The sequence below is a fragment of the Micropterus salmoides genome, unplaced genomic scaffold, assembly GCF_014851395.1.
Source record: "Micropterus salmoides isolate LMB-PRFRI ecotype aquatic unplaced genomic scaffold, ASM1485139v1 Ms_hic_scaffold_9, whole genome shotgun sequence".
In the NCBI taxonomy this organism is placed as follows: domain Eukaryota; kingdom Metazoa; phylum Chordata; class Actinopteri; order Centrarchiformes; family Centrarchidae; genus Micropterus; species Micropterus salmoides.
In genome coordinates this window covers 37,989,538-38,061,626 of record NW_024044681.1, presented here as the reverse complement: position 1 = coordinate 38,061,626, position 72,089 = coordinate 37,989,538, and the positions used below count along the sequence as shown (strand labels likewise).

Genomic DNA, 72,089 nt, shown 5'->3' with positions numbered 1-72,089 from the left:
ACCAGAAAAATAAATAAACAAACATGACTATCAGCCTGCAGACATTGATAGTTATCCTGAAAGATTATTTTGTCAGTCTAATCATGTATTATTTGCTTGCAAGAATGTAGACCCTACCAAACTTGTGCACGCTGTTTAGACATAGGCCTACTTTAGATTTTTTTTTGAGGGGCTTCATCATAATACACTACTCCAACATTAGGCTGTACAAAGTTTACACTTGTACCATAAAACTTCTCTCTTGTTTCATCAGGAATCTTTTGTTCAGAACTATGCCTCTACCTCTGCTTCATCTGATTTTGAGTCCTCACATAGTACATCTGGGAGATCAGGGCCAGAGAGAGGGGGGTAGGTAGAGGTGGGGGTATGGGGAGGGGGAGAGGGAGAGGGAGAGGTAGGATACAAGAGGACATGGACCCTGAGAGCCAGCAGAGGATTCAGAGTTTGCAGGATCAGTGTGATGCGGACATGCAGGCCAGAATCCGGGAGTTGGACCCTCAGCAAAGGGATGCACTCCTCCAGAGGGTCATAACAAGACTCCCTGGCTTGATGTTTGATGTGTTGGCCTTGCTGGAGGATTCTCAATAGCCGAGTCCCTGATGGAGGTGTTCTCCAGTGGTGCACCTGTTCAAACTGCAGGGAAATGAACACTGACCTTGAGAGACTCTGCTGCAGGCAAACGCCAGAGATATGTGTCAGTAACATGGCCCATATGCGCCTGCATATACTGGACGAAGGGGTGTTACGGTTGGCTCGGGCAGCCTGGAACGACATATTTGCTACTGAAGATGACCAGGAGCCAGGGGTAGAGCAAAGGCAAAATAGACATGCTACTAAACATACTGATCTGCAAAGAACATGTTTTATTTAACTACTTATTGGGATAGGCTACAGTAGCACCACTCAGGATAACTTTCTTGTAAGACACTGGTATTAGTGTACACTAAAGGTAATGTACATACTTGAAGTTGATGAATTTCTTAACATTGTTCAACCAACGCTTTTCCAGGACGAAGGATGCTTGGTGATTTGCTGAACCTGTAATCACACATCATCATATTGTGAGAAGGATAAAAGTCCATTCAAAGCAACACGCGCTCCTAATGAAAATAAATTAGAATTACCTTGTTCTATCCATGTTTTATCCCGGGTACCATCGCCAAGTGGTTCATGCTCACACGATCCAGTAGCCCAGGTGTGCTGGTTGTGAACGTGGTGTATAACAGCATGCCACTTCAGCTGCAGAAATAGAAACCAGAAAGAAAAAGGGTTTTGTTTACAGCATCGATTCACTTCACAAAAACATACCTTAAATTCCTCTACCGAAGATGCTTGCTTAGCACAATACCAGAAATGGTTTACAATGTCCCTGATCCATGGCAAAATTTCAGACTGGTCCTTCATCACACCTGCCTGAAAACAGGATGTGCAAGTGTGAGACAGCCACCATAAATATGCTGCTTCTTTTAAGCAAGATATGTAAAAGGTTGAAATGCGGTTACTAACAACTCACTAATCACTCATAAGAACATTGCTTACCCGTCGCAGCTTCTTCCCCAAATTCTTCGCTGCGTGCCAAATATCTAGGGAATGATGTAGACCCCATTGCTTGTATTTGCCATCTGGTTCTGTGGGAAAAAAAGGCTTTAGGATAAAAAAAAAATTTGATAATCCACTATTCAAATATTACAGCCATTTTCCTTACTCAGCAAAGCAGAAATGTGAGGGTGGGCTTCGGTCACCACTTCAGAAATATGGATCTCTGGCAAGAGTGCGTCCATTGTTCGGACGAAACACTCCTTCTCCATAATCACAGAGTTCCTGTTTGTTTCCCGCTTATCCAGAGAGACAATGTGCACAATGTCTCTAGATTCCTGCTCAATGGTTGTGTAGGTGCAATACTGTGCACAGTGGCCTACAGAATGTTGAGCATAGTGGTCAATATGTCAACTGTGCAAATCATAATTTTTCTCTCTCTCTCTTCCTCACACAGACACACTTACCTGGAGAATCCATTCTGCCATCACCTAATGAAAAAAGACAAAACAAAACCAAACATTACAAAAGATATCACAACATGATCTTGATAAGTATTAGCAAACCACAGACATGTCAATATAATCATAGGTGACAAAGGTATCAAAGCAATGTCTTACCAAGAACAACCACTTTGTCCTTTGCACGCAAACGGGTCAGAACGTCGGCTCGGATTTTCTGCCAGAACTCATCAACTGGTTCGATGCAGTAGGTATCCTGGATTTTGAAAAAGGTAGACTCTGCCACCATCCCCAGTTGCATGAAGTTGAAGAGAAATGCCACTTTCCTGTAGTTGTTCCCGGATAACAGGATATTTGTGGATAGCATCAAGTCCCCCCCTTGCATTCCATACTTCAAAAGGGGCTGTGAATTCCATTTCCAGAGCACGTGTCCAAAGGGGCATAGCTACAAGTAAAATCCGAACAATAAAAAAAAACACACACAAGAAAAGCAATACACTTACTAACTCAAACACTACCACACTAGACCAGACTAACCAACAAATAACTGAATGTTCTTGATTATTCAACACAAAAATGTTTTTTTGAAAATCCATGAAGCAATGAGCATTTGATGATCGAAATAGCTATGCTACTCAAATCAGAATCAGAATTCACCATAGAGTCAGACACTCCTCCTCCAACACACAACTATTGAGTGTAGTACACACATACGCACATGCACACAACAAAAGCCAATACTGTTTGCTTACCCATTCCAATACAAGACCAGTTCCCCAAGGCTTCATTTCAACCTGAAATGGTGGTCTTCCTGGGCATTTTTCCAAAGTAATTTAGTCTGAAAAGGTACATGCTTTCATAGGAAATTGCGAGAAATGAAGTAAGCAGCTTCAGGTTGTCAAGGTAGGCGATGCAGGCATTCTTTCCATCCAGGTCTTCTTCATTTTCAACTTTCAAATGGTCTGGCACATCGGTCATCTGATTGTCGGTGGGGTTGGGAACAGCTACAGGTCTCGTCCATGGATATTTCTGGAAGCTGCTCAATATTCCCGACCTTTGAAGCTGCACCACCAACTCTGCATAAAAAGGCAAAATATGCACAAGTCTTAGATTTTTGAATAGTGGAAACTAACTACTACTACAAGCACAACCCTACAATATACTGATTGTGCATGAAATGAAGCTAGTGAATATAACATACTGTAGTTGAACAAAAGTATTATATTCCTCAGAGCTGTTCCCATCCTCACAGAATCATTGGTCTGTCCAGTTCTCATCCATTTCAATACTGTACATAAAGACACATGAGCATAAGTGTGAAAGACATATCAATTACACAAAATGAAAACCGAGTCATTTGACAGACTTACATTCCTTGGGTCATTTGCTGCATCCTCATCTGGAGAGTCATGCTGCTCTTCTTCCTCTACAATATCCAGAGATTGCATGCTGCAGATGGAGGAAAATAGAGGTAGAAAATAACAGTATAGATAAGAAGACATAGTGGGAAAAAGTAATGTGCATTCAGTCCACATTAGTTCAAGCAAAAAACATTCATTCACTGTCTCAGATAAGCTAAGAAGGCACAGAGCACAAACTGTGTTTCACTGTTTTTGGTGGCAGGCATCACTCGCCTACAGTACTCAACACTCCTCAAACTGTTCCATTACAGTCATGTGCAATTTGTCTGTGCCAGCAACAAATTGCATGGGCCAGTATGTGAATGGCACAATAAGCAAATTCAGTTCTGTCAGAATCGGGTCTGCACACATTTACTCTTAAGATTCAGTTAACTATGGTTTGCACAAAGAGGGACTTCACACCTTCAAACCTCCCCGTCCTGTTCAACTTTCCCTGTCCCTACTTTGCAATGGAGACATTATGGCTAAGAGGGCAAGGGAGAGGGCATGCCTCGATACTTTGCCTGTGCTTAATGTCTAAATGCTAAAAAAATAGCGATTTGCATGTCATCGATTGCAATGCTCAAATCAGAAAGAATGCTAGTGATAGCCAGACAGACAACAAATTCTAAAAAATAGGTAGCAGTGGTCAGTTAGTTAATAATCGCTCAATTATCTTAAATCAATCAGTCAGTCTCATATCTAAAGGGTAAATTCTCTTGGCAGGGACGTAGAAATAGGCTACACACACAATTCCTTGATTACAGTGAATTTATTAACTAACTAAAGCGATATAAAAGGGTGGTTAAATACATCAGAGAAATAAACAATGGCTAAACAATGAGAATGGAGGTTCAATTGTGGGAAGCATTTGAATCATACAGCAACTAATGAATGCAATTAGATGATAACTCGGTTAAATTTGTCTAGGGGTATAAAGATTACATATGCTGGACTAAAGATAAATGGATTGCCAACTATTGGATGTCACTGACCACAGAATGTAGGGTTTTGGTCTTACTGCTTGCGTTTCTCCCCGCCGGGTTGCTGGTCAACGGCCTCACACTGGCAGAGTCTGTGCGTTCTCGGTTAGGACAACTTAAAGCTGTCGGCCAGTCGCTTTCTCTGCCAGGGAATTTCCCTGGGGTCCGTTTCTGGTCGGCTTATGGAAGAAACTTGCAGTGGGGGCCTTTCCGACCCTGTCTCGGGTCAGGTTTAAGTCGTCCTTTGTTGCTGCTGGTGGGCCACGTGGCTGGGTCTGACCTCGGTGAACTTGGCTCGACGAAAAAAACTTAAAAGGGAACTTGGTCGTTCCTGAATTAGACCAGTGTAACTTAACGGACTGATAACTTTAACAAAAAAAAAAAGAAAGAAAGAAAATAAAACAAGTAAAGTTGCTGAAACTGAGGGACAAAACGATGTTGCGGCACTTCGTGCGTGTAGCTTCAAGCGAAAGAAAGACTTTGTTGCGCTGGTCGAATTCTTAGGGTGTTGCCGGGATAGGGACGCCGGATGCGTGCCGAAGCGTCCAGAGAGCAGAGCGAAGAGCGGAAGAAGAGACCGGACGACGTTGTGTGTCGCTCTTTTGTTGTCTTGGGCGTGGTTCCCCCAGAGGGCAGTCCTTCGTTCCCACAGGGAGCTTTTCCGGTTTCCTGAGGGACTGTCTTTCTAAACTTTTAATTAATTTCTATAAAAGAAAAAGAAAATCTATTTGCACGTATTTATAATCAAATATTTTCCACAATCAAACCTCACTGGTCAAACAGTTGTACCGTTCTAAGTTTAAGCATTTGGTAACAGGAAAACACTTGTCAAATTATTGGTCATGATAAATAATGAGTAAACATTTATACAGTAACGGCATTTCCGACGATGGTATGTAATACTTATTTCGTCCACTTGGGGGAGCTCAGGTTACATGAGGAAAGCTTAGATTAATCCATAAACAATCTTTCCTTAGGAACTGGGAAATTTAGTTATTTGGCCTTAAATTCAAGCTGGCAACTAACAGCGTATAGCATGACATTTATCATCATTTTTAAACAAATTGTTTGAGAAAGTATTGTGAACAAGCATTGGTTACACATAAAATGAAAGTCTCCTTAATCTTGCTGAAAATTAAAACACTGCAAAATTAACTTATGTAGATTCTTTTCAGCAATAATATCAACAACAGATAGCCAACATGGTAACATAACTACTCAAATAGAGGCAAACGTAATCAAGTAACTAAAAGATTATTTAATTAGACAGTTAATGCTTTGACTCTTTGGAGACTGCAGTCTTTGTTTACATAAAGTTCAGGGCTGTCCGTGGTGTCCTGGATTTTGTCACACCTAGGCGGGAAGGATAGTTGCCACGGTTACATGTGGGGGGGGCGGCAGTTTATGGTTTCCCCCCTCCTTTCTCTCAGGGAGAGGGGAATAGTTTTGAGTAGTTCAAATTTAGTTAATATAAAATGCACAAATCCACACTGTTGTCCACTACATTAGTTTGATCACGAAAACCTGTTACTTACGGTTTTCTGCGGGTTTCCTACAGTTTGCTTTCAATTTCCTGACGCCATGCTACTCAAAGTATGACATTCATGATGCTCTTTCAGGTTCTATATGTGTGTGGGGCTAATAAACTGCTCTCATATGTACACCTGACAAATCTCTTTTAACAGAGCTCAGCGTGACAGAGTGGACAAAAATCCACAAATGTGTAAAAAGGAACTTACAAATGTAATGTGACCCACAAATTCACAGGAAGTAAACTGCAAATGTGCAAAAACAGTTTTGTGTGTAGAAATGGATCCACAAATGCGTATATCACACTTTGTATGTGAAGTAAAAAGATCTTTGTACAGATTTAATTGTGTGTATTTGTAAATCGTGTGATATTTGTATATATATTTATTTACAGATCTCTGCAGTACACATTGGACATAATTACACAAATGTGTCAAAAGGAAGTTACAAATGTAACATGACCCACAAATTCACACGAAGTATTCTGCAAATGTGTAAAAACAGTTTTGTGTGTACACAAACTCAACTCAGAGATTTTTACATTAAAGCCTCTAAAAGGTAGAAGCTGGCTGTTTTAGCCTTCAGGAAAAACGCCGGCTGCTCTTCTGAAAACGCCCAGCAGGGAGCGCTAGCGGGCGTTTTTTTGAGGTGCAGCATTTTTTCCGACTGCTTTGGTTGCTATGATACATAAAATCCATGGAAGTGATGTTGCAAGTAGTTCTATCTAACTCTACTTCGATGTAAAAATGTCAACATGGAGAAGAGTACTTGCTCTGGCCCTTGCTCTGGACGAAAAAGTAGGTAGAGAGAGAGGACGGACTCGCCGTATGTGGGTTCTTGAGATTTTGTGAGCGAGGAAACATCTTGGCCAATACCACCGTTTGGTCCAAGAGCTGAGGCTGGACGTAGCCCGGTTCAAAGAGTATTTTAGAATGAGCAGGACACAGTTTGATATTTTATGTGGAAGAATTGGACCTACCATAGCGAGGAGAGACACAAACTACAGAGAGGCCATTAGCTTGGAGAAACGTCTCTCCATTTGTCTGAGGTAAAGAGGAAGGCTACTGCAGTTAAATAAGTTAACTTAAGTAGGCTACTTAAATTAATGTTACATATCTAATTGTCAATTGTTAATTTGTGATTCAGTGATATAAAAAGAATTTACACATCTAAAACAATGAAGTATTTAATAATTAAAACAATCATAGATTTTTTATAATTGAATTTATAATCAATGACCCACTATAGCTTTTTCTGTATTTATTATTAATACTAGGCCTAAATAGTAATACAATATTTATTAATAATTATATATATGTATATATTATATATTAATAATTCCTTATTTATGTATTATTATTTATTTCAGGTATCTGTCAACAGGAGATTCATTCAGATCGATAGCTTTTAGTTAGAGAGTTACTGTACAGTGGCAAGAATAGTGAAAGATGTGTGTGAGGCAATATGGTCTGTCATGGTCCAGGAGTACATGCCTTTCCCTGAACAACACCACTGAAAGGGGATCGCGGGAGACTTCAATAGACTATGGAAGTACCCCAACTGCCTGGGAGCAATCGATGGAAGGCATGTTGCAATACAGGCCCCATCTTCAACAGGGTCCATATATTACAACTAAAAAGGAAACTTCTCCATTGTGCTCCCAGCAGTGGTTGATGCGCGCTACCTTTTCCGGATGGTGGATGTCGGGGCTTCCGGGAAAAGCAGCGAGGGTGGGACTCTCTCTGCCTCTGAGTTTGGCAAAGCCCTCAACCAGGGGATGCTCGATCTGCCAGAGGATGCACCTTTACCAGGTGCAGAAAACCTACAGCCTGTGCCACATGTATTTGTGGGTGATGAGGTTATCCTCTGAAAAAGCACCTTCTCTGACCCTACCCAGGAAAACACCTTGACAGGGAGAAGTGTGTGTTTAACTACCGTCTCTCACGTCCCAGGAGGATGGTGGAGTGCATATTTGGGATCCTTGCTGCTCAGTGGAGACTCTACCACAGAGTGCTTGGTGTCTCACCAAAGGTGGCAGATGCAGTGGTGAAGGCTACTTGTATCCTCCACAATTTCCTACGCTGGGAGGAGGCTGATGATGACTTGGAAAGAAGGCATGCCCCCCTGCCATCGGAGCCACAGCATACCATGCAGCCCATTCAGCGAGTAGGCAGCAACAATGCCTCTAGGGAAGCACTGGAATTTAGAAAGAGGTTCACCACTTACTTATCCTCTCCAGCAGGCAAAGTTGCATGGCAGCATTCTGTCGTCTAATTAATTACTATATAACAATTAAAATCAACCAAATTGGTATTACTGCAGCTTACTAAAGAAAAAAGTGAAGGTGGGTCAAATGTGGAACATACCTAATCCCACATGCAAGGTATAACTAAGTTGGCACTGGATTTAAGAACAGCAACCACACTTGTAGCCAAATCAGCGGGTGCCACTTCCACAAATTTGCCACTATCGTGAGGTGAAAAGACCACAAAACCAGACACAAGTTACTGCATTTACCTACACCCCTGTAACACTGGTGACCCGCACAAAAGTGGAGCACAACAGCCACACACCAAAAGGGTCAACACAAGTAGACCAACTACAAGGTAGCTGCCATACACAAACAGCAATACACCACGACCCAACAAAAGTGAACTGTCGCAACACAATATGGGCACCATGTGGTCAAACCACATACCCTGGTTACTTGAGGATTTAGGAAACCAGCAACACAACCGAACCTGACGAACTGGGAGGATACCCCCACCACTTTAAATCCAAAGGTCTGTGGTGTTAGCACATCCCAAACACACAAAAAACTCAAATTAATGTTCTGTAACTAAATATACAACCGCAATAACACACATGTGACCACACCAGAAGGTGGACTGCAACAACCACAACACAAAATGGTCACATTGTAGTAAACTACACACAAATGTTGCCAACTTACACCCAAGAAGCAACCGACGAGTGACCTACCAAATGTGGAGTACAGTTACCACTAAACAATGGGTCACAAACCACAAGTTATTGCAAACAAGAGTATTTCACAGCTGGAAGAGAAGTGACCAAACAAAGCAGTCATCTCAAACAAATAGCTAAAGCTGTTGTGCATAGTGCTAGGGAAAACAAGCTGCATAGAGACACCCCAACCTACCTACCAAGATGGCTAAACTAATCTAGCTAGTCTTCAGTGGCTTGCCAAGCTCGAGGCGACTTTAGACGCTGAACTCAGTGCATCCCTGAAGGCCACAGATGTAGCCATCTGCGATCCACTGAAGCGTGCCCCCACTCAGAATTGCCACCAAAAATAAGAAAGGCAAAAAAACAAAGTGGCAAGTTCTTTAAACCTGCCCGGTGGCTACCTAGTTAGAGTGCTCAACAGCAAAAACTCCCAAGCTACTGAGTTACCCCAGTCAAAAGCACAACATGTAGCCACAACTTACAGATATTCTAACAAAAGAGACAACCACTACACTCAAGGCCATCAGATGCACAGCTTTATCTCACCTCATGGTTGTTCTATCCCGGACGAGCCCTCATTTGTTACGTCCCACCCTTTGGTGGCAACATGGGACGAACAACATCCCAACACTGACCCAAACTCAACACAAATAAACACCTTTAAAACAACCAAATCAAGTGAATTTATTAATATTAACTAGACAATAAATTAAGAACACTAAAAACACAATACAAAAATGCCCCAGCTGGGAAGCAGCAAGGCTAGCAGTACCAAATCAAGAAGGGTCCCCTCCTGACACTTGCACAGCAGCTTTTAAAGCCCGCCTTCAAAGGCCAGGTGAACCTTATTCGGTAATTAGCTGGAGCACTCCCAGAACAGAACTGAAAGACAGAAAACATGGACACAGCACAGGGAAATACATACAGCCGTAACAAATAATTAAAACAATCATAGATTTTTTATAATTGAATTTATAATCAATGACCCACTATAGCTTTTTCTGTATTTATTATTAATGCTAGGCCTAATGCCTCCAACGTCCAACACCACCTTCAGGACTAGCATCAGGACCACCACCATCAATACTATCAAAAAGGCTCTTTTAAGAGCCACCCATAACCTCAGAAAAATTTGTGGATTTAGTGGAAAAGTTTTTTTTCAATCACACAATGCAACACAATTAATTGAATAAACAAATAAATATATTGATAATAAATAATACCAAATCAATTATTTTAAATCATTATTTATTTAAGTCATGTGTAAAAGGTATGTAAGTGTTTTACTGATGACCAAATTCTGCTTCAGGTAAAATTTGTCTGTGCGCAAAATGCACACCAAATGTCTACGGAGAATGTATATTAAAATATCTTTAAAGTCGTTTTTCCCATTTTGAGTGTCATTTACCAAATTCTGAGTGGGAAATAAATCACAAATCCAAATAAATCATAAGGCTTTATTAAAAGTTAACTGCAGATCATTTAAATAATTATAAGTAAGCAGATTTCCACATATATTAAAATGGTGCATAAACAGAAAAATACATTAATAGATAAAAGCAGTAAATATCTCTTGCCGTTCAGCACAATAATGCTTTTTTCTTGTACTTGGTAAATACATCAAATAATAAAAGTATTCTTATTTTATAAATCAGAATAGCTGAAGTGCAGTATATTTTAAACTTTGTCCAATATCCAAATTTTAAATGTATGTGAGTGTTTAAATGATGCCCAAATTCTGCTTCATGTAATATTTGTTGAAATTTTACTTTAACCTCTGGCTGCAGGGAAGAAGGCGCCTCAAAGCCCCAGCTAAACTTAAAAGAAAATGCTCCTCATCCGATGATGAGGAGCATTTTCTTTCTCCCTGCATTAGCTTATTTTCCAGGGCATTCAGGACACAGCGATGATACTCAGACACAACTGGCTCAGCCCTTCTCTTTGGAGTATAACGTGCAGGTCTTCTGGGTGTGCAGAGGGGCAATTCATCAGGGGAGCCAGGAGATCTGGGCTGTGTGGTGTTGGCTTGGGTTTGGGTCTGGGACAGGGGCTCTGATGAAAGTCTGCTGTCATCTGTTGTTTTAGACAGATCAGAGTGTTTCATTAGATCTCATCTTTACAACAAAAATATCAAGTTGATACACCCATATTTCACTAAACAGGACTCTCTTGCTTCTTAAGCCTAAGCGAGTGTGTAAATCTCCTTTTGTGGACTTTATGAGCTAACAGCCACCTAATAAGTTCTAAATGGAGTTTTAATACCAAAATACAACTGTATGATCAGTGTGGGATGCTGATTTGAGCTGCAAGGGGAAAATATAAACAAACAATACTCAGAGAAAGACCAGAAATCCTATTCCTGGACCACTACAAAGATGAAAGATCCTGCAATTTAATCTTCTGGACTGATGAACCGTATGCCTGGCTGAATGTGGTCAGCTCTCATTACCCAACAATAAAGAGAGCAGGTATTTGTAATGGATGGAAAAAGTGTACTGGAAGAAGATGACTCTGACACCAGCAGAACACCAGAACAGTAAAACTGTTCAAAAATGGAACTGCCATGATACAAGGCAACCTGAGGCAGTTTGAGCAGGAGAAGGAGGTCCTCGCAAGCATCGCTCCAACCCTGGGAGTCAAACCGTCCTGTTCTGTCCCTGCTCCAGACAGACAGCCTGCAGATGCTGACACTGATCCTCTCCTGCTACAGCACTCTGAGGCCCTGGACATCATGAGAGAACACTTCTCCCAGATGGAAATAGAACTGGTACAGATCAGAGAGCAGCTGCACCAACAGCAGCCTACCTCTCCTACTGTCAGTGACCTCCAGACCAGGAAAGAACAGGACAGTGTCTCACAGCTGAGAGAGTTTCAACAAGAGCTAGCTCGTCAGAGAAGACAGCTGGATCATCTCAGTGAGGAGGTGAAGGAACTTAGGAAGGACAGAGACAACTGCAGAACTGAGTTGGCTACACTGAGAGAAGAGCTACAGGACAGGGACAGGCTCAGTCTACAAGCCAAACTGAACTCCACACAACCCTCTGTGCCCACCTCTGAGATCCAGACCACATCCAGCCAAACTCCTACTACACCTGCTGAAGGACAACACACCTTTCCTCGAGGACCCCCCGCCCTCTCACCCAGCCTGGTGCAGACTCTATTCCCCCCCATGAACCAACCAGCTGCCTCCATACACACATCCCAAGCCAAGACACCAGTACAACCCTGCACCTGTCCAAGGCCCGGCCTCTAGCCAGCCTCCAGCCAGGAGCTCCAGACCTGAAACCACCACCACAGCTCCACATCCAGACCCGACAGCTGAGTCTGAACAAACACACACAGGCAGAAGGGCTGACATTATCCTCCTCTTGGACTCTAATGGAAAGTTCCTGGATGAAAAGACCTTATTCCCAAGACACAGAACAGAGAAGATCTGGTGCCCCAACACCAGGAGAGCCCCGGAGCTGTTAATAGTGCTTGAGCTAGGCTCATGTAGCCACATCATCATTCATACAGGCACCAACGACTTAACGGCCCAACAGAACAGACTGGCAGACTCTCTTGAGGAGAGTCACTGAGCAAGCCTCCACCAATTTCCCTACCAGCAAGATAGTCATATCTACGCTGCTGCACAGGAGAGACTTCCACCCCCACACCATTGACAGAGTGAATACCAGCCTCTCCAGGGACTGTGCCCTCAAACCCAATGTGTTCTTGGCCCACCACCCGACCCTCCACCTGGACTGCCTGTATGATGACATACACCTTCACAGAAATGCAGTCCCCACCCTTGGTAGGACCCTAAAGGATGTTGCTCTTGGAAGAAGGCTTACTACCACTCCAAGGGGTAACCACACAACGCAGACCCCACGCAGACCTCCAGGACCTCCTAGACCTCCAAGACCATCCAGACCTCCACCATGCATCCACCCTGGGCTAGCAGAGAGGACGGCCAGGCCACCAAATCCACCGCGTCACCAACATCACAACCCACAGCCCACTTCACAGCCAACACAACACTGGCCTCTGATACCCAGCCAGAGAGTCCCCCAGCCTGGAGGTCCCATACCCCCCCTCATCCCAACGGCAGAACCAAGACTACAGGAGCAGCAGCCTATTGGACTGAACTATACTGCAGCGGTGAGAAGAGCCACAGTTGAATCTTTTCAACCATGTGGTTGAAAATTAACAAACAGATGATTTGTGCTGAGCAACATGTCTACATGTATGCCATCTATATACCTCCATCAGAATCCCCCTACTACAACCAAGATACGAACAGGGGAAAGAGCTGACACTATGAACACCCAGGGAGACGAACATTTTCCTGGAAGCACCTGATTCCCCCGCCCTGAATGTCCTGCTAGAATGAGCTTTGACAATCTTACTAATACAAGTGGTATGCAGCTTTTACATCTCTGCCATACGCTGGGTCTGTACATAGTCACCGGCAGGCTACGAGGGGACTCTCTGGGTCGCTACACTTACAGCTCAGCTCTTGGCAGTAGTACGGTAGATTATTTCATTACAGACATAGATCCAGTGTATCTCAGAGCTTTCATAGTCCGCCCCCTCACACCCCTCTCAGACCACAGCAAAATCACTATCTATCTGAAAAGGGCTCAGTCTAACTGTTTAACAGCACATACCCATACAGATGGACCCCAGACAGCATGGGGGCGTACCAAAAGGCCCTGGAAAATCAAAACATACACAATTTAACTAATTTATTTCTAACTGAAACATTTCCCCAGAATAATTCTGGTGTAAATTCTGCTGTGGACAAAATCAATTCAATATTTCATCATTTGGCTTTATTGTCTAATTTAAGTCTCCAAACCAAAACCTCAACAAATGAACAATAACAAATGGTTTGACACTGAATGCAAAAACCTAAGGAAAACTTTAAGGAAATTATCAAATGAAAAGCATAGGGACCCAGATAACCACAACATACGCTGTCAATATGAGGCCACTCTGAAACAATACAAGTACACCCTAAAAACTGAGAAAGAACAACACAGCAAGAACCAGCTCTGTGAAACTGAGGAATCCTTAGAGTCCAACCAGTTCTGGGAGAAATGGAACAACCTAAACAAAATCCAGCAGGATGAATTGGCGATCCAAGATGGAAATACTTGGATTAATCACTTTAGTGAATTATACAGTAATATTACAAAAAAATGATGATCAGTACAAGATATTCACAAAATGGAAAACCCTGGAGGCGGTGATAAAAAAAACAACCAAAACCCTCTAGATTACCCTGTAACAGAACAAGAATTAACAGAAGTCATCCAGTCCCTGAAAGGAAAGAAGGCTTGAGGTGTAGAGATGGAATCCTCAACGAAATGATCAGATACTCAGACCATAAAATCAGATTGGCTATTCTAAAACTATTCAATACTATTCTAGCAACTGGAACTTTTCCAGACATCTGGAACAAAGGTTTAAAAACTCCAATTCATAAATCCAGAGATAAATATGATCCAAATAACTACAGAGGAAACTGTGTATCCAGTAACCTGGGAAAAATATTCTGCAACATCATTAATAAAAGACTTTCTTGATGACCATAATATTCTGCATAAATGCCAAATTGTTTTTGCCTGTTTTGTTGACTTCCAAAAAGCCTTTGATTCCATCTGGCACGAGGGCCTTTTCTATAGGCTACTTGAAAGTGGTATTGGAGGAAAAACATATGATTTGGTTAAGAACATGTATACAAAAAGTAAATGTGCCATAAAGATTGGAAACAAACAAACAAACAGCGTTCTTCTCCCAGGGCCGGGGTGTGAGGCAGGGATGCAATCTCAGTCCAGTTCTCTTCAACCTATATATCAATAAATTTGCAAACCAAATAGAGAGTTCCACAGCACCTGGCCTCATCCTGAGCGACACAGAGATCAGAGGTCTGCTGTATGCAGATGACTTAGTGTTGCTCTCACCTACTAAAGAAGGTTTGCAGCAGCACCTTAATCTCCTGCAGAGATTCTGTCAGACCTGGGCACTGACAGTACAGAAATCAGGTTACACACAATTTCTATTTAGACACCACTAAATTGTAACACACAAAAAACTACACTTACCTTGGCCTCAGCATTACATACACAGGGAACTTCAACATGGCTGTGAAAGATCTGAGGGACAAAGCAAGGAGAGCTTTCTATGCAATAAAAAGAAACATTAAAATCTATATTCTAATTGAAATCTGGCTTAAAATCTTCCAATTTGTACTAGAACTAATAATTCTATATGGTAGCGAAATTTGGAGGCCAAAACTTAATAATGAATTTGACAAAAGGAACAAAACAGTCATAGAATCTTTCCATACCGAGTTCTGTAAGAGCATCCTGCAGGTGCAGAGAAAAAAAACAAATAACCTGTGCAGAGCAGAGCTCGGCCAATACCCCCTCTTACTAAAAATACAGAAAAGATCACTTAAATTTTACAATCACTTAAAATCAGCTAACCCCTAGACATACCATCACAAAGCCCTAACATACCAGGAGCTGAAACCAGAGAAGAGTCCCCTCAGCCAGTTGGTCCTGAGGCTCTCTGCAGTAACAAGTCCCCAACAGCCACAGGACAGCAACACCAACTCAAGCAGACAAAAGCAAATAAATAAAAAATAGAACAATATATTGAATACTGGAAAGAAACAACCAAAACACAAAGTAAATTACAAGTTATCTGACCCTAACAACAGAATTCACACCGGCAAATTAAACTAAACTAAGAAAAATGTTGACAACATACAGACTGAGTGAACACAGTCTGGCCATAGAAAAGGGTCGCCACAGACAGAGCTGGCTACCACAAGAGGAGAGACTCTGCTCCCAGTGTGACAGGGGACAGGTAGAGACAGAGCTGCTCTTTCTAACCTCATGCCCCAAATATAAAACACTAAGACAAAAACACTTTGCAAACATTTCCCAAATATACCCCGAATTCACATCAGACACACAGAAACTCCCCTATTTACTGGGAGGAATGCCAAAATGTGAAATAATTGCTGCAAAATATGTCTCATGGCATGAAGTGAGGACAACTAGTGGAACCTCAGACTGATAAATAATTGTACAAATTTTCAAATTATTATTTTGATCATTTGATATTTTAGTAATTGTTTTTGTCTATTAATACACACACACACACACACACACACACACACACACACACACTGCCTTGCATCTGCGGGTTCCCAGCCCACTTGGGCTTGGACTCCTAATAATAATAATGGTATGAATCGAACCATGAATTTGGTGTATGGATACACCAAATCTACTATTGAAATATGTTGTTAAAGTAAACCACATTAATAGGAAAAGTGTTAGGGAACAGGACAGAACGGACCCAAATGCAACACAAAGGTGGTTTATTTAGAGGTAACAGAGGGGCTGGGGAAGTGGAGATGGAGGTGAGGTGGACGCCGGGGGATGTGGGCACGGGGCACGGAGGACCGAGGAGCTGGCGAGGCGGAGGAGGTGAAGCGAGGGAGCCGTGGGAGGCAGGGGACCGGGAAGGGAGTTGTGTGGTGGCAGGTGAACTGGCGAGGAGCGGGGGGAGCCGTGGAGGAAGCCCGAGAGGAGAGGACTGGTGGGCAAGCCCAGCTGACTGAACGGAGGATGAGGGTGAGTGAACCTGGGAAGAAAAGCAGAAGGACAGGGTTAGATGCAGGAGAGAAACCAAGGGCTGGAAAACAGAGATCTCTGCAGGAGTTATCAGGAGCTTGAGAGAAGTTGTGGCACCAGGTTGAGAGCAACAATGATCAAGCAGAGATGGTGTGGAGAACCGGGGTTGATATACAGCCAGGTATGAGGTTGATTGCTGGCAGGTGTGGCAGGCAGAGGAGGTGGCTGACGAGGTGCAGGTGCGGGTCGTTGGCTGGGCTCAGGAGCAGAGGGAGAGCGCACGCAGGGGAGGAGACACAAGGAGGCAGGCAGAGTACAGGAAAACAAAACAGTGGGAGAAATAAAATGAGAAAAAAACAGGACGCTCACTGTCAGCCGGGCTGACCCCACAACAAAAAGTGTGTAGATATATTGGATAATTGGTTGTAATTATTGTCACATATTGTTTATATAAAGTAATGACTACAAATGTTTTTGCAAGCTATTATTACTTGATCTTCCTACAATACAGTTTCAGTTGGAACTTTATTTATGGGATTGGATTGGATAATCCCATAAAATAAAAGCCTAAGGCTTTTATGATACTATTAATTAGGTTAAAAGTACAATATTTGAAAGTAATATTGTCATTTTTTTTGTGTTTTGCATCCTAAAATCTGTACTTTGACGGGGAGTTCTGGTGGATGGAACTGAATGGATGGAATTCGCGGGACTTGTTTGGCCACTAGTAAAACTGGGAGCAGGACACACTTTTGAGTCAGTTGATTTTTTAAATTTTCACTTTGCCAAGCACGTTAAACATCAGCCCTTTTAAAGGTTTGTTTTACAATAATGAAATTTTTGCCATTTTATGTTTGTGCTGTGGTAAAGACCAACATTTACCTGTACGTGTTCCTGTTTCCAATCATTTCCATAACTATCAGTGTGTATGGCGCTGAAGGTGCTGGGAAAAATTTGGGTGCACCTACATTTTATTTATTTCAATTAAATGAAAAATTTAAGTGTAACATTGCAACCACTGCAAAAAGTTACTCTGAAGCCCTGCTGATGACTTTAAACCACTAGTGTTTTTTAGTCTTAGGTCATGTTGGCATTGATCTTTATAAACTGTGTCCACAGAAATGGAGTAATTACAAAAACATCACAAAACTCCACTTATTTCCACATCCAGTACTAAAAGAGTGACATTAAGCTTAATTTCACACGTTCCTACATTTTCCCAGATTCACCTCTTTTCATACATTATCAACTGTTTGGGAATTATAATGCATGACTACATTGAAAACCAAGCCAGTTGCATATTATATTAGCCAAATGGTTGATAGAGTATGTTTTAGTAAATAAATGTTCTACCATATTTACCTGTGCTATAAATATAATAAGTGATCACGACTTTTCTGTGTGTATGCTTACATGTATGTATATATGTAATACATATATGTATGAGTATGTGAGCCACTGCCTGTGTATGTGTGATTATCCAGTGCTTACGTACATCAGGAGAGCTGAGGGAAACCCTGGACACCACCCCAAATATGGACCCCACTTATCAGCTCAGACCAGACTCACAGAGCAAGAGGTTTCACCGCCCAAACACCGCCTACCATCCAATCATATACACACTTACTGGATGTCACATCTATCTGACTACCAGACCTGGTGGTCAAAAAACGTATGGAGGGAGGAGATATACAATGTTTTAAAGATAATAGCGACAGCCTGCCTCATCCCCAGAGATCTTGACAGAATCAAGCGCCTAAGCAGACCAGTGCAGCACTCTCTCAAATGACTTCCCTGCCGTGTCTTCTAGGACTTTAAGCATAACAAGGTTGGCTTCGTGTTTCTGTACGCAACTCAAGAAATTATGAAACTGAGGTAAGAAAGAAAAGATAAATACTACACATTTGCAATGATCCACTTCCAAATATTTTGCTATGTAATGTAATAAATGGGCCTGTTCTTGAAGTAAATTAAATATGTCAGTTAAGGCTTTTAAATGTTTTTTTTAACTTCTAATTTTCATTGTAATCATCCCTACTCTGACCTGTGATCTCGTGGAGAAATACGAGGTTTCAGTTTGCAATATGGTAACATGAATGTTTTATGTTACTCCTCAAAGGTTTTGTGTTTGGTTCTCAACAGCATACATACCAGTATGTTTATTTGTATACCTATGAATGGTCATTATATGGTAAGCTTGCTTTCAAACTGCTGTGTTTTAATATACTGAGGGTAAATTTTTTCTGCCAGTAATGTGCAGTTCCTCAAAAAAAAGTCAGTGTCAACAAAAACTGGTGAAACATTTATTTTTACTGCACTACATTTATTTAACATAGTTACTGTTTACCATGCAGATAAGGATGTTACATGCAAAATATGTGATCAGTTTACAGAATATCATTTAGTATAGAGATTAAACTACTCAGTTTCAAATTAGCTCCACCATGACCAGCTACAACATGCTGCTGATATAACTTCTTTAGGAATTTTTATGTACATAAGGTTTTGAAAGCTGAACTTTCACTTTAAATGTATTATTAAACTTCTGTGTCAAGTGTAGTTTTTTAAGAAGGGAGTGGGGAAATGTCAGGAGACTAGAGATGAGTTGATAAGGTGGGTTAAGGTGGGTTAGGAAGGGGAGGTGAAGAGTGGAGGGAATAGAGTCAAGGGAGCGAGTGGTGAGGGAAATGAAGCTGAAGAGGTTGAGGGTGGTATGTAATGGTGATGAAGGCGAATGAAGCATCAGCTGGGGGGTGGAGGATATGTCACATTCTTTTCAAAGAGAGCACCAGGAGAAGAGGGAGTAGGAGAAGTAGGTGGGGGGCTGGAAACAGAAGTCTGGAACTTGTAGAAACTGTTTTAGCAATAGAAAGAGGGGAAGATAAAGCAATCTCTCCTGGACAAGAGGAGAGATGACAAAGTCCTCTGTGTAAAAATGGTTGTGTAAATATATATATACAAACTTTTATGACATATAAAAGTGAATACACCCCTCACATTTTGTAAATATTTGATTAGGTCTTATCTTGATTAGAACACTGAAGAAATGACACTTTGATGTGTTATTTTGAAGGGACAGCAAATTTACAACGTTATACAAGCTGTACACTCACTACTTTACATTGTAGCAAAGTGTCATTTCTTCAGTGTCACATGACAAGATAAAAATGTTGGGGTGTATTCACTTTTTTAAGATACTACATATATATATATATATATGCTGGGCAAAGATTAAAAGTTTTAATCGCGCACGATTTTCTGCGATTAATTGCATTGTTATGCGCAAAATTGAATAATAAATTCTAAAGTAGTGTATTGCACACTTTTAATTTAAACGTACTGCTATGTACACAAAAATTGCAGTAACATGTGGTTTGCAAACACTTTAAACAAATAACGTGCTTTTTACCAGCAGTATTACCTTTACACAGTAGCAATAAAATATTTCTTGTAAATCTCAACTTAAACATTAATGTAATCAAATCAAATATTAAACCAAAGCTATTTGCCACTGCCAGGGCATTACCTTTTATCTAGCTTGATAACAGGCACCTTCTGAGCAACAGGTTAACAGATATAAATCTATTTTCCTGTTGTTGTTTTTTTCTGAACAACTATCAGCAGAAACATTTTTCTTTCATCAGGGCGCAGCATAAAGAGTCTATGTTCAGTTAAGTGTCCCTGATCAAGGTGTAGCGACAAATGATTGGAAAAGAGACTGATCCTCGCTCTCGCTGTTTGTGAGTTTCCAGAAACTATTACTGTTTACTAAATATTTCAACAGGAGGGAATTCGCATGGCAAAAATCTCCGCAAAACTAGATGTAGGCCTGTCAGGTCAAGTTATGTAGCCTATAATTTTGTGCAGCACACAGAAGCCATTTCCATGGTTTCTGTTACTCGGAATAAACACAACGTTTATTTAGACATCATGTTCACATGTTACACTGCCAGTAAGCAACTCCAGACCAACAGAACATCCTGCGCAAGCGCTATACTCCACCCGGAAGCACCTGCTGCCGTAGTGAATAGTGTAGAGGAGAAACATTATGTGTTAACAATCTCCCTATACTTATACATATACACATATACATATTATACATATGTATCTCAACAAAACAGCAACACAGGCCACAGTTGTTTCAAGAAAACGTCTCGGGTTACGTATGTAACCCTTGTTCCCCGAGAAGGGGAACGAGACACTGCGTTGGTAACACTATGGGAACGCTTCTGGGCGTGGCAGGGCTGAAATCATGAATGAAACTACTCCAATCCTATTGGCGTTGTTAGAACGGTAGCGTGTGACGGCGTAACTGGAGGCGTTTATAAGCACGCCGACACATTAGCTCTTTGCTATGAAGCAAGGCACTCCAGGTGGGGCAAGGTGTGGCGGACCGACGCAGTGTTTCGTTCCCCTTCTCGGGGAACAAGGGTTACATACGTAACCCGAGACGAGGGAACTCGAACTGCGTCGGTGACGACACTATGGGAACGAGAATACCCACTATTCCATGCCGAAGCCTCCGCCTGCCCCCCAGCGTTCAGGGGGCAGGCAACTGGGGGAAGAGCATATGGACGCAGCCTCGGCCATGTCTGCACCATGGCATCCAGCCCTAGCGGGCTGGGGGCGAGAGGGAGAACCAGGGCAGACAGTGCGTAGTCTCTCGAGACACAAACAGGTCCACGGCTACTGGGCCGAACATTCGCACAACCACTCCACCACCTCAGGGTGGAGTCTCCATTCCCCGGGCCTCAGCCCCTGTCGTGACAGCAGGTCTGCTCCCTGAATCTGGGTCACAGGGATATACATCGCTCTGAGGGACAGCAGTTTCTGCTCGGACCACAGGAGGATCTGAGGCGTCTGTCGAATAATTGTTCGGCGACATGACGCTCCCAACACCTTGGGACAGAAACCAAGATTTCCTCCATACTGACAGGGAACGAAGGCACCTGCTCGTAACCCATATCAGACGGAGCGGATTTCCCCTCGGGGAGAATCCCTTGGATTTCAACCCCCACTGCAGGGCTCTCATGTGCAGCAGGCCAGAAGGTATACTGGACGCTGCTGCCAGGAGACCCAACACCCTCTGAAAGTGTTTTACAGTGATGGAATGGCTACGAATCGTGCTTTGGGCATAATACCATTGGGAGTTTCTTTGAGACTACAGACCCATCTGGTAGAGACGCACTTTTGACCTGCATCATCAACTTCCTCAAAAACATTGTTTTTGTACCAGTTCATTATTTCATCCTGTTTAGCTGCATCAAATGAAAACTCTTTTGTTATAAGCACATCAGTTTCTTTATCAGTTGATTCAGTGTTAAGGTTATCAACACATGACATATCAACTGACTCCTTTTGTCCATCACTGTCATCAGGTTCAATATGTTGCAGATTAAACCAGCTTTTGTGTTTACCAGAGGCTTTGCCTGCTCTGCCTAAGACCGTGGCTCTCTGTAGACCTCCACCATCCCTTTTCATAAATGTTATAGTCTGTCCCGTTTTTAACTTTACACCAGCAGAAGAGACAGGATTACCACAAACATCTGTTTCGATTTGAGTCATGTTAGGATGAACCATTTCACCTGTATTCACCTCTCTGTCGCTGATGTTTTCTTTACTATCTGAGCTTTCTGCTACACTTGTTAAGCTGCTTTTTTCACTTGCTGTCTCTCTGCTGTCTAGCAGAGTTTGCTCGACTTGAGATTTCTGATCTTGGGTGTTTATCTTACGGAGCCTGGATTGATGTACTCTAACAAGAGTCCCCCCATGCCTTACAAATACAACAGCTCCATCCTGACCAATAACTATGCCTGGTCCTTTCCACTCTGGACAGTCTGCTCTTTTGTAATAGACCTTGTCTCTTGTCACATAGACATCATCATAGTTTGTCTACTAATACAGAAGGAAGGTTAGGATTCTGTCCAAATACTAGTTGATATGGGCTGTAGCCATGAACATTCAACATACTGTTCTTAGCCATGAGGGCCCAGTCAAGGGCAGTGTGTCAGTCACATCCATTTTCTCGTGTGACCTTCTGGATGATCTCGGTGAGTGTTTGATTATGTCTCTCAAGCAGTCCATTGCTCCAGGGACTGTATCCTGCTGTTGTTCTTGTCTCAATGTTAAAGTTTTCTGCCATGTCTCTGATCTCTTCGTTGTTGAATTCTCCACCATTGTCACTGTACAGCTTCTGTGGGGCGCCATGGACACTAATCCAAGTGTGAATGAAGGAGTTGACAATTTCAGATGACTTCTTTGTTTTCACAATGTTTCCAGCGCTGAAACGTGTGAAGTGGTCGATGATGTGGAGATACCATACACCTGGTTCCAACTCATGTAGATCCACGGCCACGGTCTCGTTATATTCTGAAGCTAAAGGGAGCCCTACAGCTTGGCTTTGTCTTTTTGTACTTTTGGCATATTTCACATTTACTATTTGTTGTAAGATAGTAAAGCATTCTTTGTCCTTATTCCCTGAACTGTGAATGAGCCTCTGTAGCCTGTTAGCCAACGCGTGACCAAACTGTTCATGGAGTTTCAGAAGGACCTTGCTTTTCTTGTCTGAAGACATGTTTTCGCTCACTGTTAGGATTTCCTCTTCACTTTGATCCTTTGTAGTTTCTTTGTCTCTGATATTGACACAGTAATGTCTAGAACTAGTGAACTCCAAAGGAATGGATTGTTTGAACATCACTGCACTGTCCTTTTCCATGTCTAGAATGGTCCCTGCTTTTTTCAGAGACGTTTTACTCAGCAGGAATGGAATGTCAACTTTGACAACTTCAGTTTCAATATGGCATTTTGTCATTCCTATTTTAGCTGGTAGTTTCACATTTCTTGTGGAATATACCAAGTTCCCATCTCCGAACCGAAATGGTCTGCAACTGGGAGTTTCTGTTTGCATCAGCTGGTTCACCTGATCTTGGGTTAGGCCATCAACATAGTTTTCCAGCCATTTCTCTCCACACACAGTACGGGTACAAGCAGTGTCAATTATAGCTGATCCCAATGATTCAGTCATGAATATCTCTGCGTCTGACATGGAAGCCTTTGTAAACAGTGTAATGTTACATTCCTCTACATTTGCATCTTCAGTTATTCTTGTTAAGTTTGTTTATGGGCACAGTCTTTAGCCCAATGAAATGTGCACTGGCAAATAGCACACCTGGATCTCTTACCAAACTTTTTCCAGTGGATTAGTCCCCGGTAAAGGCTGCTTTAGCTGTCCACTGTGCAATGTAGCGTTCCATTTTCCTCTACCTTGTGGTCTTTGTTTTGTGAAAAACGCCACATCCTGGTTCACTTGTATTCCGTTTAACGAGCCTGCCGTTTTCCCTCTGAAAATCCTTTTAAGAGCCGATTTCGTGGAAGAAAAAGTCAACTCAGTGCAGGCCGTCAGTGCTAGCTGTCTGCTTTTTTCGTCAAGGCCGTGTCTAGTAGCTTAAAAGCTAGCACAGCATCAGGGAGCGTCATACTATACTTTTTCATCCAGTTCTAACGCTGTTCGAAGTCAATTATGTAGTCTGCCATGGGAACTGAAATATCCTTCGCTATGCCATCAAAACAAGGGTAGGCTTCATATGCGCGGTCCTTTTCCTCTTTTAAGGACACGCCGTTCAACTTTGTCATCAATGTTGTCATACCGTCATCCTCGTCCAAATCCTCGGCAGGTATTTCCATCGCTGTTTCATGGGCTCTCCCCTCAAGCCCCAAGGCAACAGCAAGTGCTTGTTTCTTTTTGTCGAGGTCGGTAACCCACGTCCAGATATTAACAATATTTGCTGTGGCATTTGATCGCTTGTCTTGCTTTTGTTTATCTGCTTCTCCCACACGCTGCATCCAGCGTAGTCTGCCGAAGCCTCGATCCTCCGCTGTTTGTTTGGGTGGGTGATTTGCAGGCTGATCAACATCCCGCCCCTCCTGTGACTCATGGTTTGACTGTATGTGTATTCAGAGCCAGTGAGCAACGGACTTTCAAAAAAATAATAAAAACTACGTTAACGTGTGATAAAATAATAGTCAGCGTTAATTAATTGATGTGTTAACGCAATAATAATGCGTTAACGTGCCCAGCCCTACTATATATACACTGCTCAAAAAAATAAAGGGAACACTTAAAAAACACAATGTAACTCCAAGTCAGTCACACTCCTGTGAAATCAAACTGTCACTTAGGAAGCAACACTGATTGACAATCAATTTCACATGCTGTTGTGCAAATGGAATAGACAACAGGTGGAAATTATAGGCAATTATCAATTAGACACCCCCAATAAAGGAGTGGTTCTGCAGGTGGTGACAGACCACTTCTCAGTTCCTATGCTGCCTGGCTGATGTTTTGGTCACTTTTGAATGCTGGCGGTGCTTTCACTCTAGTGGTAGCATGAGACAGAGTCTACAACCCACACAAGTGGCTCAGGTAGTGCAGATCTTCCAGGATGGCACATCAATGCGAGCTGTGGCAAGAAGGTTTGCTGTGTCTGTCAGCGTAGTGTCCAGAGCACGGAGGAGCTACCAGGAGACAGGCCAGTACATCAGGAGACGTGGATGAGGCTGTAGGAGGGCAACAACCCAGCAGCAGGACCCCTACCTCCGCCTTTGTGCAAGGAGGAGCAGGAGGAGCACTGCCAGAGCCCTGCAAAATGACCTCCAGCAGGCCACAAATGTGCATGTGTCTGCTCAAACGGTCAGAAACAGACTCCATGAGGGTGGTATGAGGGCCCGACGTCCACAGGTGGGGGTTGTGCTTACAGCCCAACACCGTGCAGGACATTTGGCATTTGCCAGAGAACACCAAGATTGGCAAATTCGCCACTGGCGCCCTGTGCTCTTCACAGATGAAAGCAGGTTCACACTGAGCACATGTGACAGACGTGACAGAGTCTGGAGACGCCGTGAAAAACATTCTGCTGCCTGCAACATCCTCCAGCATGACCGGTTTGGCGGTGGGTCACTAATGGTGTGGGGTGGCATTTTTTTGGGGGACCACACAGCCCTCCATGTGCTCACCAGAGGTAGCCTGACTGCCATTAGGTATCGAGAGGAGATCGCACCAGCATATGGTCTCACAAGGGGTCTGAGCTTGTGAGACCATATGCTGGTGCGGTTGGCCCTGGGTTCCTCCTAATGCAAGACAATGCTAGACCTCATGTGGCTGGAGTGTGTCAGCAGTTCCTGCAAGAGGAAGGCATTGATGCTATGGACCGGCCCGCCCGTTCCCCAGACCTGAACCCAATTGAGCACATCTGGGATATCATGTCTCGCTCCATCCACCAACGCTACGTTGCACCACAGACTGTCCAGGAGTTCACCTCATCAGGAGAATGCCCAGGCGTTGTAGGGAGGTCATACAGGCACGTGGAGGCCACACACACTACTGAGCCTCATTTTGACATGTTTTAAGAACATTATATCAAAGTTGGATCGGCTTGTAGTGTGGTTTTCCACTTTGATTTTGAGTGTGACTCCAAATCTAGACCTCCATGGGTTGATAAATTTGATTTCCATTGATAATTTTTGTGTGATTTTGTTGTCAGCACATTCAACTACGTAAAGAAGTAGTATTTAATGAGATTATTTCATTCATTCAGATCTAGGATGTGTTATTTTAGTGTTCCCTTTATTTTTTTGAGCAGTGTATATATATATATATATATATACATACACATATATATGTGTATATATATATACACACACACACACACACACACACTCGTCGGCAACTTCATCAGGTGCACCTTGCTTGTACTGGGTTTGACCCCAGTTTGCCTTCAGAACTGCTTAATTCTTCGTGGCATTCTTTCAACAAGGTGTTGGAAACATTCCTCAGAGACTTTGGTCCATATTGACATGATAGCACAGTTGCTGCAGATTTGTCAGCTGCACATCCATAATGTGAATCTCCCGTTCCACTACATTCCAAAGGTGCTCTATTGGATTGAGATTGTGGAAGCTATTGGAGTACAGTGAACTCTCTGTTATGTTCAAGAAAGTTGCAGCTGAAATCAAGAGTTATCAGACCAGGCAATGTTTTTCCAATCTTCCATTGTCCAATTTTGGTGAGCCTGTGCGAATATTAACCTCTGTTTCCTGTTCTTAGCTGACAGGAGTGACACCCGATGTGGTCTTCTGGTACTGTAGGCCATCTGCTTCAAGATTTTACATGTTGTGCATTCAGATATGGTATTCTACATACCTTGGTTGTAACGAGTTACTATTGCCTTTCTGTCATCTCGGACCAGTCTGCCCATTCTCCTCTGACCTCTGACATCAGCAAGGCATTTTCATCTACAAAACTGCCACTCACTGGATATTTTCTCTTTTTCGGACCATTCTCTGTAAACCCTAGAGATGGTTGTGCGTGAAAATCCCAGTAGATCAGCAGTTTCTGAAATACTCAGACCAGCCCATCTGGCACCAACAACTATTTCACGTTCAAAATCAATTATATCCTCTTTCTTCCCCATTCTGATGTTCGCTTTGAACTTCAGCAAGTTGTCTTGACCACGTCTATGTGCCTAAATGCACTGAGTTGCTGCCATGTGATTGGCTGATTAGCTGTTTGTGTTAACAAGCAATTGAACAGGTGTACCTAATAAAGTATATGGTGAGTGTATATAAATAAAAGATACAATACAGTGTAAAAGGTTAAGTACTATTCTGTCCTTTTCCTTGACCAACAGACCAAAGACAACCGAATAGCATGATGACCCTAACAGACAGAACTGGACAATGGAAAACACCCAGCAATTAACAAACAGAAAAACAAAAGTCACCATAAAAAACAAAATGGAGAATATTAAAAGACACAGACACTTGGTATGCCAATTAATAGAGGAAACTGAGCAACTTTGGGAAGAGACACAAACAGAAAGAAATGAAATGTACTACCTGAAGACAAAGACGGAGCAGCAACAGGAGGACATTGACAGACTGATAGCTGAAAAACATGGGCAGAGTTTAATAATAAAAAGACTGGGAATACAGATAGAAAATGTTATTGAGAAACTCGAAGAGAATAAAAATGAAGCCACTCAAGAAAAAATGCAACTTCTGAAAATGCAGGCTGAAATATACCAAGAGAGGGAAACTCTGGAAAGAAAACATAATGAGATCATCAATGAGCGACACAGGTTGGAAATGATTATGTATGACAAGACAAAATCAGAGGAAAGTAAAAAACCCATGGAGCAGATAAAGCGTGAGCAGAAGATAATAGAGAGGTTGATGGCTGACACTGAAATGAACAAAAATAAGAAAATAATGCTTGAAGCAAAGCAGGCAAAAGAACAAATGGAACAAATCATGGTAGCCCTAAAGCAAGAGTTAAAGAGAAATAAAATGGATTTTTTACAGCATAGAAATCAAATCGAACACATTAAACATACTATGAGTGTAACTAACAACAAGATGAAGCAAATGTGGGAAAAAATTCAAAGAGATGTTGAAATGCAGAAAGCCACTGTCCTAGAGATGGAAAGCAGAGTAAGACAGAAAGAAGGAAAAGACACCTTTGACACTGTAAAGATTAAACTCAATAGAATCAAGAGAGAGATGGAGAGTCTTTGGGATGTGCTGGAAGACAGTGAAAACCAACTGGAAGTGACTCTGAGAAAGAAGCAGGAGCTGAAGACAGAGATGGCTGGAATGGAATACATGAAATCTGACTCTGAAAAGCAAAAACAAGACACAGACGTAAGCATGAAGATAACACAGTGGGAAACAGAGTTGAAGGGTAATATGCAGAGGCAAACACAAGCTATAGAGAACATGTTTGCACAGGTCCAGTCTGAACGAGATGAGATAGAAAAAATCAAATCTAAAATACAGAGAGAGAAAGAAAACATTGAGAGAGACAGGCAGTTAGCTAAAGTAGAAATGGATGCAATGAAGTGTATGAGGGAAAGTACTGAAAGGAAAAAATGGGAGCTGGACAGCAAGTTAGAAATGACTAAGAAAGAGATGAGAGAGATGGAAGTGATGCGCACTGAGATTGAAATAAAGAAAAAGGACCTGGTAAAAATGATAAGAATGAACAGGAGACAGAAGGAAGAGATCAGCAAGATAAAGGAAGAGGTTGAACATGCTAAACAAGACATGAAGGAAAGACAAGATGAGACTAAGGGGCAGAAGTCAAAGCAGGTGCTGGAAGTGAACATAGAGGGCAGATTTGATGAGCAGAAGATAAGACTTCAACAGGTTGACAGCACCAGAGAAATAATACAACATACAGAAAATCAGCTTGAGGAAGACAGCATGGAGACCAAGAACAAATTGAACAGTGACATGCAAAGAGTGATTCTTGAAATCAAAGAAATCAGAAATATGCTGCACAGTGTAGGAAGCGATACAGAGCAAATCAGGAGGGACTTTACAGAAGAAAAGAACCAAATCAAATGGATGACTTTTCAAGCAAAGAAAATGAGACAGAAGCTTGACCAACAATTGGAGAAGACCAGGAAAGAGAGGCACGAGCTAGAAATTATGAAGATAAAGATACAACGAGAAAGGGAGGAGTTTGAACAAAAACTGAAAGATACAACAACTACAATTCTGACTATGGGCGAGATAAAAGCTAACATAGAAAAAGCTGCTGTAGAGATGAACAATACCCGGGAGGAGATGATCCAAGCCCAAGGGAAGATGGAGAAGAACAAGGAAGAAGTCAAAACATACACTGTAAGTAAATTTTTGTTTATCTCAATGTTTCTTTTAATTTTTATTTAATCTTTGGCCAGTAATCAGCAGTTTCCACAACACACATCAGAATCAGGAATACCTTATTGATCCCCGAGGGGAATTTTGTTTCAACATCTCAGCCCATCATAGCAGAAAATCACAGGTTTTTATTTAGTAACATGAATAATGGCTTCTTTGTCCATGTATTGTCCTGGGATTCTTAAATGGACCTGAACCATAATTAATATTATTGACAATAACAATGTAATATGTGGATAAGGCTCGAGGTGGACTAAAAGTTAGGGCACAGTCAGTTAAAATGTAGCTTTCACTATTGTTCCATTTCATTACAACTTGCATCTGACCTTTACCCATTCAAATGTTCACATAAAACCTTTGTATAACCACTTACGCATTCGTTGTAAATATTAAGTAAAAAAAATGAACAAAATAGAGACATAACAAAATTATCCCTATCCAGTGGCAAGGGGTGTAATGACTCATAACGCAGACAATCGAGGCAGTTCAGTAATTGAAAAGGTAAAGATACATAAGCTTAGTGGCAGGGGGAGAAAGTTTAAACAGAAATAACTGAGTGTCCACAGGTAAACAGGAATGGGGCAAGAAAAAGTTGCAGGCAGGCAGGTACAGATCCAGAGGAGGCACGGCCTGTACTACGAAGCGAGGTAACTGGCATATCCAGGTAGCTTCAGGAGTAACTTTGTGACTTCGGGCGTAACTTCCCAATTAACTCCTACTACGACAGGTGGATACGGTTTATTCGAGATATGCTGTCATTGCAATTTATACTGCATCTCTAAACTGCTCCGAGCAGGTTATCTTCGTGGTACCTCGATGTTACCCTATCTTCCTGACTAGGCTGTAAGTGTAGGCTACACATTACACATTATTTGTACTCACTGTTTATGATGAGAAGCATGAATACAAATCAAGTGATAGAATATTTTTAGATTTCATCCTGACTTCCACGTGTGCTTTCCACTGTGGTTACAGCTGAGATGATTGTTAGAATAAATTTATTCTTAACGCAAGCACATTACATCCATATTGTGATTTAGGTAGTAGATCCTAAGATCTGTTTCTGGGATGTAGTCCTTGTGTATAATTATCCTAAATGTTTAGATTTACTATTTTACATGTCCAAAAGATATGGAGCCAAAGAGGGGAGATAACCATCCACAAAACCTTTCCAAAATGAAAGTGGTAAATTTACAAGAGTGAAACTTGGAAATTCCCTGAGATGAAAGTCCCAAAAATCCAAAACACTAGGGCCCGAGAACGAACCGTGCAAGGTCCCTATTGAAACTGAAGGGATTATTAGGGCCTGAGCATGAAACATGCGAGGACCCTATTGAAATTGCAAGGATTATTAGTACTCTTGCTGGCAACAGGAAGCGTCAAGTTTTACGCTGTTATTTACTACTGCCAACATATTTGCCTCACCTGCTTCAAAACAGTCTCAGAAGAGCCTTAAGACATTGATGATGCTATGTTGTGAATCTTGTGAGTTTTCGGATAACGGTGTGTCCTTGGCGTTGCGTCAAAGTTTGATGCTTCGCCATGACATAGGAAGTTGTTGTAACTTCACTGTACATGCTCATATCTCTACCAAATTTCACACATTCAATAAGGGTCACGCCCTGAACACATCTACAGGTAAAAATTCACGCAACCTCCTGGAGCCACTTGCTGGAATCAGGAAGTGTCCCTTCAAAGCTGAATCACCAAGATGCACAAAACTTTTGTGGTACATGTATCATCTCAAGACGCAGAAACAAGCCTCTTGGTGCCATACCTTAAATCAGACAGGAAGTCAGCCATTTTGATTTGAATGACCAATTACAGCCCATTTATGGCCTTTTACAAGGTCCATACTTTAACGAACTCCTCCTAGGGAATTAATCGGATCGACTTAAATTTTGTACTGTGCATTCTATAGGCTTTGACGATGAAAAGTTATGCTATCTGTGAGTTTTCGTCGATGGGTGTGTTTGTGGCCTGGCATCAAAGATCAACTCTTCACCATGACACAAGAAGTTGTTGTAACTTCAGTGTATATGCTCACATCTATGCAAAACTTTACGTGCTTGATAATTGTCCTGCCCCGAACACACCAATATTCATTTATAGTCATCGTGCCAAGTGCTATGTAGCGCCACAAAGGGGACACAGAAAGTGACGTATAACACCTTCATGCAGCGTCCAAAGCGCGTAACAAATTCACAGCCGCACCGGCAGAGCTCCAGAATATGCAACGTGGCCGCCTTACGCCCAGACACGCTACATGTGCGAGGGCCTGCCCAACGCTGCTTGCAGCATACTGTCATGCACATACTTCTCAACCGGCCCACTGCAAGGAAACCCCGCTCTCATGGGTCACCACTTTCCTGGGTGACCTTAGCGCATTATGAATTCAGCTACCACTCTGGAAAAAGGGCAACCTCTGATAACAAGCTAATTTTTATACTAGGTACTGGCCTGACCGTCTGTATTGAATGTCTAACTCAAGATTCAAAAGTTTCCTAGTCAATCAGTTCACTCCTCCCTCACTTTAGATTCCAGAGAGTAGGGCAATGAACACATAATCTGGAATGACCAGTTTACTTTTTATCTGTAATGAGGTGTGTTAATCTAGGCAATGTGGATGTTAAAGCACAAGAATACTAACTTACCAGTCCGGAAGAAGAGGGAGAAATCTAAGACAGTTTCTTAAGTTTGTGACAGTTTAGTTTGCACAGTTTAAGTTATTATTATTATTCAGGGTGCCAGCCAGGTCTCTCCCCTGGCAGTAAGATATAGGTTACTGATTGTCAAAGTTCTTTAAATCAAATGTCACAAAGGATGTACATCTTAAAAGAATGTACACCATCCCACTGAATGACCATAAAAGAAAGAAACACCATAAACCGTGTTTTTGCTGCTGGATTGGGAATGTTTTACTGGTTTCCGCAAGCAGCTACGCACGCCGATTGTAGAATGATTATCTCCCCCACCCTTGAGCTCTAGGGTCCACAACTTAAATAACTGATCGTCAGAAAGGACCTCACCCCATTTCCAAACGTTCATTGGCTGCCAGAATTTAGCAATCAGATTGATTGGGTCTCACCTCATATCCTTCCTTCTTTTTTTATAGGTAGTGTACACTTCCTGCCAGTAGTTGCAACACCCCTTTGCTCTAGTCACAACAATAAAATAAATAATATATATATAATAATAACTTCAGGAGTAACTTTGTGACGTTGGGTGTAACTTCCATATTAACCCCTACTACGAAAGGTGGATAGGTGTTACCCGAGGTCTGTTGTTATAACATTAATGAGTTTGCGTATTAACCACTTAATTTCCCGCATTCTGGAGACATTTTCTGGACCAATTTTTTCACACCTTTATTCACACCTCCCCTCATGTGCGCTAAATACACAAATGCATCGTCAGGGACGCTTTACCTTGTGGTTTAATTTACAGCAGAAGAGTGGACATCAGCGTCCTCTTTACTGGAAACTAGCATTATAAGCAGTTAACGATTATCACTCTTAAAGCAAAGGCAAAATAATACATACTGTCATTTGTAAGTATGTATGTATATGCGAGGTGAGTATTTATGTATGCGCAAGGTTAGTATGTAGTATGTATATGTGCGAGGTTAAGTATGTGTATATGTGCGAGGTTAAGTATGTATATATGCGCAAACTGAGTATATATATGAGTATGAGTATGTATACACTTTAAAATGCTTCCACACTTCCCACATGTCAGCGTAATTGGTTGTTAAAATTTAATTGGTTTTTTGACTTATTAGGCTGAACTCCGAAAGTGCTTTTTTGCTGTTTTCGGCCGATTAATTTTGGTGGCCGAACATTCGATGCATCCCTAAGCAAGCAAGTATGTATGTATGTGCAAGCGAAGTATTCAATTTTGACCTAGGCAAACTCCAGTTAAGTTGACAATAAATCAACTAACTAACATCTTATTCACTGTCATAGTACCATTTGACAACAATCTAGGCAGTCAGAGTTTGTAAACTCTGGCTTTGGTCAGGAACAGGCACTAGATCAAAACACAAGAATAGGTTATAAGAAAGCAGGTTTAAGTTCAGATAGCTGGAAAGCAAAGGCATATGCAACATTGACAATGGGGCACTGACTAAGGAGAAGGGGCTGGCTTAATTACTGACAGGAGTAACTTGGTAATGAGGAACAGGTGAGCAGGTGGATATGGTACTCAGGTGACTGGGACTGGTGGGCGAATGAAGATGACAAGTCCGGAGAGTTTCTAGGAAATGCATGGAAGTTGTGAGAGTTACAGTATTAATTACTTTTACAGTATTATTATTACTTTATTAACATTTTCTCAATGCAAACTTTTACTTGTAACAGATTATTTAACAGTTGGGTATTACCACTTTTACTTAGGTTCAGTGTGTAAATTTTAGTGACATCTAGTGGTGAGGGTTGCAAATTGCAACCAGTGGCTCACGGTGCATTCATGTGCTCCTCGGATGGTCCCATTTCCCGAGTTGTAAAGTCAATCTTCCGACTTCAGTGTGTTCATGTGCTCTTAAGTCAGAATGTGGAATCAACAAGGACGCTACTACAAAGATGTGTTGGATTAGCATTATTAGAGCACATAAACAATATGCAGACATCTAGTTTACTCTACATGGACAGCAAACTAACCCTTATAACCATATTACACATTACATGTTAGCAAAACATGTATATGCATGAATCAAAGTTCTGTATGCTTATATATGTCCCATGTGCACTTTATTTCTAAGGAGGAAAAAAATATTCTTCCGACACCACATGAATGCATCACTCACAGCTCACCTCTCCCTCGGCAGAGCAGTTTGTCCATTTGGGCTACTGTAGAAACATGGCAGTGCAACATTGCGACTTCCATGTAAGAGGGCCCGTGGTGTATGTAGAGAGAAATGGCTACTTCTAAGGTACTAAAAACATAACGGTTCATTATGTAAGGTCTTTATACACCACTGAAAACATTTTTATGGATATTATATTACATTTCTGTCAATAGATCCTCCTAAATATTACACACTGAACCTTAAGTCTTTACTTTTACTTCAGAAAACAATGACAATTCTATCTTTTTTGTGAAGGATAAACTGACTTCGATGAAAGCTCGGATCAGCAAATGGATATTGACAGAATCTGCAATCAAAAATACTGAATACATTAGTTTAGATTATACATCTAAACTTCCACAGAAGGAAACACACAGAGAATCCCTCACAACTCAAACCTTTAAAACAGATGAAGAAGGAGCAGAAGACGAAACAAAAACAAAAACAAAAGAGGCCATGTCTTTGCAAAAATCTATAACATTAGAAGACCAGCATCAAAGTGAAGAAATAAAGTATGCTATGGAGAACATGGAGAAAACAAATCAACACATTAAAAGGCTCATTATGGAAATAAATTACCTACATAGCCAGACACCAGAGACTGAAACTGGGTCACAAATTATAGTCAGGGGAACCGGAAACGTGAAGAAAGGAGTGACTGGACTGCTGGAAAATATTGAACAGAAAGACATTTTCAGGGTTAACTCCAATGTTTTCAAACATGAAATAATTACGAAGGATGGTAATAATATGAAGCAAGGAGTAACTGATGAGTCTGACTTGATAAGATTGGATGTTGAGAACCAAAAACAAAGTCTGGAATTAAGAGAAGATCTATGGACATGTCCTGAGGAGAAGGACGGAAGTTCTTGTAAAAAGGTCACAGGAAGTGCTGATATACAAAGACTTAAGGCAGAGATTTATAGAACACAAGAAATCATAAGATTAGTGAAACTAGGACTTGAAAACAAATCTGAAGAAAGTAACAAAAATCATGAGGACGGAGACAGTGAAATTGAAGGATTGCTGCAAGACATCAAACAATTCCAAACACTTTTGATAATGGTAAAAAGTGCAATGAGGCAAAATGAAATGCATTTGAAAGAAGAAATGAGAAACATGAAAACAATGAAAATGGCAGCAAAAAAACAGAAAAGAGAATTAGATCAGAGGTTGGAGAAAACTTTGAGAGAGAAAGATGAATTAGATATTTTAAAAATAAAAATGCAGAGACAAACTGAAGTGACAGAGCAGAAGTTGGAGAAAATGGCAAAAGTTAAGTGGACCATAGAGAAAATTTCTGCTGAGACAAGAAAGAAAAGTAAAGACATAGAGATTATAATGAAGGAGACCACAGAAAAACTGAGACTGTTAGAAGAACTGAACTGTAAGATTGAGGCAACAAAACAAGAACTGGAAAACAACTACCTTTTAATATCCCAGGAAAGAGTTCACCTTGAAAAATTGAAAAATGAAATCAGGCAGAGAAAGGATCAAGACTATGTATTGGAAAATACTGAGAGAGAGAAGGTAGACATAAAGAAATGTTTCAAAGGTGAAACAGATACAGAAAGGAACCAAATGACAAAGAACAGAATGGACAAAAAAATGGAGGAAATGGAAAATGAAATCTTCAGACTCAGATCAGAAAACAAGAAATTGGAGGACAATATAATAAAACCGATAATGGACAGTTTGGATGAGAAAAACAGTGAAATTGTACAACTGAAAAAGACAGTAAGTGAGCAAGTGAAACAAAAGCTTGAGAGAGAAGAGATTGAGATGATGAAAAAACAGATTCAAGTGGAGAAGGAGAATGTGAGACTAGCAAGACAACAAGCTGAGGCAGAAATACATGAGATGAACTGTTTAAGGGAGACTATTGAAAGACAGAAACAGGAGCTGGAAGACAAAGTGCAAATGACCAAAAGAGAAACAAGAGAAATAGAGCTACTGAAGTCAGAGCTGGAAACAAAGAAAAAAGAAAACAAAAAGATATTTAGGAAAAGCATGAGAAAAAAGGAGGAGAGTGACATAATGTGTTATGAAATACAAAGAAAAAAGGAATTACTGAAGAGCAAGACCAAAAAGAGAAGAAAAGAATTAGACCAAAGACTTGAGAAAACATTGAGAGAGGGGGACAAGTTAAAAATGTTGAGAATTAAACTGAAATGGCAGAAAGAAGAGTTGACTGATGAGAAGCAAATGAGTATCAAAAAAGAGCTACTCTTATCCAAGTATACAGAGAACATGAAAAACAAAGTCTGGAAAAGCAAGAGGTGATAAGTATCAGGGAGCACGCTGAAATGGCACACCAAAGCTCCACAGTCACAGATTCAATTGTTGACCTTCAAAACATCACACAAAAGATTCATGTGCATATGGAAATAATTAAGAAGGAAGTGGGAATTCTGGAACCTGTCAGTGTTCACTTATGGACACAGATAGAAGACCTCAAAGTAATAAATGCGGAGAACAGGGCTGTAAGAGACAACATCAACAGAATCAAATCTCAGATAATAATGGACTTTGAAAGAATTACTATACCAGCAAAAGCAAAAACAAATGAAATGTTCCAAAATAGGGATGATATCAAAAAACAACAACAGAAGCTTGAAATTGCACTAGAGAAAGTTAAAAGAGAAAAAAGAGAGATGGAAGTGTTGAATTCTGAGTTGGAAAAAAAGAAAAGAGAGAATAAACACATGATCCAAAAAGGGATTCGAATAGAGGGGAAAGTGAAAGCCATGTGGGCTGAGATCGAAGGAGAAAAAAATGCCCTGAAGAAGGAGACACAGAGAAGAAAGAAAGAGCTCAACCACCGACTGGAGAGGATCATCAGGGAGAGGGATGAACTAGAGATAATGAAGATGAAACTGCAAAGAGAAAAGGATGAAAGGAAAGGTGAAATGAAAAATTCTAGCATGTCAACAATCAAAAAAGTTCAAATTCAAAATAAAAGTCTATGGGAACTCATTCAGACATGTTTGCAGAAAGCTAATCTAATGACAAAACATACTAAAGATATTAAAGGAGCGATTGAAGCTAAAAAGAAAAACATTGAGGCCCAGATAAAAATCATAACCCGGGCAAGAGAAGAAGTGGAAAAAATAAAGATAGAGATTAAAAGGAAACAGGAAATTATTGCACGTGAGCAAAGAAATTTGGAGCAAGTGGAGATAACTAACATAAAAAAGGAAAAATCAAAAGAGTTAATGATGAAAGAAAAAGAGCTGGAGAATAAAGATCTTGAAAAGCTGAAGGCAAAGCTGAAGCAAGACAGAGAGGATCTGAACAGAATGACTGAGCTGTTGAACAAAGAGAAAGTGCACTTGGACCAGATGAGGTCTGACATCCAGAGACAAACTGACGTATTAGAACAAGAGAAACAAGACATAAAAGTGGCAAGAGACAAGTTGGACATCACAAAGACTGAGCTGCAAAAGAAGAAGGAAAATGCAGTCAGTCTGTTTGACGAGATAAACAGAGAGAAAACCCACGTGAAAAATCTGACTCTTCGGGTTCGGAGAGAACGAGATGAACTCGAAAATGTCATGAACATGATTACCTTCAGACAAAAAGAGCAAGAACTCAAGGAAGACGACATCAAAAGACAAACACAAGAACTGGAGACCAGTAAGAACAGTGTACTGGCAGAAAGAGAAGAACTGGAACTTTTGAGGAAGGACCTCAACAAGAAAGTAGAAGAGGTGGAATCAGCCACAAACAGCATGAGTGGAGAGCGCGAACAACTCACGAAAATGAAGACTGACCATGACAAAGGGAGAGAAATGCTTTTGAATGAAAAGGACATAATGGACAGAGAAAGGGAAGAGCTGAAAATAAGAGAAGATCAACTGATGAGTAAAATGAAATCCATAGAAACTCTGAGAGCAAAACTTCTACAGCAAAATGTGAAGATAAGTGAAGGCGTAAAATACAAGGTGGACAGGTTGAAACAAAACAATGAGGATGTGCAAATGCTGTACACTGTATTGGAACAAAAGCTTGGAGAACTTGATAAACAGAAAGAAAGCGTGGCTGGTGACACTGAGATTTTAGAGAGAGAAAGGGAAAGTCTGCTAAGTATGCTCTCCGACATGGACATCCAGAGAGAACACATGGAAAATATGTGGAAGCAAAAGTTTGAGATGGAAAAACAAAATCTTGGAAAACTTAAGGCACAACTGAAGCGAGACAGAGAGGATCTGAATAGAAGGAATGAGCTGTTGAACAAAGAGAAAGTGGACTGTGACCAGATGCGGTCTGACATCCAGACACAAACTGACTTATTAGAACAAGAGAAACAAGACATAAAAGAGGAAAGAGACAGGTTGGAATTCACAAAGATAGAGCTGCAAAAGAAGAAGGAAAACCTTGAATGTCTGTTTGACGGCATATACAGAGAGAAAGCCAACATTAAAGATCTAGCCCTTCATGTTCAGACAAAAAGGGACGAACTTGAGAAAGTCATTAACATGATTGCCTTCAGACGAAAAGAACAAGAGCTCAGGGGAGACGACATCAAAAGACAAACACAAGAACTGGAGACCAGTAAGAACAGCGCACTGGCAGAAAGACAAGAACTGGAAGTTTTGAAGAAGCATCTCAACAAGAAGGGGGAAGAGCTTGAAGCTGCCATGAATAGCATCAGTGGAGAGAGAGGACAACTCAGTCAGATGAAGATCAGTACTGAGAGGGACAGGGAAATACTTTTGAATGAAAAGGACAGACTAGAAAGAGATCGGTCAGAGCTGAAAATAAGAAAAGAACAACTCTTGAATAAAATGAAATCAATAGAATCTCTGAGGGCAAAACTTCAACACCTGAGTGAAAGGATGAGTGAAGACATGAGAGACAAAATCGCCAGACTGGAGCAAAACAACGACGACATTCTGAAACTATTGACTGTATTGGAGCAAAAGCATTGGGATTTGTGTGAAAAGAAAGAATATATGCCACGTTACACTAAGGCAATCGAGACTGAAAAGAAAGGTTTGAAGAGTGTTTTGGCCGAAATTGTCATCCAGAGACAAGATATGGAAAATCGAATGAAACAAGAGGCTTTGTTGGGAACGACGGATCTTGAAAAGCTGAAGGCAGAGCTGAAGCAAGACAGAGAGGATCTGAACAGAATGACTGAGCTGTTGAACAAAGAGAAAGTGCACTTGGACCAGATGAGGTCTGACATCCAGAGACAAACTGACGTATTAGAACAAGAGAAACAAGACATAAAAGTGGCAAGAGACAAGTTGGACATCACAAAGACTGAGCTGCAAAAGAAGAAGGAAAATGCAGTCAGTCTGTTTGACGAGATAAACAGAGAGAAAACCCACGTGAAAAATCTGACTCTTCGGGTTCGGAGAGAACGAGATGAACTCGAAAATGTCATGAACATGATTACCTTCAGACAAAAAGAGCAAGAACTCAAGGAAGACGACATCAAAAGACAAACACAAGAACTGGAGACCAGTAAGAACAGTGTACTGGCAGAAAGAGAAGAACTGGAACTTTTGAGGAAGGACCTCAACAAGAAAGTAGAAGAGGTGGAATCAGCCACAAACAGCATGAGTGGAGAGCGCGAACAACTCACGAAAATGAAGACTGACCATGACAAAGGGAGAGAAATGCTTTTGAATGAAAAGGACATAATGGACAGAGAAAGGGAAGAGCTGAAAATAAGAGAAGATCAACTGATGAGTAAAATGAAATCCATAGAAACTCTGAGAGCAAAACTTCTACAGCAAAATGTGACGATAAGTGAAGGCGTAAAATACAAGGTGGACAGGTTGAGACAAAACAATGAGGATGTGCTAATGCTGTACACTGTATTGGAACAAAAGCTTGGAGAACTTGATAAACAGAAAGAAAGCGTGGCTGGTGACACTGAGATTTTAGAGAGAGAAAGGGAAAGTCTGCTAAGTATGCTCTCCGACATGGACATCCAGAGAGAACACATGGAAAATATGTGGAAGCAAAAGTTTGAGATGGAAAAACAAAATCTTGGAAAACTTAAGGCACAACTGAAGCGAGACAGAGAGGATCTGAATAGAAGGAATGAGCTGTTGAACAAAGAGAAAGTGGACTGTGACCAGATGCGGTCTGACATCCAGACACAAACTGACTTATTAGAACAAGAGAAACAAGACATAAAAGAGGAAAGAGACAGGTTGGAATTCACAAAGATAGAGCTGCAAAAGAAGAAGGAAAACCTTGAATGTCTGTTTGACGGCATATACAGAGAGAAAGCCAACATTAAAGATCTAGCCCTTCATGTTCAGACAAAAAGGGACGAACTTGAGAAAGTCATTAACATGATTGCCTTCAGACGAAAAGAACAAGAGCTCAGGGGAGACGACATCAAAAGACAAACACAAGAACTGGAGACCAGTAAGAACAGCGCACTGGCAGAAAGACAAGAACTGGAAGTTTTGAAGAAGCATCTCAACAAGAAGGGGGAAGAGCTTGAAGCTGCCATGAATAGCATCAGTGGAGAGAGAGGACAACTCAGTCAGATGAAGATCAGTACTGAGAGGGACAGGGAAATACTTTTGAATGAAAAGGACAGACTAGAAAGAGATCGGTCAGAGCTGAAAATAAGAAAAGAACAACTCTTGAATAAAATGAAATCAATAGAATCTCTGAGGGCAAAACTTCAACACCTGAGTGAAAGGATGAGTGAAGACATGAGAGACAAAATCGCCAGACTGGAGCAAAACAACGACGACATTCTGAAACTATTGACTGTATTGGAGCAAAAGCATTGGGATTTGTGTGAAAAGAAAGAATATATGCCACGTTACGCTAAGGCAATCGAGACTGAAAAGAAAGGTTTGAAGAGTGTTTTGGCCGAAATTGTCATCCAGAGACAAGATATGGAAAATCGAATGAAACAAGAGGCTTTGTTGGGAACGACGGATCTTGAAAAGCTGAAGGCAGAGCTGAAGCAAGACAGAGAGGATCTGAACAGAATGACTGAGCTGTTGAACAAAGAGAAAGTGCACTTGGACCAGATGAGGTCTGACATCCAGAGACAAACTGACGTATTAGAACAAGAGAAACAAGACATAAAAGTGGCAAGAGACAAGTTGGACATCACAAAGACTGAGCTGCAAAAGAAGAAGGAAAATGCAGTCAGTCTGTTTGACGAGATAAACAGAGAGAAAACCCACGTGAAAAATCTGACTCTTCGGGTTCGGAGAGAACGAGATGAACTCGAAAATGTCATGAACATGATTACCTTCAGACAAAAAGAGCAAGAACTCAAGGAAGACGACATCAAAAGACAAACACAAGAACTGGAGACCAGTAAGAACAGTGTACTGGCAGAAAGAGAAGAACTGGAACTTTTGAGGAAGGACCTCAACAAGAAAGTAGAAGAGGTGGAATCAGCCACAAACAGCATGAGTGGAGAGCGCGAACAACTCACGAAAATGAAGACTGACCATGACAAAGGGAGAGAAATGCTTTTGAATGAAAAGGACATAATGGACAGAGAAAGGGAAGAGCTGAAAATAAGAGAAGATCAACTGATGAGTAAAATGAAATCCATAGAAACTCTGAGAGCAAAACTTCTACAGCAAAATGTGACGATAAGTGAAGGCGTAAAATACAAGGTGGACAGGTTGAGACAAAACAATGAGGATGTGCTAATGCTGTACACTGTATTGGAACAAAAGCTTGGAGAACTTGATAAACAGAAAGAAAGCGTGGCTGGTGACACTGAGATTTTAGAGAGAGAAAGGGAAAGTCTGCTAAGTATGCTCTCCGACATGGACATCCAGAGAGAACACATGGAAAATATGTGGAAGCAAAAGTTTGAGATGGAAAAACAAAATCTTGGAAAACTTAAGGCACAACTGAAGCGAGACAGAGAGGATCTGAATAGAAGGAATGAGCTGTTGAACAAAGAGAAAGTGGACTGTGACCAGATGCGGTCTGACATCCAGACACAAACTGACTTATTAGAACAAGAGAAACAAGACATAAAAGAGGAAAGAGACAGGTTGGAATTCACAAAGATAGAGCTGCAAAAGAAGAAGGAAAACCTTGAATGTCTGTTTGACGGCATATACAGAGAGAAAGCCAACATTAAAGATCTAGCCCTTCATGTTCAGACAAAAAGGGACGAACTTGAGAAAGTCATTAACATGATTGCCTTCAGACGAAAAGAACAAGAGCTCAGGGAGACGACATCAAAAGACAAACACAAGAACTGGAGACCAGTAAGAACAGCGCACTGGCAGAAAGACAAGAACTGGAAGTTTTGAAGAAGCATCTCAACAAGAAGGGGAAGAGCTTGAAGCTGCCATGAATAGCATCAGTGGAGAGAGAGGACAACTCAGTCAGATGAAGATCAGTACTGAGAGGGACAGGGAAATACTTTTGAATGAAAAGGACAGACTAGAAAGAGATCGGTCAGAGCTGAAAATAAGAAAAGAACAACTCTTGAATAAAATGAAATCAATAGAATCTCTGAGGGCAAAACTTCAACACCTGAGTGAAAGGATGAGTGAAGACATGAGAGACAAAATCGCCAGACTGGAGCAAAACAACGACGACATTCTGAAACTATTGACTGTATTGGAGCAAAAGCATTGGGATTTGTGTGAAAAGAAAGAATATATGCCACGTTACGCTAAGGCAATCGAGACTGAAAAGAAGGTTTGAAGAGTGTTTTGGCCGAAATTGTCATCCAGAGACAAGATATGGAAAATCGAATGAAGCAAAAGTTTGAGATGGAAAAACAAAATCTTGGAAAACTTAAGGCACAACTGAAGCGAGACAGAGAGGATCTGAATAGAAGGAATGAGCTGTTGAACAAAGAGAAAGTGGACTGTGACCAGATGCGGTCTGACATCCAGACACAAACTGACTTATTAGAACAAGAGAAACAAGACATAAAAGAGGAAAGAGACAGGTTGGAATTCACAAAGATAGAGCTGCAAAAGAAGAAGGAAAACCTTGAATGTCTGTTTGACGGCATATACAGAGAGAAAGCCAACATTAAAGATCTAGCCCTTCATGTTCAGACAAAAAGGGACGAACTTGAGAAAGTCATTAACATGATTGCCTTCAGACGAAAAGAACAAGAGCTCAGGGGAGACGACATCAAAAGACAAACACAAGAACTGGAGACCAGTAAGAACAGCGCACTGGCAGAAAGACAAGAACTGGAAGTTTTGAAGAAGCATCTCAACAAGAAGGGGGAAGAGCTTGAAGCTGCCATGAATAGCATCAGTGGAGAGAGAGGACAACTCAGTCAGATGAAGATCAGTACTGAGAGGGACAGGGAAATACTTTTGAATGAAAAGGACAGACTAGAAAGAGATCGGTCAGAGCTGAAAATAAGAAAAGAACAACTCTTGAATAAAATGAAATCAATAGAATCTCTGAGGGCAAAACTTCAACACCTGAGTGAAAGGATGAGTGAAGACATGAGAGACAAAATCGCCAGACTGGAGCAAAACAACGACGACATTCTGAAACTATTGACTGTATTGGAGCAAAAGCATTGGGATTTGTGTGAAAAGAAAGAATATATGCCACGTTACGCTAAGGCAATCGAGACTGAAAAGAAAGGTTTGAAGAGTGTTTTGGCCGAAATTGTCATCCAGAGACAAGATATGGAAAATCGAATGAAACAAGAGGCTTTGTTGGGAACGACGGATCTTGAAAAGCTGAAGGCAGAGCTGAAGCAAGACAGAGAGGATCTGAACAGAATGACTGAGCTGTTGAACAAAGAGAAAGTGCACTTGGACCAGATGAGGTCTGACATCCAGAGACAAACTGACGTATTAGAACAAGAGAAACAAGACATAAAAGTGGCAAGAGACAAGTTGGACATCACAAAGACTGAGCTGCAAAAGAAGAAGGAAAATGCAGTCAGTCTGTTTGACGAGATAAACAGAGAGAAAACCCACGTGAAAAATCTGACTCTTCGGGTTCGGAGAGAACGAGATGAACTCGAAAATGTCATGAACATGATTACCTTCAGACAAAAAGAGCAAGAACTCAAGGAAGACGACATCAAAAGACAAACACAAGAACTGGAGACCAGTAAGAACAGTGTACTGGCAGAAAGAGAAGAACTGGAACTTTTGAGGAAGGACCTCAACAAGAAAGTAGAAGAGGTGGAATCAGCCACAAACAGCATGAGTGGAGAGCGCGAACAACTCACGAAAATGAAGACTGACCATGACAAAGGGAGAGAAATGCTTTTGAATGAAAAGGACATAATGGACAGAGAAAGGGAAGAGCTGAAAATAAGAGAAGATCAACTGATGAGTAAAATGAAATCCATAGAAACTCTGAGAGCAAAACTTCTACAGCAAAATGTGACGATAAGTGAAGGCGTAAAATACAAGGTGGACAGGTTGAGACAAAACAATGAGGATGTGCTAATGCTGTACACTGTATTGGAACAAAAGCTTGGAGAACTTGATAAACAGAAAGAAAGCGTGGCTGGTGACACTGAGATTTTAGAGAGAGAAAGGGAAAGTCTGCTAAGTATGCTCTCCGACATGGACATCCAGAGAGAACACATGGAAAATATGTGGAAGCAAAAGTTTGAGATGGAAAAACAAAATCTTGGAAAACTTAAGGCACAACTGAAGCGAGACAGAGAGGATCTGAATAGAAGGAATGAGCTGTTGAACAAAGAGAAAGTGGACTGTGACCAGATGCGGTCTGACATCCAGACACAAACTGACTTATTAGAACAAGAGAAACAAGACATAAAAGAGGAAAGAGACAGGTTGGAATTCACAAAGATAGAGCTGCAAAAGAAGAAGGAAAACCTTGAATGTCTGTTTGACGGCATATACAGAGAGAAAGCCAACATTAAAGATCTAGCCCTTCATGTTCAGACAAAAAGGGACGAACTTGAGAAAGTCATTAACATGATTGCCTTCAGACGAAAAGAACAAGAGCTCAGGGGAGACGACATCAAAAGACAAACACAAGAACTGGAGACCAGTAAGAACAGCGCACTGGCAGAAAGACAAGAACTGGAAGTTTTGAAGAAGCATCTCAACAAGAAGGGGGAAGAGCTTGAAGCTGCCATGAATAGCATCAGTGGAGAGAGAGGACAACTCAGTCAGATGAAGATCAGTACTGAGAGGGACAGGGAAATACTTTTGAATGAAAAGGACAGACTAGAAAGAGATCGGTCAGAGCTGAAAATAAGAAAAGAACAACTCTTGAATAAAATGAAATCAATAGAATCTCTGAGGGCAAAACTTCAACACCTGAGTGAAAGGATGAGTGAAGACATGAGAGACAAAATCGCCAGACTGGAGCAAAACAACGACGACATTCTGAAACTATTGACTGTATTGGAGCAAAAGCATTGGGATTTGTGTGAAAAGAAAGAATATATGCCACGTTACGCTAAGGCAATCGAGACTGAAAAGAAAGGTTTGAAGAGTGTTTTGGCCGAAATTGTCATCCAGAGACAAGATATGGAAAATCGAATGAAACAAGAGGCTTTGTTGGGAACGACGGATCTTGAAAAGCTGAAGGCAGAGCTGAAGCAAGACAGAGAGGATCTGAACAGAATGACTGAGCTGTTGAACAAAGAGAAAGTGCACTTGGACCAGATGAGGTCTGACATCCAGAGACAAACTGACGTATTAGAACAAGAGAAACAAGACATAAAAGTGGCAAGAGACAAGTTGGACATCACAAAGACTGAGCTGCAAAAGAAGAAGGAAAATGCAGTCAGTCTGTTTGACGAGATAAACAGAGAGAAAACCCACGTGAAAAATCTGACTCTTCGGGTTCGGAGAGAACGAGATGAACTCGAAAATGTCATGAACATGATTACCTTCAGACAAAAAGAGCAAGAACTCAAGGAAGACGACATCAAAAGACAAACACAAGAACTGGAGACCAGTAAGAACAGTGTACTGGCAGAAAGAGAAGAACTGGAACTTTTGAGGAAGGACCTCAACAAGAAAGTAGAAGAGGTGGAATCAGCCACAAACAGCATGAGTGGAGAGCGCGAACAACTCACGAAAATGAAGACTGACCATGACAAAGGGAGAGAAATGCTTTTGAATGAAAAGGACATAATGGACAGAGAAAGGGAAGAGCTGAAAATAAGAGAAGATCAACTGATGAGTAAAATGAAATCCATAGAAACTCTGAGAGCAAAACTTCTACAGCAAAATGTGACGATAAGTGAAGGCGTAAAATACAAGGTGGACAGGTTGAGACAAAACAATGAGGATGTGCTAATGCTGTACACTGTATTGGAACAAAAGCTTGGAGAACTTGATAAACAGAAAGAAAGCGTGGCTGGTGACACTGAGATTTTAGAGAGAGAAAGGGAAAGTCTGCTAAGTATGCTCTCCGACATGGACATCCAGAGAGAACACATGGAAAATATGTGGAAGCAAAAGTTTGAGATGGAAAAACAAAATCTTGGAAAACTTAAGGCACAACTGAAGCGAGACAGAGAGGATCTGAATAGAAGGAATGAGCTGTTGAACAAAGAGAAAGTGGACTGTGACCAGATGCGGTCTGACATCCAGACACAAACTGACTTATTAGAACAAGAGAAACAAGACATAAAAGAGGAAAGAGACAGGTTGGAATTCACAAAGATAGAGCTGCAAAAGAAGAAGGAAAACCTTGAATGTCTGTTTGACGGCATATACAGAGAGAAAGCCAACATTAAAGATCTAGCCCTTCATGTTCAGACAAAAAGGGACGAACTTGAGAAAGTCATTAACATGATTGCCTTCAGACGAAAAGAACAAGAGCTCAGGGGAGACGACATCAAAAGACAAACACAAGAACTGGAGACCAGTAAGAACAGCGCACTGGCAGAAAGACAAGAACTGGAAGTTTTGAAGAAGCATCTCAACAAGAAGGGGGAAGAGCTTGAAGCTGCCATGAATAGCATCAGTGGAGAGAGAGGACAACTCAGTCAGATGAAGATCAGTACTGAGAGGGACAGGGAAATACTTTTGAATGAAAAGGACAGACTAGAAAGAGATCGGTCAGAGCTGAAAATAAGAAAAGAACAACTCTTGAATAAAATGAAATCAATAGAATCTCTGAGGGCAAAACTTCAACACCTGAGTGAAAGGATGAGTGAAGACATGAGAGACAAAATCGCCAGACTGGAGCAAAACAACGACGACATTCTGAAACTATTGACTGTATTGGAGCAAAAGCATTGGGATTTGTGTGAAAAGAAAGAATATATGCCACGTTACGCTAAGGCAATCGAGACTGAAAAGAAAGGTTTGAAGAGTGTTTTGGCCGAAATTGTCATCCAGAGACAAGATATGGAAAATCGAATGAAACAAGAGGCTTTGTTGGGAACGACGGATCTTGAAAAGCTGAAGGCAGAGCTGAAGCAAGACAGAGAGGATCTGAACAGAATGACTGAGCTGTTGAACAAAGAGAAAGTGCACTTGGACCAGATGAGGTCTGACATCCAGAGACAAACTGACGTATTAGAACAAGAGAAACAAGACATAAAAGTGGCAAGAGACAAGTTGGACATCACAAAGACTGAGCTGCAAAAGAAGAAGGAAAATGCAGTCAGTCTGTTTGACGAGATAAACAGAGAGAAAACCCACGTGAAAAATCTGACTCTTCGGGTTCGGAGAGAACGAGATGAACTCGAAAATGTCATGAACATGATTACCTTCAGACAAAAAGAGCAAGAACTCAAGGAAGACGACATCAAAAGACAAACACAAGAACTGGAGACCAGTAAGAACAGTGTACTGGCAGAAAGAGAAGAACTGGAACTTTTGAGGAAGGACCTCAACAAGAAAGTAGAAGAGGTGGAATCAGCCACAAACAGCATGAGTGGAGAGCGCGAACAACTCACGAAAATGAAGACTGACCATGACAAAGGGAGAGAAATGCTTTTGAATGAAAAGGACATAATGGACAGAGAAAGGGAAGAGCTGAAAATAAGAGAAGATCAACTGATGAGTAAAATGAAATCCATAGAAACTCTGAGAGCAAAACTTCTACAGCAAAATGTGACGATAAGTGAAGGCGTAAAATACAAGGTGGACAGGTTGAGACAAAACAATGAGGATGTGCTAATGCTGTACACTGTATTGGAACAAAAGCTTGGAGAACTTGATAAACAGAAAGAAAGCGTGGCTGGTGACACTGAGATTTTAGAGAGAGAAAGGGAAAGTCTGCTAAGTATGCTCTCCGACATGGACATCCAGAGAGAACACATGGAAAATATGTGGAAGCAAAAGTTTGAGATGGAAAAACAAAATCTTGGAAAACTTAAGGCACAACTGAAGCGAGACAGAGAGGATCTGAATAGAAGGAATGAGCTGTTGAACAAAGAGAAAGTGGACTGTGACCAGATGCGGTCTGACATCCAGACACAAACTGACTTATTAGAACAAGAGAAACAAGACATAAAAGAGGAAAGAGACAGGTTGGAATTCACAAAGATAGAGCTGCAAAAGAAGAAGGAAAACCTTGAATGTCTGTTTGACGGCATATACAGAGAGAAAGCCAACATTAAAGATCTAGCCCTTCATGTTCAGACAAAAAGGGACGAACTTGAGAAAGTCATTAACATGATTGCCTTCAGACGAAAAGAACAAGAGCTCAGGGGAGACGACATCAAAAGACAAACACAAGAACTGGAGACCAGTAAGAACAGCGCACTGGCAGAAAGACAAGAACTGGAAGTTTTGAAGAAGCATCTCAACAAGAAGGGGGAAGAGCTTGAAGCTGCCATGAATAGCATCAGTGGAGAGAGAGGACAACTCAGTCAGATGAAGATCAGTACTGAGAGGGACAGGGAAATACTTTTGAATGAAAAGGACAGACTAGAAAGAGATCGGTCAGAGCTGAAAATAAGAAAAGAACAACTCTTGAATAAAATGAAATCAATAGAATCTCTGAGGGCAAAACTTCAACACCTGAGTGAAAGGATGAGTGAAGACATGAGAGACAAAATCGCCAGACTGGAGCAAAACAACGACGACATTCTGAAACTATTGACTGTATTGGAGCAAAAGCATTGGGATTTGTGTGAAAAGAAAGAATATATGCCACGTTACGCTAAGGCAATCGAGACTGAAAAGAAAGGTTTGAAGAGTGTTTTGGCCGAAATTGTCATCCAGAGACAAGATATGGAAAATCGAATGAAACAAGAGGCTTTGTTGGGAACGACGGATCTTGAAAAGCTGAAGGCAGAGCTGAAGCAAGACAGAGAGGATCTGAACAGAATGACTGAGCTGTTGAACAAAGAGAAAGTGCACTTGGACCAGATGAGGTCTGACATCCAGAGACAAACTGACGTATTAGAACAAGAGAAACAAGACATAAAAGTGGCAAGAGACAAGTTGGACATCACAAAGACTGAGCTGCAAAAGAAGAAGGAAAATGCAGTCAGTCTGTTTGACGAGATAAACAGAGAGAAAACCCACGTGAAAAATCTGACTCTTCGGGTTCGGAGAGAACGAGATGAACTCGAAAATGTCATGAACATGATTACCTTCAGACAAAAAGAGCAAGAACTCAAGGAAGACGACATCAAAAGACAAACACAAGAACTGGAGACCAGTAAGAACAGTGTACTGGCAGAAAGAGAAGAACTGGAACTTTTGAGGAAGGACCTCAACAAGAAAGTAGAAGAGGTGGAATCAGCCACAAACAGCATGAGTGGAGAGCGCGAACAACTCACGAAAATGAAGACTGACCATGACAAAGGGAGAGAAATGCTTTTGAATGAAAAGGACATAATGGACAGAGAAAGGGAAGAGCTGAAAATAAGAGAAGATCAACTGATGAGTAAAATGAAATCCATAGAAACTCTGAGAGCAAAACTTCTACAGCAAAATGTGACGATAAGTGAAGGCGTAAAATACAAGGTGGACAGGTTGAGACAAAACAATGAGGATGTGCTAATGCTGTACACTGTATTGGAACAAAAGCTTGGAGAACTTGATAAACAGAAAGAAAGCGTGGCTGGTGACACTGAGATTTTAGAGAGAGAAAGGGAAAGTCTGCTAAGTATGCTCTCCGACATGGACATCCAGAGAGAACACATGGAAAATATGTGGAAGCAAAAGTTTGAGATGGAAAAACAAAATCTTGGAAAACTTAAGGCACAACTGAAGCGAGACAGAGAGGATCTGAATAGAAGGAATGAGCTGTTGAACAAAGAGAAAGTGGACTGTGACCAGATGCGGTCTGACATCCAGACACAAACTGACTTATTAGAACAAGAGAAACAAGACATAAAAGAGGAAAGAGACAGGTTGGAATTCACAAAGATAGAGCTGCAAAAGAAGAAGGAAAACCTTGAATGTCTGTTTGACGGCATATACAGAGAGAAAGCCAACATTAAAGATCTAGCCCTTCATGTTCAGACAAAAAGGGACGAACTTGAGAAAGTCATTAACATGATTGCCTTCAGACGAAAAGAACAAGAGCTCAGGGGAGACGACATCAAAAGACAAACACAAGAACTGGAGACCAGTAAGAACAGCGCACTGGCAGAAAGACAAGAACTGGAAGTTTTGAAGAAGCATCTCAACAAGAAGGGGGAAGAGCTTGAAGCTGCCATGAATAGCATCAGTGGAGAGAGAGGACAACTCAGTCAGATGAAGATCAGTACTGAGAGGGACAGGGAAATACTTTTGAATGAAAAGGACAGACTAGAAAGAGATCGGTCAGAGCTGAAAATAAGAAAAGAACAACTCTTGAATAAAATGAAATCAATAGAATCTCTGAGGGCAAAACTTCAACACCTGAGTGAAAGGATGAGTGAAGACATGAGAGACAAAATCGCCAGACTGGAGCAAAACAACGACGACATTCTGAAACTATTGACTGTATTGGAGCAAAAGCATTGGGATTTGTGTGAAAAGAAAGAATATATGCCACGTTACGCTAAGGCAATCGAGACTGAAAAGAAAGGTTTGAAGAGTGTTTTGGCCGAAATTGTCATCCAGAGACAAGATATGGAAAATCGAATGAAACAAGAGGCTTTGTTGGGAACGACGGATCTTGAAAAGCTGAAGGCAGAGCTGAAGCAAGACAGAGAGGATCTGAACAGAATGACTGAGCTGTTGAACAAAGAGAAAGTGCACTTGGACCAGATGAGGTCTGACATCCAGAGACAAACTGACGTATTAGAACAAGAGAAACAAGACATAAAAGTGGCAAGAGACAAGTTGGACATCACAAAGACTGAGCTGCAAAAGAAGAAGGAAAATGCAGTCAGTCTGTTTGACGAGATAAACAGAGAGAAAACCCACGTGAAAAATCTGACTCTTCGGGTTCGGAGAGAACGAGATGAACTCGAAAATGTCATGAACATGATTACCTTCAGACAAAAAGAGCAAGAACTCAAGGAAGACGACATCAAAAGACAAACACAAGAACTGGAGACCAGTAAGAACAGTGTACTGGCAGAAAGAGAAGAACTGGAACTTTTGAGGAAGGACCTCAACAAGAAAGTAGAAGAGGTGGAATCAGCCACAAACAGCATGAGTGGAGAGCGCGAACAACTCACGAAAATGAAGACTGACCATGACAAAGGGAGAGAAATGCTTTTGAATGAAAAGGACATAATGGACAGAGAAAGGGAAGAGCTGAAAATAAGAGAAGATCAACTGATGAGTAAAATGAAATCCATAGAAACTCTGAGAGCAAAACTTCTACAGCAAAATGTGAAGATAAGTGAAGGCGTAAAATACAAGGTGGACAGGTTGAGACAAAACAATGAGGATGTGCTAATGCTGTACACTGTATTGGAACAAAAGCTTGGAGAACTTGATAAACAGAAAGAAAGCGTGGCTGGTGACACTGAGATTTTAGAGAGAGAAAGGGAAAGTCTGCTAAGTATGCTCTCCGACATGGACATCCAGAGAGAACACATGGAAAATATGTGGAAGCAAAAGTTTGAGATGGAAAAACAAAATCTTGGAAAACTTAAGGCACAACTGAAGCGAGACAGAGAGGATCTGAATAGAAGGAATGAGCTGTTGAACAAAGAGAAAGTGGACTGTGACCAGATGCGGTCTGACATCCAGACACAAACTGACTTATTAGAACAAGAGAAACAAGACATAAAAGAGGAAAGAGACAGGTTGGAATTCACAAAGATAGAGCTGCAAAAGAAGAAGGAAAACCTTGAATGTCTGTTTGACGGCATATACAGAGAGAAAGCCAACATTAAAGATCTAGCCCTTCATGTTCAGACAAAAAGGGACGAACTTGAGAAAGTCATTAACATGATTGCCTTCAGACGAAAAGAACAAGAGCTCAGGGGAGACGACATCAAAAGACAAACACAAGAACTGGAGACCAGTAAGAACAGCGCACTGGCAGAAAGACAAGAACTGGAAGTTTTGAAGAAGCATCTCAACAAGAAGGGGGAAGAGCTTGAAGCTGCCATGAATAGCATCAGTGGAGAGAGAGGACAACTCAGTCAGATGAAGATCAGTACTGAGAGGGACAGGGAAATACTTTTGAATGAAAAGGACAGACTTGAAAGAGATCGGTCAGAGCTGAAAATAAGAAAAGAACAACTCTTGAATAAAATGAAATCAATAGAATCTCTGAGGGCAAAACTTCAACACCTGAGTGAAAGGATGAGTGAAGACATGAGAGACAAAATCGCCAGACTGGAGCAAAACAACGACGACATTCTGAAACTATTGACTGTATTGGAGCAAAAGCATTGGGATTTGTGTGAAAAGAAAGAATATATGCCACGTTACGCTAAGGCAATCGAGACTGAAAAGAAAGGTTTGAAGAGTGTTTTGGCCGAAATTGTCATCCAGAGACAAGATATGGAAAATCGAATGAAACAAGAGGCTTTGTTGGGAACGACGGATCTTGAAAAGCTGAAGGCAGAGCTGAAGCAAGACAGAGAGGATCTGAACAGAATGACTGAGCTGTTGAACAAAGAGAAAGTGCACTTGGACCAGATGAGGTCTGACATCCAGAGACAAACTGACGTATTAGAACAAGAGAAACAAGACATAAAAGTGGCAAGAGACAAGTTGGACATCACAAAGACTGAGCTGCAAAAGAAGAAGGAAAATGCAGTCAGTCTGTTTGACGAGATAAACAGAGAGAAAACCCACGTGAAAAATCTGACTCTTCGGGTTCGGAGAGAACGAGATGAACTCGAAAATGTCATGAACATGATTACCTTCAGACAAAAAGAGCAAGAACTCAAGGAAGACGACATCAAAAGACAAACACAAGAACTGGAGACCAGTAAGAACAGTGTACTGGCAGAAAGAGAAGAACTGGAACTTTTGAGGAAGGACCTCAACAAGAAAGTAGAAGAGGTGGAATCAGCCACAAACAGCATGAGTGGAGAGCGCGAACAACTCACGAAAATGAAGACTGACCATGACAAAGGGAGAGAAATGCTTTTGAATGAAAAGGACATAATGGACAGAGAAAGGGAAGAGCTGAAAATAAGAGAAGATCAACTGATGAGTAAAATGAAATCCATAGAAACTCTGAGAGCAAAACTTCTACAGCAAAATGTGAAGATAAGTGAAGGCGTAAAATACAAGGTGGACAGGTTGAGACAAAACAATGAGGATGTGCTAATGCTGTACACTGTATTGGAACAAAAGCTTGGAGAACTTGATAAACAGAAAGAAAGCGTGGCTGGTGACGCTGAGATTTTAGAGAGAGAAAGGGAAAGTCTGCTAAGTATGCTCTCCGACATGGACATCCAGAGAGAACACATGGAAAATATGTGGAAGCAAAAGTTTGAGATGGAAAAACAAAATCTTGGAAAACTTAAGGCACAACTGAAGCGAGACAGAGAGGATCTGAATAGAAGGAATGAGCTGTTGAACAAAGAGAAAGTGGACTGTGACCAGATGCGGTCTGATATCCAGACACAAACTGACTTATTAGAACAAGAGAAACAAGACATAAAAGAGGAAAGAGACAAAAAGAAGACGATGGATGGCAAATTGTCTGAGCTGGAAAGACATGACCTACTCACCCATTTAATGAACTCCATAGGAAGTCAAAGAGCAAAATTGCTGAATCAAACAATACATATTAGAAACAATATGGAGCAATTAGAACAGAAAACTATAGACATAATTCAGTTAAACTCAATCTTGGAACACACGTGTGATGATCTTGAACAACAGATAAATAAGGTCATTGGCTATTATGAGCTCATGCAACGAGAGAAGAAACAGGTGGTTACAGTGAAGTTTGACAAGGTGGTACAAACCGATGGTGTCGCAGAATCGCAGCAGCAGCAAGATATCGTAAAACGGGATTTAAATAAACTTAAAAAGTGTGAATCTGAGAATGACCAGGATGTTCGGGGGTCAGATGTCACAATCCTGACTAAAGAATTTGTGAATCAGTGGAAGTTAGATGAAGATAAACTTGGTCTTTTCAAAAAGGGTAAATACCTGAAGACTGAGAGGAAAGGTTTGCTGATGGTAGTGGAGGGTGAAAAAGTGGAAAATGAACAGAAACAGAAGCTTGGAACACTGTCTGAGTTAAGTGGCAGACCACAAATATTTTACAGGAAAAAAAATGTCAAAAAGAGATTGTTTGCGAAATATATGGAAGGATACTAAAATGGAACGGAAGGAGATTGATCAGACAAAGCGCTGGGGTCATGAGATGACAAACAACCTGGAGAAAAAACTAAAGGTCATCAATAAGTTTCTTAAGAGGACATGGTTACAAAAAGAACAGGAACCATGGGAGAAGGCAAAGCTGGAACAAGGACTAAGTAAGGACACAACATCTCAAAGTGACCATGAGAGAGACCGCACAAGCCTTGATAAAATATACACAGAGCTCCAACAACTTAAGCTTCAGATGCTCAATGAGATTGAGAAACTCCACGTCAAAGAAAAAGTGTCTAGGACAACTAGTGACAAAGCTAATCAAACATTCAAGGGGGATACAATCATAGGGGATACATCAGTGCAGATAACAGAACAAGCTTCTGCCAAAATGTATCAAGGGCAAATGAAGGTAGAAAAAACTGAAGCAGCTCCAGAGACAACCAGCGGTCTCCTCTTTCAGCTCCGGCATTACTGCTCTCGCTGCTGCTGTCCTTGCGGTGCCTGCTGTAAAGTGTGTCCAGAGGAGAAATGAGAGACATGGTATTGTATGCTTCCTGCATATATTTAAAATACAATTTGTCAACTTAAAAGTGGTGTAAGTGATTCTAATCCAATACATTTCTTTTTGTGAAATTCAGGGAATATCCTTCACCAGTGTGCGCTAAAGAAACATCTGGTGTTTGTCCTTAGCCCTGGCTCTGTAAATGGGAATCAAACAAAGTGTCTCGGACCAAGCCACACAACACTACTCCAGCTGTTCCAGCCATGATGTTTGTGTCAGTAACATTAAATTATCATGATCATTCAGCTTACTCGCAAGTTCAATAAGACATGCTGTTGTTGTTATGTTAGCTATAGCAGCAGGAGAGCTGTGAGTATAGTATAGTGATCTGTAAGAATAAAATCAAACTATTCTTTCGACAATTTTTAAACCAACATGACTACTAACAAAAAGCTGTTTTTGGCTTTATATTTGTTTGCATATGTGAAACTCTTTTAATTCTTGGTTTGGAAAATAGCATTTAATAGTGTACCTGAACATGCTTAATTTTCAGTTTTCAATTCCTGATTAAAATCTCAGTCATTCATATTGTAATATTAAATATAATGTATCCACTTCCACTTAATTACATAGATTCTTAAATATTAAAGAAATGACCATGGCAAGTTGAATTCATTTTTAGTTTTTACTGTTGTTATGGTTGTTGTTGCTGGTTTGTTTTTCATTTGTTTACCATGGTCTGTTAAAATTATTTAAGGAAATTAAATAAAGTAGTATTCCCAAAGTATTCCCAAATGTAAAAAAATAAATAAAAACTGAGATATACACTATATGATGAAATATTCAATGCTGAAATATATAAATGGGGGTCCCCTAGAAAAATTTGAGCACTAAACACAATTTCCTGCATTCTGGGGACATTTTCTGTACCAATTTATGGTAGAATTGTCTTTATTTAAATAAAGTGATTTTTTTTTTAGCTTAAACTTTTTTGAACAATGCACATTTGTTTCTTTGATCTTTAAATTGCATTGCATGTTTTCTTATTGTGCAAATAAACCTTTCTCAAAGTAATTTTATTTGTTTTTTTAAACATTTCTTGTTGCAAGCCATTTTTTAGAACATATTTAACAAATGCTTTAAAAAAAGTGATGGAGACATGTCCCCAGTATCCACAGTGTAAATTACACCTATGAAATGAATACAATATTTGTGCACTAAGAACTAAGGGGTGAAATCAAAAATACAAACAAATTGTGTGGTATGAGTTGTTGCAGTTAGTTACACATTGGATAGATAAGGTAATGTAACATAATATGCTATTGAAAACAGATTGTACTATTAGTGTGGCTGAAAGAGGATCTTTGTAGTGACAGAAGATGGAGAATAGACTGGAGAGGGGAGATTATGAACATTAGGAACATTTTGACTACTTTTCAATTGTTTATGGACACGTAGCAGAGACACATGCACACCTCCTGGCACATGTTTTTAAGGTCAAGGATGGTCACGGACAGAGGCCAAAAAAGTGGCCCAGGAGTTTGTCCCTGGTCAGCCCGCTCTCCAGCATTAGTCGGGCCCTCTGAGTCTTTAAAGACCTTTATACCTGCATTCTTGAAAATTTTATGCAAGTTGAGTACATAACTAAATTAACCTTTAAAATACATTTTCAAAACTAGAAACATCCATCTAACACCCCTAAAGTAAAGTAATCATTTCAGCTGATCCCTTGAGTAGATAACTAAATAAGCCATATCATCATCAATCTTACCATAAACTGCTGCTTTGGACTGTGCTGGCTTTGACTCTGTTCTGCTATTCACCTCATCTCTGCTGTCTCAAGTTCACTATGTCAGCGCTAGTATTGGTGCCACTGGCCAGTGGCAGGTAAAGTACTCAAAATCTTTACTCAAGAAAAAGTACAATTACTCCCATAAAAAGGAAAAGAAAAAAAGACAAACCTACTCATGTATAAATATAATAATATATTTTATTTATGCTATTCATCAGGTTTGAAACAGCTGCAACATGGTTATTTCTAGGGAATGCAATTTGCTTTGTTGGTTTAGCTATTTCTGTTTAATAATTATTTTTCTTTTTAAATCTCCATGAATGTGTTGATAAGATCACTTTAAAATATCATGCTTGCTGCCCAGCCAACTATTGTTGCATGTATCTTATTATGGACTTGTGCTACTGCAAACCTCTTGCTTTGCAGTAGCACAAGCAGCCAAAACAATCTGATTATTCCTAAAGAACCTAAATAATCTTCACAACGCAAAGAATTATTGTGGCAGTAACAGGAGAGCAGCTCGTTGTTGAAGGAGGTAAAACTACATACAGAGGAAGCTGTGCGTCATGCGTAAAGCCCAACAAGACTGTTTTATCCACCATATTTTCTCTCTCTGTGCATCTCCAATATGATTGTTTCCTGAATAAATAACAGCTGGTAGCTGCTGAGTGAAAGCCAAGATTATTTTCACCGGCGACATTCTGTTTATCGACACTCATATCCATTAAACAGTAGGCTATTAAAAACAAACAAACAAAAAAAGGCGAATATCCATCAAAAGAAAGCGATGCTCTTTTCAACAACAGGATACTGTTAATTTATCAGAATCATTCTAGTGATCATCAGACTTGGATGTTACACTGTGAAGTTTACGTTTGCTCTGCAGAGACTAAACACGCTTTTAATGCGCCGTTAATAGAAAGTGAAGGTAGGTGCCAGCCGGCTTGTTAAAGAGCGACGCAGACTGCTTTACTGCTCTACTGGCCCACAGAAAATACTGGAGTAAAGAGTAAAAGTAGGCTTAAAAAAGGAACTAGGTGCCAATTACTTTTTTTATTTTATTTATTTAGCAAAATGATGTTACTTGTAACATGTCACTACCCACCCTGCAGCAGGCATCCTCACTGCTGTCTTCAGGTACAAAAAGAACAGCATAAAATAAACACAATATTGAGGCACTTTGCTGCACCTGCCTCCCTTAACTTTTCAGCACTGCATTTGCCTTGTGTCACATGTTTTCTATAGGCTACATGGATGTATGTTAATTCCGAGTTGAATCTCACTGACCATGCGTCACGAGGAATGCCTGCAGAAACATTCAGAATGTGTCAAAACTGGAGTTTTTGACAAAGGACAGGAAACACTGGCCAGTTTCACCAGACATGAAAGAAATACAGACAGATGATGCTGAAGTGAAAGAAGCAGTATGTGTGTCTGCCACCAACATGCATGAGAATCCACTTAACAAGCTCATTTGTTATTATTCAGAGTGGCACTGTTTAAAAAGGGCAGTTCCATGGATGATAAAGGTTAAAAAACTGCTTCAAAGACTGAGCGCAATTAAGTCATCATTTAAGTCATGCAAAGAAAACTGAAATGGTTACACACAAAATGCAACAGTTCAAGTCAACTGTCAAGGGGTCTTTGCTCACCACTGAAGATTTTGTTATGGCAGAAGTTGAGATTATCATGTTTTGTCAAAATCAATGCTTTAGTGATGAACTTAAAAGCTCTTCAGAAAGGTGACAAACTTAAAGGAAGCAGTCACATTGTCAAGCTTGATCCTGTTGTGCAAGATGGGATTTTACGGGTTGGTGGAAGATTGCATCAGTCTGCACTGCCAGCAGATGTTAAACAACCTGTGATACTTCCTAAAGATCATCATGTCTCCACGTTGATCCTCAGACATATCCACAAAGAAACAGGACATTGTGGGAGAAATTACATGCTTTCCGGCTGAGAGAGAGATTCTGGATCCCGCAAGCAGACTCTGCTGCTAGGAAAATATTGTCAAAGTGTGTAACATGTAAAAAGATTTCAGCAAAACGTGGAGAACAGAGGATGGCAAATTTGCCACAAGATCGCCTAATACCTGACAAGCTACCCTTCACTAATGTGTACATAGACTATTTTGGGCCCCTCAAAGTGAAATGTGGGTGAAGTACAGTAAAAAGATATGGTGTATTGTTCACCTGTCTCACTGTTAGAGCAATTCACATCGAAGTTGCCAACACACTTGAAACTGACTCGTGCATAAACGCATTCAGGGAGATTTGTTGCTAGGAGAGGTCAAGTGTCTGTCGTGAGATCATCATTGGCAACGAATCTAGTGGAAGCAGAGAAAGAAATGTGTGAAGCAATTCAAAGAAATGTTCATGCAAAAGGGCATTACCTGGATGTTCAACCCACCAGCAGGTTCACATTTTGGTGGCATCTGGGAGCGACATATGTTCTGTGAGGAAAATCCTCAAACATGTTCTGAAACAGCAGCCTCTTGACGATGAATGTCTTCATATATTGTTGTGTGAAGTTAAGGCAATTGTTAATGGCAGGCCTATAACACGAGTGTCAAGTGATCCAATTGATTTGGAGGCACTCTCACTTAACCATTTGCTTTAATGTTAAAGCGTCCGGTAGTCTTTCTCGTCCCTCTCCTCTCTTCTCCTATCACTTCCTGCAGGTGTTTTTGGCTCTGGAGCTGTGGAGTCTGGATCTGTGGTTGCGAGTCACCTGCTGCCCCCGTGTTCCTGCTCGACACCCTCTGCTACAACTATTGTTACTAGTCCTATTGTTATTATTGTTATTATAATCATTAACATTACGATTATTATCATTAACACTACTATAAATATCTGTACCATTTTCATTTAATCTATAGCAACATCACCTTTACTGTCTGTACCTCTGTGTGTATATTGTGTAGGCTCCCTCCCTCCCCTCTCTCTCTCCTTCCATCCCTCTCTCTCTTTCTCTCTGTTCCTCTCTTGCACTCTCTCTCTCTCCTTCAACCCCAACCGGCAGATGGCCGCCCACCCTGAGCCATGGTTCTGCTCGAGGTTTCTGCCTCTTAAAAGGAAGTTTTTCCTTGCCACTGTCTTGGTGGGAACTGTTGGGCTTCTGTAAATAACATCATAGAGTACGGTCTAGACCTGCTCTTTTATGAAAAGCGCTGTGAGATAACTGTTGTTGTGATTTGGTGCTATATAAATAAAATTGAATTGAAATTGAATTAAATTGAAAAGATGAAATTGTTATGTTGCAGAATTAACAATTAGGGGCACAGTTTATAATTACGAACAATTAAGATAGCCTGTTCTACAATGGGGAAATAGCTGGTAACAGGTTAACAAAGTATTTCTGGCTGATAGGTCCCTTTTTTGTGTATTTCATTATAGATAAGTAGTTTGAGTTACTGTGTATAACTTTGGTTGTGTTTATGTGTAATTTTGGTATGAATTACTGTAAACAGGCTGTATTAAAAAAAAATAAAAAATCTGGACCTCACTAATTTCAAAACCTGGCCCTGGCTGTAACATAACAAAATGTGGAAAAAGTGAAGCTCTGCGAATACTTTCGAGATGCACTGTAAACCATCAACTTGCCTATTAGACCCCATTCCAACTAGGCTGCTTAAAAAGAAGTTTTACCCTAAGTCAGCACTTTTTTACTAGATATGATCAATCTGTCTTTATTAAGAGGCCATGTACCACAGTACTTTAAAGTAGCCACTCTCTCTAGCTCTCCGCTCAGCTACTCAATCCCCCACTGCCTGTTCTCCTGCCTTGCACAGTTCACAGTTGCACAAGTCCCTCCCTCAGCTCTCCCACAACCAGACTCTTCAGCACTATTATACTAGAATGCCAATAAATTATTTTGTGCCTCATCCCTTGTGTCAGTCTCTCTGTCCTGCAGCTGTTCTCACAGCTATCATGTGTTACAACAAAAATGTCAAATTAGCTTCTAATTGCATCAGACAAAAAACATTTAATTGGCATTAAAGGAACCGCTCTAAGCTGGTTTCAACAGTTTGTACATGTTAACAATGCACGCCAAAGTTAGTTACGGAGTTCCACAAGGTTCTGTCCTTGAACCAATCCTATTCACCTTATATATGCTTCCTTTAGGCAATATTATCAGGAAACAATTCATAAACATTCCCTGTTATGCAGATGATACTCAATTATATCTATTGATCAAGGCAGATGAAACCAATCAGTTAGCTAAACTTCATGCTGCCTTCCGGATCTAAGATATATACTGAGGTTATTGTACTGGGGCCCAAACACCTCCGAGACACATTATCTAGCGATATACTTACTCTGCATGGCAACGCCCTGGCCTCCAGCACCACTGTGAGGAATCTGAGAGTTATCTTTGATCAGGACATGTCCTTTTACTCTTACATAAAACAATCTTCAAGGACAGCCATTTTTCACCTACGCAATATATTTCAAACATCAGGAACATCCTGTCTCACGATGATACTTCTAGGCTGGATTACTGCAATTCCTTATTATCAGGCTGCCTGAATAAGTCAATTAATAAATATATTATTATCATTATTGTATTATAAATAAATAAAATAATATATTATAAATAATATAAATAAAAATACTTATGCCATTTAAATTGTAATTCCTAACAATGGACAGCCATGCCAAACGCACCCAGCAAACTCATGCCAAGTGTGTCATTCACAAAATCAGTTATGGGCCAATATGGGCCAAACTGCTCTTCCCTGTAATTGAGGGCATGCCAAATTTCTATTTTGTTTTTGAAAGCTTCAAATTCAAACTACTGTATAGACACATTAGACAAAGCCTTGTTTTGATTGATGTAAGCACCATTATGTGTCAATGCAAAGGTGTCAAGGGTTAGGAATTGTGTTTTAAACAATGCCATGCAACATGAAGCAAGAGTGCTGTAATCACAAGAGTCCAGTTTGGTTCACCTGATAAATGCTTTACGGTACACAGTGCATATTGTACGCAAAACATTACTGATCCCATATGCAGTAAGCTCACCCTTGAAATCAAACACCCCACCACTCATGGTGTGTACCATTGCATGAAATTTGCCCCATGTTTTTGTGCCCGTAAAAGTGTGGGTCAAGTTATGGGCCTATGTGGTTTGCATTTTCCTGAACAAGTGTTGGAAGTAACAATTTTTAACTAATGCTGAAGGAGTCTTTGATAGCAGGGGCTCTAATCCAGCATCATTTTGATACTGCATGCCTCTCCTGGTGTATAAGTGCACCTAAGATCCTTAAAAAGAAGCTGCAGACATCGCAAAATAAATTGGTCCTTAAACTCCCAAGAGAAAATATGTATACTCGGAAGCTACTAACAACTAACTGGTTGCCTTTTTATGATGCTCCTACCCATTTGTCTTCCAAAAAAAGACAACAATGCAAATAAGCTGTTTGGCTTTATTGGCTTTGAGTGGTCAAAAAGACTAGAAAGGCGCTATACAAATACGGAGCATTTACATAAAGAAGTTCAATCAATAGACGCATGTTTACGTGAATGGCTGTTTTAATATAGACAAGATCAATTCTCCTCAATCAGCTGTGTGTCCCCCCAAGGATGTGTTCAGTACTGCCATGATGTGGTTGGTTATTAAGCATTTTACATTTTATCTCATGAACCGTGAGCCATACAAAACAATACTGTGTTCCTTGGATAATGCAGATTCAAGTGATAAAGGCCATATCCATTTGCATATATAAAACATCATATAAACACATATTTTGTCCAATCTTCATCAAACTTTTGGTTTTGGAAACATTTTTTTCCGGCTTTATTGCAGAATATGCAGTATTACAAATGACAGAAATCAGTCATTGGAAAAGGAAGACAGTGTATTTGGATTAAGAGCAGCGGACCACGATCCACCTGCCCCAAACTACTGGACCAGGCACCACGACGGGTACACTCAGAGGAGAGAGCCGGGAAAGAAGCAATGTTGGCCCAGCTGCTTGTAAAGGTCTGGCCAAACGGGACTCATGTTGGCTAAGCAGCGGAAATCAGAGACTGTTGTGCCAACATCGTTATAGAGACCTGCCCCATCAACTTGCCGGATCAAGCATTCGGCAGGTGGTCAGTGGACAGAGCAAGATTCTCAAGTGGACTCTGTGTTTTACATCAATGATGCTTGGTGCTCAAAGGCAGTCAAGATGGACTCTGTTTCCCAGATGTCAGACTGTTTATTGTGAATTATCATCTTGTTCCTGCCGTTTACATTCTCCCAGAGGCAAATTCAAAAAATGCACTGTGCAATGTTCTGGGTGTATATATGTCTGCCTGTAATTGGTTAACAAACTTTTGATGCATGGCCTGTGCACTGAATGAGCCATAACTCTTCAATGCTAAATGCAACCAAATTTGGGAATGTTGTACATTCATTGAACAAGTGTGTAACAGTTCATACATTTCTACCCAGAGGGGGCGCTACTGTAACAATTAAAACCTGGTATTTTTAAAATATTGTTTTTGACAATTTACAGAACTTTGATTAGTGAACACACTGATTACCAGAAGCAACAGCAGCATTCTAGATTTTCTTCAGGATATGCAAATATTCTCTTTTGAATAAGAAACACTTTGTATTTGACACCACAAAGCGGATCGACGGAAACTAAGACAGCCACTCATGAAAGTGGTAGTATTAGTCATTTGTGTTGTCTAAGCCTACTGTGTAAACATGACAGAATGCACATGCGGATGAGGCTGCAGCAGGAGGAAGCTGATAAGATGGCCCTGTACAGTCCCAACCCAACACTGTTATGTAAGAAACTGCTGCTGCTCTGTCAGAGAAATAAGCCTGCAGTAAATCCACATGGCAACTTCCCATTCACTGTCTGTATAACATTTACAATACACAGTATAACAGAACATGACATTAACATGATTTTTAAAGTGCATGCAGAATAGGCTCATGCTGGAAAATTCACTGGACAAAAGTTTAGACACTTTGAAACTTAAGGTGAAAGCAGTTTACTCACCGGTCAGTATTTTATCCATATAGACATAGGATAAGAGCATCTCCACCCTCAGAGAGGTAATACTTTCCTCCTGCCCTGACTTTACAAATCCATCCTGGACAAAAGAATAATACTGTGTGTGTGTCTGTGTGTGTATAGCCTGTACACACACACACACACACACACGCGTACCTATCCAACAGTGCACCGTCGGAGTAAACCGCCAAGTGTGGACCTGTGTTTCTAGCCCTTTTGAAGTAAAATAAATATTATACAAAATTTACTTCTACTGTCTTTTAACATAATATTACTGCAAATTTGCTTTTTTTTGCTTTTTAAAGAAATTGCCAAGAGGGGACTTAGGTCCTTAAACGATAGCTACCTATCCAAGAGGGGACCTCCATTGTTATGCAGTGGAACTGTCTGTGCTCATTCTCACCTAATGAGTGTTTTTACCTTCAAAGACTTTAATGTGAGCGATGTGTAAACATTTCACCGTGATCCAAACTTTAATCACTTTAACTGAAAATAAATAAACTTTAAACTTTAATTCAGAAGTAACTTAGCTGCATGCATTGATATCAAGCACTACAGTATTACCAACAAAAATTACTTGATCTAGGTTTCAAATACCATTTAAATAATAATAAAATATCTTATTACACTATGCACTTATTTTAATTTTCTCTTAGGGGAATTCATATTCTTCTGTGTGGGATGGTCATTTTTATGACCTGTGTGGAATGGTGATGTATGCATTTTAAAGAGTTACTTTGTATTTGCTCTTAATAACTGAATCTTAGACTGGTTTTGAATCACACATCCACTACACTCTGTTAAGGCTATTTGGATATCTTTAGGGGGTTAATTTTAAAGTCATTTCTGAATATAATGAGGTCAGACAACAGATAATGAGTTATCCTTTTTCTAATAAGGATAATTTGACATTCAAACTATAGCATGTATGACAAACAAAAGCAAAAACAATAATACATATAAATATAATCTCAACTAAGCAGTCTGTTGACACATGATTTGATAATATGCTTTTGTAACAAAACTTAAAGGCTCAGCAATAGTAGAATTCCTAACTAGTATTAAGCTTCAGACTGTAAGATAAAAGGCTACCCAAATAAATTGATGTCCTGGGGATGCATGGTATTTTCATGTTTGCATTAGGCCTACAGAAAAAAAGGTCCACACTTGTATGGCATTTAATGACATGAATCCACTGTTGGTTGCTACATAACGACACATGTCCCCTCTTAGATAGTATGGAGCAACAGTCACACTCCAACATCCAGCATCAATAATTATTCCGCATGATTTGTTATGTTTTTGTAATGAAATATAAAGTCTCAGCTTTAATGCATGGCTTAAACATTTTCAATCTTGACACTGTATTATAATGAAGGGCTGCCCACAAGTTAGGGGAGTCATAAGTAAAACATTACCAACTTAAACCTTCAAGAGCCTGAAGTTTGATCCTCCACCTGAGAAGTTGCTGTCCTTTGCTAAGAAATGTGTAACCCACATTACCCATGAGAAAAAGACTATTACTGATGACATGACATCCAGAGGCAAAGTCGATCCCTTGGTGAAGTGTGGAATGTTGAAAATGCTGGTTTAGTTACAGACTAGCAAGCTTAGATGTACCTGTGTACTTTATGGACAAGCCCTAATATAAAGGGATACCCAAATTAATTCATGAAGCATTAATGTCCTGATGAGTTTTCATCAGGAATGCATAATATTTACTGGTCCGCATTGCCTACAGAAAAAAAGGTCCACACTTGTATGGCATTAAATGACAGGAATCCACTGTTGGTTGCTACATAACGACACATGTCCCCTCTTAGATAGTATGGAGCAACAGTCACACTCCAACATCATTAAATATTACTCAAGCATGATTTGTTATTATTGTTTTGTAATGAAATATGAAGTCTCAGCTTTAGTTGATGGCTTAACCATTTTCAATCTTGACACTGCATCAAAATGAAGGGCTGCCCACAAGTCAGGGGAGTCATAAGTACTTTAAGATAAATAAATAAAAACTAGGAATAACATGGTCAGCAGCAAGATACTTTGTATTAATTTTTTATTAATTGTTAAAACAGATTTATTATCAAGTTTTACTAGACCTTTGAAATGGTTTAGCCCCCAAATCTTCCAAATATGATATTGACCAATTAGGACATGATTTTAATCAATTTTACAATGTACTTGTTTCTTTAATCTATATTTATAGGTGTGCATTTTGTTTGTTGATTTGCATTACAGAAATGTCCACTGTTGGCTGGTACATAATGACACAAGTTCCCTCTTAGATAACATGAATCGACACTCACACTGCAACATCAACGAGTAAAAAAGAAATGTATGATTCTTAAAAGAAAATTATAATCTAACCTAAATAGAATCTTTAGTTATACTTATAAATAAGGTCTATTGTTATGTAACAAGTAATAGTTTCCAAATAACTTTCAATTAAGTCTTTTCCAACTCATGTTCTTAATTCAAAAGTATTGCTCATAACTAGTTCACTGGTATTTGACACTTTTTGACCCACACACATTCCCTATTCTGAACTTGCCTCCTTTCTCCAAACAAAACATTAAAGCACAAAACTTTACCAACTTAAAAATTCAAGAGCCTGAAGTTTGATCCTCCACCTGAGAAGCTGCTGTACTTTGCTAAGAAATGTGTAACCCACATTACCCATGAGAAAAAGACTATTACTGATGACACATTAAATGACAGGAATCCACTGTTGCTACATAGGGCACATGTCCCCTCTTAGATCCTATGGAGCAACAGTCACACTCCAACATCATTAAATATTCCTCAAGCATGATAAATAAATTGAAATTAGGAAGTAAATGGTCAGCAGGAAGATTCTTAATTTTCTTTTTTTATTTGCTAAAAACAGATTTATTATGAACTTTCACCAGCCCTTTGAAAGGATTTAGCCCCCCAATTTTCCCAGTATATTGACCAATTATGACAATCACAGGATTTCAATCAATTTTACAATGTACATGTATCTTTAATCTATATGTAACGGAATGCATTTTGTTTGTTGTTTTGCATTACAAAAATGTCCACTGTTGGCTGGTACATAATGACACAAGTTCCCTCTTAGATAGCATGGATTGACACTCACACTCCAGCATGAATAAATAAAAAGAAATTGATCATTTCTAAGAGAAACTTATAATTTAAACTAAATATAATCTGTGGTTACTTGGGGTTTGAAGAGACACTAAGTTTACAAGATTAGGCGAGACACAATATTGGGTGCAAGTGTGAAATGTTGAAAATGTTAAGTAGTTCAAATCAAGTTCAAAGGCCTAACGATCATCATTGGCCGCAAGAAACCCTCCCCCACACTGCAGACAATCAGACACAGATTCTCACTGCAGACAATCAGACACACGTTCACACCCCTCACCTGCTCCAGGTCACCTCTCAGAGACAGCACTCACACTTACGTTTCTCCAGGGTTTTGTATTCAGCTTAACTCTGATTTTGACTTTGACTCTGACATTGGATGCTAATTCATAACACAGTTTCCTACAACCACAAAAAGAAAACGGTACAAATATATGTAGACATATGTTTAGTAAAAGTGCCCAAACACCCAATTCTAATAAAAATCCATTATTATTTTGCCTTTATTGATGATGGTACAGCCAAAGAGAGAAAATAAATACAGGAGAGAGGAGATGCATGCTAATAAGCCACAGGTTTGATTAGAACTGGGCCACTGCAGTAAGAACTCATTTGTGTATGGTGCACATGCTCCTGAAGCCACACGCTCATAAACTGAAAGTTTCTTGCTCTCTTCTCTCTTAACTTTGACCCTCAATTTACTGTATACTGCACTATAATGGCCACTCTACATTTTGGGTTTCAACAATACGCTTAAAAGAAATGTATGCCAGTTTGTATAGCATATTTACAATATTGGTAAGCCTGAGAGAAGTTCTCACCACTCGGTTAAATTATAGTATCCCTGACACAAGTGGCATGTAACACAAAATAAATTAAACACTCAATAAACACAATTAAGGCAAATAAAACAGAAGCCTTTTAACTACATAGCCTAAATACCTATGGTAGAAGCAAAAAAAGCAAGGACGAATGACCAAAATCTGAGCAAGACAATAAGGCATTATGTTGGTTCTGAAACAGGCTGTAGGTAACTCCACCACTACACTTAATGTACGTAGAAGTTTAAATTCATCAGAAGAGAGTGACCTAGAATTTGAATGACTATGAATGCCTGGTTGACATTCATTGTAAGCCTTACATATTACATGATTGATTATCATTTCAATTCTTTGTCCACAGGAGCCAGACATTCTAAAACTAAGATACCTTAATCACCTAATTTAGTATTTAAATTCCATCTCTGTGACTTTCCCACTGCTTGTAAACCTTTTCAGTGACTTTAAGCATTGTTGATCATGTGTCAGACCAATCAGAGAGACCATCAGTCTTCCTTCTTTTGAGATAGATTTCAATCCAAATACACTATATGGACAAAGGTGCTACCCCTGTCCTAATAAATTTGGTAGGGGCTGTGTTTTCATGGGTTGTTAAGGGAAATCTTGCCTATGGATTTAGAATGGGATGTCATAAAAGTAATGCGTAGGTGTTGCTGTATTTTTGTCCATACTAGTGTAATAAATTAACTCCATATTATACACAATCTGTTACGGGGTGTGGTGTGTGGACAGAGAGGACCCAAATGCTGCACTCAGAGGGAAGGAGGTTTATTGGGGGAAAAAAGGGTGAGAGGGACTGGAGTGGAGGGAGAGGAGGACGTCGGGGAAGCACGGGGAACCAAGGGGACAGGGGGCCAGGGAGCCGGGGAACACGGGCCGAGGAAGCGAGGAGAGGCGGGGGAACGGGGAGGACGCCGTGAGGGAAGTCCATAGAGGAGTGGGCCAGTGGATGAGCCCAGCCGAACGGAGGACGAGGGTGAGTGTACCTGGGAGGGAAACAGACAGAGAGGCAAGGTTAGGGAAAACAAAGACAAGGCACAGGGTAAGTGTGAAAAAACAAGGAGCATGGAAGCTTGAACACTGACGTGGCACCAGGTATGGAGCAGCGACGATCAAGCAAGGATGGTGTGGAGAACCAGGGTTGAAATACAGGCTGGGATGAGGTTGATTACTGGCAGGTGTGGCAGGCTGACGAGGTGGATGATGGGTTGCAGGTGCAGGTAGTTGGCTGGGCTCAGGAGCAGAGGGAGAGAGAGCACACGGGGGAGAGAAAACACAGAGAGGCGGGCAGAGAACAGGAAACCAAGGGAAAAAGCAGAAAAACTGATAAAAAGTAGAAAAAACCAGGACACTCACCGTCAGCCGGGCTGCCACCACAACACAATCGCTTTAAAATTAATTTGGTGATATTTTAAAAGTTATTCAACCCCATTTTTGGGGGGGTGTACTAAATCGCACATATGTATGGTTATTATGCTAATTCTTAGTAGATGTTTTCTGGTGTAAAACACCTTATTTAGCTACTTTTTGTGAGTAGCTTGTAACATAGGGTACAATTTTCAACAAAAGTGGAGTATTGTACATCCGCTCTTTACAGTTTCAAAATATCTCCCACAAGACTCAAGAGAAGTTGCATTACCAAAGGCCAAGTCACTGGTTTGCGATCTTGACGCCCTAACGACCATCGTCAGCAACAAGAAACCATCCCCCATGCTGCACACAATGGAGGACAATGACTGAAACTTCACAACCCTCACCCAAGATGACTCCTCAGAGACAGCTCTCAACATTTCAACCTTAAAACATTTGTGAATCACATAGGCTCTAGTCACTTAAATGTAGAGGATTCTTTTAAATCTACATCATTAACTGAAGACATGTGTAACTCTTTCTAAAAAATCCATAACAATACCTTCAAGCAGTATGTCTGACATGTCTACCACAGTAAACAAAAGTAAATCAAACCTATATCTAATTGCCAGAGAACATTTGCATTACTATGCCAGCAGTAGTTAGCATTTGATGTCTTATCCTAAGAACCAATCACTGTCCAGATAGCTAGTCATGATTGTGTATATATATTCTGGGCTCCTCAGAGAAGGTGCATGGCAGTCTTTGGTTTCTTGTGGAAGTGTTGACAAGTATGCGGTTTTTTGAAGGAGAAAACCAACTTTAAAATTTCTTTACTATTCTTACTAATCGTTTACCAGTCATCCATTTATCTATCTGTGTATCTTAACGGTATGTAGACATATTTCACCTGTGTTGTTCTTTTGAAAAACTTTTTCATCTATCCATCCTGAAGACCAAAGCGAGAGGTAAGTTGAACATTTTTACCAATACCCCTTGTATGTTTTCATCAAGGCTGTTTGTAACTAAACTATCAAATTTAAATATAAACATGTACATATATATATATAGTATTGTATAACATAGTATATTCTGACTGTATCAAATTGTACAGATTAGTACAGATACAGATACAGTTTGTTATTGTATATTGATTGCTTAGTGTGTAAATATTTATACACCTATGTAGAATGTTACTTGTATATTGTATATAGGGTGTATATAGTATGAATATTATTAATACTAATACATAGAATTTTAACTGATTCTACTTTTATTGTATTTTATTCCTTACATTCCTATATACACATATGTACACAGAAAAAGTACTTATAGCTTATATTGTTTTACAAAGTCACCCAAGTTATCATGCTGTTCTTCTCATTGTATAAACAATAATCTTAAATGAACTTGTTATAAGTCAAGACACCATATGATGTTTAATATATTGTCAAACATTTCACTGGAAAATGAGACCCAGAAGGGTTTTTCCTAAAAAGGAAGCCTTGCAACTTCACTGCATCTGAGTAAGAAAAAGCCAAATTTCAGAAAGGATTCATCTACAAGGAGAAAGGTATAAGATCAGAACATAAGATTCTCTGTTCAATACTGTATTTAACTACAACTTTCTTGGTTGCTAATGAATTATAAGGAAATGGAGCATTGTTAAGTGTGTGCATAGTATTATACACTATATGTAGTTATATGTTGCCATGTAAGGTGCAACCTGAAAATGGTTTAAAGGCATAGCTTGATTTTGTGTTCAGATATTAGAACAATATTGTGATACAACTCTCAGCAAGTCAGTCAAGCTAAGCAGGCAACAATTAAAATAAGAAATACCCACTGCCATCATACATAGTGTACAAATTTGATGTGAATTATATAAATGTAGATACAAATCCAAACCCTTAGGGTGACATTGCATAAGATCCTCATCGAGTGTTAGAACTGCTGAGATAGTGTTGGTTGTTCATGGAATTTGATGACAGACAGACTGACAAATAATTCATTTATTCAGTATTTATCAGGTTTTGGAAAAATCACCAACAAAAACACTGAGCCAGGAGAATTCTTGCAGGAATATATTTGAAGACACATCACTGACTCCAAAGAAGGGGCCCGGTTCTGAGAGTACTCCTTGTTATGGTACTAAAGAAGTCCTCAACGATTACACAGTGGCATTAAAGTACTGTAAAACAAATCACAAATGACAAATGGGTTTGATAACAAACCGATTCTCTATTCCCTCAACAGCCCAGGACCTCCACATCCAGCATCTTCACCACCTAGATTGGACAGCTGCTGCAAGAATCTGTTAGCATCCTCAAATAATTTCGGCACAAACTGTCAGGAACCATCTCAGGGAATCTCATCTGCATGCTTGTCATCCTCTTTGGGGTCTCAACCTGACTGCAGTTTGCCATCATAACCGACTTGAGTGGGCAAATGCTCACATACGATGGCGTCTGGCACTTTGGAGAGGTGTTCTCTTCATGGATGAATCCCAGTTTTCACTGTGTAGAGCAGATGACGTGTGTATGGCGTCGTGTGGGTGAGCGGTTTGTTGATGTCCTAGTTGTGGATGGAGTGGCCCAATCTGGCGGTGGGGTTATGGTATGGGCAGGCATGTTTTATGGACAACAAAGACAGGTGCATTTTATTGATGGCATTTTGAATGCATAGAGATACCGTGACGAGATCCAGAGGCCCATTGTTGTGCCATTCATCCACGACCATCACCTCATGTTGCAGCATGATAATGCACGGCCCTATGTTGCAAGGATTA

At 40.4% G+C, this 72,089-nt stretch overlaps 1 protein-coding gene across 1 annotated transcript; it reads left to right on the top strand.

Moving 5' to 3' along the window:
• The first annotated feature begins 27,986 nt into the window (after positions 1-27,986).
• On the top strand, positions 27,987-56,082 carry LOC119896175. The gene is made up of 4 exons (XM_038709662.1): positions 27,987-29,196; positions 36,316-38,228; positions 42,816-55,202; positions 55,301-56,082. The coding sequence occupies exons 1-3, from the start codon at positions 27,987-27,989 to the stop codon at positions 54,663-54,665; spliced, it is 14,973 nt and encodes a 4,990-aa protein (XP_038565590.1). The 3' UTR covers positions 54,666-55,202; positions 55,301-56,082.
• Positions 56,083-72,089: the final 16,007 nt, after the last annotated feature.

Bases quoted from the DNA above. Each gene is read 5' to 3' on its own strand.
- LOC119896175 (XM_038709662.1), top strand. From the start codon at position 27,987: ATGGAAAGCAGAGTAAGACAGAAAGAAGGAAAAGACACCTTTGACACT. The intron at 29,197-36,315 runs GTAAATTTTTGT...CTCTTATCCAAG, and splicing joins AGTCAAAACATACACTGTAA to TATACAGAGAACATGAAAAA. The intron at 38,229-42,815 runs ATGGAAAAACAA...CAAAAGTTTGAG, and splicing joins TGTGGAAGCAAAAGTTTGAG to ATGGAAAAACAAAATCTTGG.